The sequence below is a fragment of the Oncorhynchus masou genome, chromosome 30 (assembly GCF_036934945.1).
Source record: "Oncorhynchus masou masou isolate Uvic2021 chromosome 30, UVic_Omas_1.1, whole genome shotgun sequence".
NCBI lineage: Eukaryota > Metazoa > Chordata > Actinopteri > Salmoniformes > Salmonidae > Oncorhynchus > Oncorhynchus masou.
The window spans coordinates 53923536-53994747 of NC_088241.1; the positions used below are offsets into that span (position 1 = coordinate 53923536).

A 71212-nucleotide genomic window follows, 5' to 3' on the forward strand; every position below is an offset into this window, starting at 1 on the left:
CTATATCCTACTGGACTGGGGCTCAATGAATAAGGATGTGTGTCATTGTCCAAGTCTGTGACATGGCAGCATACTCTATGGATCCAGCCTCCATCCTCCTAGAGCAAAAACAACGCTCTGTTTTCTCTCAAAGTGTGCTCACCTTGACTACAGGAAGCCATCAAGGCCAAACAGAGCTGTATCCTCTTTTTGAGTCCTGTTCGTGAGGAAAGTGAGAGCTGGCCAGTGGGTGGAAGGTGGTGCAGGTAGACGTTTCTCCTTCACCTAAAAAGGTTAGGGCTTAGTGAGCAGTTACGATGCAGTGACGTTTACATTAGATGGTGGACAGGGGGGAGCGACTCCTAAGAGTGTAGTTTGCATCTGAAATAGCACCCGATTCCCTAAATAGTGCACTACTTATGACCAGAACCCATCTAACTATAATCCTTAGCCCTAAGTGGGCTCTTGTCAAAATAATTGCACTGTTATGGGGAATATGGTGCCATGTCAGACACACTCAAACTTGAGGAAGTGGTCAGAGGACAAGCCTGACAAACACCATCACGACAGTCACAGACACACACCACAGCCACGACACAAACAAAAAAGGTCTTTACTGAGACAGAAGCAGCGAGGAACGAAGGGTTAACATCAGCATAGATGCCATCTCCACACCAGGGAAGAGGTAGACATTGTCCCTAGACACTGATCTATGTTCAGATTTGCAGTTTCCCCCCAAATGGCAAGGTTAGGATTTGGGGAAGGTACACTGGATCAGTGCCTAATGACAATATTCTACCCATAAAATTACCACAGAGACTGAGTTTTCAAACAAAACTAAAATGTCAAAGTCAATAAAATTGTCAATTTGACTCCATAACAATAATAGATTGAAAACACCTACTACACAGGGAAGGAGAAAAGATGGAAAATAAAACTGAGGATACATCTCAAAGTAACCACCCTATTATTAAAATAAACTTTATAAACAAAAAGTTTTTAAAAAAAAGGTAAAAATGTAAATAATTTGGAGTATAAAGGCACACCTCTTACACAGTGTATATGATACAAATACAGTTTAAAGCATGGTAAGGAGAGACTCAGATGGGGTTAAGTCTAGGAGAGCTACAATGGATCTAAACAGCCAAGACATAGGAGGAAGAAAGCATATTCCTGCAACATGCATTTGTTTTGTTTTTACAGTACGTACAAGCATTGTACAAATTCAAGCAGTATCATTCTTCATATAACCCAACACTGTCATTCACTCAAAGGGTGGTGCTTTAAAATACAATTATATTTAATGACTTAAATGCAATGAATGTAAAAATATATGTGAATATAATCTATGCATCTAAAACAATATGGAAGCTTTTTGCTTGTGATAGAATAGTAGAGGACAATGTTACTGGTTTTAGTTGGTTACCAATCACAGATAAAACACCACAGACTCTTCTCACTTGGTACAAGTCAGAGCCATATATATATATAGAGAGAGTCAAACAGTATACACTGTGTACAAAACATTAGGAACACCTGCTCTTTCCATAACATACTGACCAGGTGAACACTATGATCCCTTATTGATGTCACCTGTTAAATCCACTTCAAATCAGGGTGGATGAAAGGGAGGAGACAGGTTAATGAAGGATCTTTAAGCCTTGATACATGGATTGTGCATGTGTGCCATTCAGAGGGTGAATGGGCAAGACAAAAGATTTAAGTGCCTTTTGAACGGGGTATGGTAGTAAGTGCCAGGCGCACCAGTTTGTGTCAATAACTGCAATGCTGCTAGGTTTTAAATGCTCAACAGTTTCCTGTGTGTATCAAGAATGGTCCCCCACTAAAAGGACTTCCGGCCAACTTGATAACTGTGGGAAGTCTGAGTCAACATGGGCCAACATCCCTGTAGAACGCTTTCGACACCTTGTCAAGTCCATGCCCTGATGGAAAAGGGGGTGAAACACAATATTAGGTAGGAGTTCCTAATGTTTTGTACACTCAGTGTGTATATGGTTCTGGTACAGGTATAATGATATTGTGTTTCCCTTGTTAAGACCACAGCAACCAGTCAGGATCGGATGCATAACATTTGGTTCCTTTTTGTGCAAAATATACAAATTTACCAAGTAAATTCAAACCTGCCAAATTCAGAGATAAACAACCTTTCAAAAACACCAACAAGTCTGAATAACAGACAAATGTTAAAAGGAGAGGCTGACAGGTTGGCATGACGTCACCACTTAAACAAAAGCATATTTTTCTACAACCCAGCACCTCTTCCCCACCCTCCCCTTCTCCCTCTTTCACGAAAACCTGAAACATGTCCGATTCAGGCCTGAACCATATGTAGAGATCTTTGTATGTCTCAGGGTTTTCCAACTCCGGTACCTGGAGAGCTACTGGGTGTGCAGGCTTTTGTTCCAGCCCAGCTTTAAAATGCCTGAAGCAACACAAACATAAGCGCAGACATATTCATACGCATTACACATAATTGTACACATGGATTTTGTTTGGTAGATATGTGGTAGTGGAGTAGGGGCCTGAGGGCACACAGTGTGTTGTAAATCTCTTATGAATGTATTGTAATGTTTTTAAAATTGTATAACTGCCTTAATTTTGACAGACCCCAGGAAGATTAGCTGGTGCCTTGGCAGCAGCTAATGGGGATCCATAACTACACGTACAGATTCAAATAACCAACTAATCAAGGTCTTCAGTCTGGACCAAAATTAGCTGAATCAGGTGTGCTAGTGCTGGGCTGGAGTAAAAGCCTGCATACCCAGGACCTCTTCAGGGCCGGGGTTGGAGACCTGAGACAGACAGATGTGGCTAAGACTCTGGTTCAGGCAGGTATGATGCCAGAGGTAAACACTGGGCTGTCTGTCCTGAACACACCCCTCTCTCTCTGCTGCTCACTACATTTAGACCCTGTGCCAAACCCACCTGTAGTCCCTCCTACTCCCTAGTGCCTTACAGCCAAGACACTTTCCCTCATCCCTACTACACCCCATCAAAAATCTTGGGGCACAGTTCGATAGCTTCAAACAGTGCTTTTGTTGCAGCACATGTAACAGAACAAAAAAATCCTATGTTTAACAACATAAAAGTGCAATGATTTGTTTAAGGTGCTGATGGCAATGCGGGATCAAAAGGTCCATGAAGGATCACACCGCCGCCCTGCCCTTTCCCACAGGAAGTCACACACCAACTTCCTGGTAACTATCCAGAATGAGACAAACCAGATCAGTCAGTGATGTCATAAATCACACACAGCTCTACTGACTAGCTCCCTGTCTTATTAAACACAGCCCTACTGACCAGCTCCCAGTCTTACTAAACACAGCCCTACTGACCAGCTCCCCGTCTTACTAAACACAGCCCTACTGACCAGCTCCCCGTCTTACTAAACACAGCTCTACTGACCAGCTCCCCGTCTTACTAAACACAGCCCTACTGACCAGCTCCCAGTCTTATTAAACACAGCCCTACTGACCAGCTCCCAGTCTTATTAAACACAGCCCTACTGACCAGCTCCCCGTCTTACTAAACACAGCCCTACTGACCAGCTCCCCGTCTTACTAAACACAGCCCTACTGACCAGCTCCCCGTCTTACTAAACACAGCTCTACTGACCAGCTCCCCGTCTTACTAAACACAGCCCTACTGACCAGCTCCCCGTCTTACTAAACACAGCTCTACTGACCAGCTCCCCGTCTTATTAAACACAGCCCTACTGACCAGCTCCCCGTCTTACTAAACACAGCCCTACTGACCAGCTCCCCGTCTTACTAAACACAGCCCTACTGACCAGCTCCCCGTCTTACTAAACACAGCCCTACTGACCAGCTCCCCGTCTTACTAAACACAGCTCTACTGACCAGCTCCCCGTCTTATTAAACACAGCCCTACTGACCAGCTCCCCGTCTTATTAAACACAGCCCTACTGACCAGCTCCCCGTCTTATTAAACACAGCCCTACTGACCAGCTCCCTGTCTTATTAAACACAGCCCTACTGACCAGCTCCCCGTCTTATTAAACACAGCTCTACTGACCAGCTCTCCGTCTTATTAAACACAGCCCTACTGACCAGCTCCCCATCTTATTAAACACAGCCCTACTGACCAGCTCCCGGTCTTATTAAACACAGCCCTACTGACCAGCTCCCTGTCTTACTAAACACAACTCATCTTAACTTATCTTGTATATGGAGGGAGGGGTAGAGGAGAGCAGTGTGTGTGACAGGAGGATAGCAGTGTAAGGTGAAAATGGAGGAGTAACATCCACTGCCAGGAGGAGGGTTTAACGGGAAAGTGATGGATGATGGGACAAATAGGAAAGTAGCTTTGGCTGGGGCAGGGCTGTACTAAATGGCGATTGGATGGTCTGGCTGAAGGCCTACTGGAAGACTGCTTCATACTTCCTGAAGACGAGCACTTCATCCTATACTATTTACTCCGAGTGACCGCACTATTGCTTTCCAATCACAGCCCTGTTCATCCTCATTTTAACCCCCCCCAAACAGGAATGCAGAACAAACAAACAAAAACAATGCAGGTTGAGGACGTGGTGTTAAGAGGCAGTAAAAAAAACAAATAAACATTCCCAAAGTAAACAAAACAAACTAATAAAAAAGTACGGACTAGAACCTAGAATAGCAGTTCTCCTGTTCAATGTAACAGCGGAGAATATGAATGTAAACGAATGATGGTATTAGCTGCTGAGAGGGACACCCTTGTTGGCGGAGAGATGGAGCGCAATACCCCACCCTCACCATTTGCTTTCCTCCATCCCTCCTCTCCCTAAGTGCCCCCTCCCCTTCCCCTGGGGGCTATGAGAGAATGGTGGTGATGAAGTCGTAGAACCTCTTGGAGTACTGCTCTGGGTTTACCGTGGAGATTTCAGCTCCCGCCTGCAGGGGGAGACACACGGTGGACGACAGTCAGTCAAGGGAAGAAACCCAAACACACAACATTTACACCAACAGAGAAGTAGGCATGTGACCTCACACACACACCCCATGTTTGACGGTCTTAGCAGCATGAGCAGCCTTCTTCTTGGCATCGTAATGCTGCAGAATGTCAATGACCGCCATGAAGTACACCTCCTTCCTAGGAGCACCTGGACACAGGCACACAGGATTATCCCTATATTATGAACTGGATGGTTCAATCCCTGAATGCTGATTGGCTGACATGTTGGTAACCAGTTTATAATAGCAATAAAGCACCTCGGGTGTTTGTGGTATATGGCCAATATACCACGGGTCAGGGCTGTATCCAGGCACACCGTGCTGCGTCATGCCTAAGAACAGCCCTTAGCCGTGGTATATTGCTTAATTATATAACATGAAGCCACGAGAGGGCTACAACCATACAGCTCATCTATTTGGTATTTCTGACCCACTGTTTTGAAGGGAACCGTTTGCTTTTTAGTCTTCTGTACCCCTCCTCTATCCCTTTCCTTCTCCTCCCTCATTGCCCCTCTCCACTCACTGTCGTTGCTCTTGATGGCATAGACGTCTATGGTGGGGTCAAACTCCCCCGGGGACAGGGGCTTGGTGCTGTCCAGGGTGTTACTGGGGGAGTCCGGGGGCGTGCCAATCCCTCCGTCACTCTCCCCCTCATCATCCCCCTCGTTATCCTCACTCTCCACTTCCTCCTGCTCAGCCCGCTCCACGTCATGGATCCCTACCAGCAGACTGTAGTCCATCAGCTTCAACTGGGCCAGGAACTGGAGGGAGGGAGAAAGGAGACATAGAATAAAGTAATGGAGAGTAAAAGGGGAGAATTAAACTTTTGGTAAGAGTGAGACCAGGATTAATCCAACCCAAGTATTTATTCACTCACACCAGAAGAAATAACAGAACCACACACATACCTCCACGTCTTTACGTAGTTTCTCCAGGAACATCTTCTTGTTGTCATCGTCAATGTAGATCTTCTGTCCATCGTTGATGAAGTCGTTGTCCTTGTAGGTGGGCAGCTCCTTGGCCTGACGCCCCACACAGACAAACAGTCAGGACAGCAGAGGACACACCTGGACTCTATAACTAATTACATTATTAGAAAGGAGTCCAAATGTACAATCTATAAAATGATCCAACTAACTGACTCATTGAATTAAGTGATCTGTGACACATATAACAACAGTTAAAGACAGTGGGAGTTCTATGGAGGCTTGTGAGTTTCCATTGAGCCATCTGGCTACAGCACCATGTGTGGCCTGTGGTCTGCAGGGGGGGGGGGGCTGGTGTCAGGGGGGGGCTGGTGTCAGGAGGGGGTGTTATTCTGTGGCACAAAGGAAGGAGTGAGCAGGAAATGAGGTCACAGCAGCAGCACTGCTCAGAGAGCTGACAGAAGCAGTTCTACGGCAGCAAGGGAAAAGCGGCCACACAAACTCACACACATATAGCAACAAAGACCACAAAAAATGCTGCAATGGCCGAGGCTCTTTTGCACACTCAGATAGGTGAACTTATAATAATGTGGCGAGTCAACCAGCAGGTAGAGGCACACTAGTACCAGCTACAGACATCATCCTGAAAATAATATACATTGCAAATATCCATCCACCCATTCTATGCATCCTCAATCTCTTCCCAAACACTCATCTTCCTGATCAACCACTAAATCTCTCAATGATCAGTTCAGATATCAGAGAAAGTATAGAACAGCTCATACAAGCAGTAGATCAGGTGCTGTACGTAATGATTGTGGTTCAGAGGTAGACTGGGCTGCCATGGTAGAGTAGCAGTAATAGACAGAATAGATGAAGTGAGATAAACAACCGAGAGAGAGAATGTGAGAGAAAGAGGAAGAAAATGAGAGAAAAACAATGAGAGCAGGGTAGAGAAAAGATCGATCAGAGGGCCATTGCACAAGGCCTTCAATCAGGTGACCGAAGGCAGTTTTTTTGAACGGCATCATCATAGAATGACATGAAGGATCTCTTTGAGCTCTATCATCATTACCAGTGTGCTACAGGAAGTTTGTGGCACATCGGATGTGAGTGAGGTCGCTCGATAGTGCATTTGTCTCAACTTGGCGAGAATTGTAACAGATCACCAACTGAAGTATCAACAAATATACAGTGAAACCTCCAGGTAAATAAAAGGTCAATAAAACCAAAAGCGGTCAGTGAAACAGCTTGGTGTGATGATAGTACTGCAGGATTGTGATTATTGATCAGGAAGGACAGGAGAGGAATGGAGAGGCCAGGCCTGGTGGTGAGCAGCTGCAGCCCAGTGGTGCTGTGCTCTGGGCATGCTCAGACAACAGCTGTTCTAACCAGTCACGTGTCTCTCTCTGCTTACCTGTCAACACCGAATGGGAATATGTCAGCTACACACAGGTTGTGTCTGAAATAGCACCCGTTTTTCCTATATAGCGCACACTTTTAGCCAGGGGGACTGATGGGCCCTGGTCAAAAGCAGTGCACTATATAGGGAATAGGGTGCCATTTCAGACGCTGACACACACTCCGAGGTACAGCATCATTATACTGTGTGTGTGTATTTCTGATTGACAGGAAGTGAAAGTGATTGGTTGAGAGTCAATAGCCATAGAGGAAAGGGGGAAAAAACAGCAGTGTGAAAAACTGTTCTAGAATAAGCCAGTTCCATCTGCCTGTTTCATACATGTCAGTTCATTGCAGGTGTCCTGTATCCGTCATTACATGAATCTGAAAAAGCTATGAAAATAAAATGATACGATTGATCTGATAAATTGAGCATGCCTGGACTTGGTTCTATAATATGATTTGATAGGTAGATAGATTGAGCATGCCTGGCCTTGTTCCTTACGTCTCTTACGTGTTTCATGGCGCAGTAAAAGCGCGTGGCGATCCGCAGCGTTTGCAGCCTTTGCTGAACGTTAGATTTGGGCCGCGGTGGCGCATCCTCAGGAGGGCGTGGCTGCTAGAAGAGGGGAGCGAGGGAGGGATGGAGGTAGGAGGATGAGAGGAGAGAGCCGGGGACAGGAAGGAAGGAAGTTTTAAGGAAAGGCAAGTGTTTAAGAAATATACAAACTGTATTAGTTTAAAGCGCGGCAAGGAAAGAGAGCTTCTGAAAGAGTGTACAGCCTGGCAAGTGCTGCTAGAAAAGCCAAGGTTACAGGTTCAATTCCCGCAGGGATCACATACACATACTAAATTGTATGCTTTCACTGTACTGCAAATCTCTTTGGATAAAGCATCTGCTAAGTGTAAACAGAATCTGCATATCCTCCGGTTTTGTGCGCATAAGAAAGCGCTGTAACAGCTAGGGTGGCATTTCAGGTGTTCTTTTAGACTGCTGCTAAGACAGACTGTGTCAGGTAAAAGCCATGTCGCCTGTAGGGAGGGCCAGCCAGTAGCTAACAGTGTTAATAACACCACTACCAGCTGGCAGGAGGAACCCAGGGAGAGGAAACAATAACGTTAGATAGCAGAGATCTATAGTGGTAAACAGGTACCATGACAAATCTCTGGACCCAGGGGGAAGCTGGGAGTGCAGGATTTTGTTCCAGCCCAGCACTAACACAACTGATTCCTAATCACATCACTATTCATGGTCTAAACATTGACTGTGACGAGATCACTTGAATTAGGTGTGTTAAGAGCTGGGCAGGAACAATATGAATATGTTGATGTGAAATAAAAGTCCAGGTTCCATGTGAGGACAGTAGGACAAGTGAGTCTACAGCATGCAGAACAGAGTGGTTGGTGGAGGTGTTGGAGACGAACCTAGAGATGTAGGACCATGCAGAGAACGTGCATGGGTGGTGGGGGGCATGCAATCAGTCAAGAGTGCTTGTTGTTTGTGTGTGAAACACTACACACCATACGGCTGTTACACACATTACACCACCTAACACATACTAACTACCATGTACCTTAACACACACCAAATACCTTGTACCTCCATTCACCCCTCCTGTATTCATGAATACACAGCAGTGCCTATGGATACCACTCAGTCACAACTTTTTACCAACTAACCAATGAATCAACCTAACCTGAAAATGTAGAACATTTGTATTTAAAGCCAGTTTGCCATTAGAGATGAAACATGATAGTGCAAGTAGTCATGCCTGACACACACACACACACACACACACACAATGTGAGAAGGCCTTTAATTCATTCACAAGTCATGTATTGAACAGTGATGGTGGGTGGTCATGGCATGCCTGTTCACGGATTTATGTGAGCATATAATGTGTGTGTGTGTGTGATGTCAAACTTTTAGGAATAAACAGTGAACAACTGAATGCTGGGACTGTGGTAAAAGCAGCAGCAGTGAGTACTTGTCGTAGTACTGCAGCCGTTGTGGTTGTAAATTGAACAATTCAAGTCGTTCCACATCTTGGCTAGTCCGTTATCGCTGATCTGTCAGAAATAACTATTGGCATTCTGTAATAGTGACACATTAAGCTGAGAGAAGAGAGCTTACTGTGTAGTACAGTGTGTGATCAACAGCTTCTGTACTTCCATTTAAGTCCCTATTCTCTTCCTCAGAGGGCTATATTTAGACTGAGGGGTTCCCCGAAGTTACAACGCCCCGCTGGTTTCGGTGTTCCACCCGTCCGAGCTTCTACTGTTTTAGGAGGAAAGAGCCGGCCTGTCGGGTTCAAATGATGATCTAGCTACTCAGACATGCACACAAACTCGTGTGCACACACACACACACAAACTCGTGCACACACACACAAACACTCGTGCACACACACACTCGTGCACACACACACACAAACTCGTGCACACACACACACAAACTCGTGCACACACACACAAACTCGTGCACACACACACAAACTCGTGCACACACACACAAACTCGTGCACACACAGTCTAAATATCCCAAAAAGTTCAGTCTCACACGCCAGTTCACACCACATCGCACTTTCCCACACTGCAGGGAAGATTCTTGCCAACAGGGAAGGTTGCAGAATCACAAAGCCTGTGTTCTGTTTGTACAACTGCCATTGGCTGAATCAGAGCGATATATTTAGATCACAAGGCTCTGGGCTGATTCACTCATTCACTCTCAAAGAAAGTCTGCTCTCATTACCAGAAAACTGAAGCATACAACAAACAGCATCTGATCAAATATTCCAGGAATGTAAACGCACACACAAAAAACATTCACTCTCTAGAAGACAAACAAAGCATTTGGCACACACATCTCTGTCTCTCACACACAGACAGCAAGCAGGGGAAGCAATGGGACGGACTGCTGTAGCAGCAGCAAACTGAAGACACACGGAGCGTGCAAGAGTATGGTGAGTATAATGGGCAGGAGTCTTAACAGAAGAAGATGAACAGTTTGAACTACCCCCACCCCAAAAACCAAAGCAAACCAGCTCAGTAGAAGTGGAGCCATGTAGTTGATGACATAAGGAAGGGCCGGTAGGTAATGGACAGAAGCTGTTGGTTTAATGGACCAGGTGTTAACACACAGCTCTCTCCCTCCCTCGGTCCCGTCCCCTCCCCTCGGTCCCGTCCCCTCCCCTCGGTCCCGGTCCCCTCCCCTCCCCTCGGTCCCGGTCCCCTCCCCCCGTCCGGTCCCCTCCCCTCGGTCCGTCCGCTCCCCTCCCCTCCCCCCGTCCGCTCCGCTCCCCTCCCCCCGTCCGCTCCCCTCACCTCGGTCCGTCCGCTCCCCTCACCTCGGTCCGTCCGCTCCCCTCACCTCGGTCCGTCCGCTCCCCTCACCTCGGTCCGTCCGCTCCCCTCACCTCCCCTCCCTCCCGTCCCCTCCCCTCGGTCCGTCCGGTCCCCTCCCCTCCCTCCCTCCCTCCCTCCCGTCCCCTCCCTCCCCCCCGTCCCCTCCCGTCCCGTCCCCTCCCGTCCCCTCCCCTCCCTCGGTCCGGTCCCCTCCGTCGGTCACCCCCTCCCTCGGTTCCCCCCTCCTCATGGCTTTTTTAGGACAGGGAATGGCCAGGAATCAGAATCAAACTCCGTAATTAGTGTCTATATCAATACACTAAAACACACCATGTATGTCTGGTTGATTTGTGTGTGTGTAAATTACTGTACCTTCTCCTTGTCGCTGGCCTCCCTGGCCACAGTGGAGCCCTGATTGACAGAAAGATGTCAGACATTCCTTTTTCCTTATGAAAGTCTCCAATTATCCCCTCCCACCCCTACCTACCTACCTACCTACCTTGAGGTCATATTTTTTGTAGACAGAGAGGCGGTGGGAGAAGACATTCCTGGTGACGATCATGTAGGTCTCGTCTCCGTCCACTGTGAGGCGGTACATCCCCAGGAACTGAGGCAGCAGCGTGTTGCCATGACACTCCACTATGAACTAGAGAAATAGAAGCATTGGAGGAGAGTTGGATTGTACTTTGGTACTTCTTGAGGTGTGTGTGTGTGTGTACCTGGTGGTACTTCTTGAGGATGTTGTGCATCTCAGCCACATCCTCACTGGTGATTGTTTTGATGACATAGCGTTTGTCGTAGGAGGTGTGGAAGCGAGCCCCACTCCGACCCTGGGAATCACTGTTTAACGGAGCTGCACGGGTTAGGGAGTTCTACAAACAGAGAGAAAACAGTGAATCACACATTTCTGTAAAAATATGAAACTGTTTTTGAATCTATAGAGAGAATGTGTGGGAGAGAGAGAGAGACAGTGTGTGATTGTCAGAGACAGCTGAAGTCAGGCAGGCCTCTAAGGCCCTTCTATCCATCGCTCACACCCTGCACCAGCCCAGCCACTGTGTGTGCGCTCGAGTGTGTGTGTGGACAGACACCCCTCCTTCCCCTGGGTGTGTGCCACCCTCCTGCCCCCAGCACACAGCTGATGCCCTCCAGAGCAACCCCAGAGACACAGCACTTCCCTACCCCACTCCTCTCTGTAACCCCTTCCCCCCTCCATGTGTGGTTCTTCCTACCCTCACCCACTCTTTCTCTCTCCACCGTGATATAAACATGACTAAAAGACAGCTTCAGAGGACCAGAAGACAGACTTCCCTAATGCCAACACATAGCACACACTGTGTGTAAAACTGTATTCCGAGGGTACTGACAAAGAGGGAAACTTGGCAATAAACATGAAAGAAATATAGCAAGATTCAGAAGACAGAGAGAGGAGTTCAGTCTGCTTCTGCGTATGTGTACCTGGAAATCCTGGTCGTCGATGCCAAAACGTTCTCTAAGGTTGCGGAACACCAGAGGACAGTACTCCTTAAACTTGAAATGGCTCGGCATGTTTTCCCTACACACACACACAGTACAAGCTGTTATTGAGATAGACATTTAACATCAGAGCATTTTGATTAGTGTGTGTTGTGTGCGTCTGTAAACTTACTTGTTGAAGAGGTGATTGTCCACCTTGATCTTAGAGTAGGCCTTGAAGTCATCAGGCATCAGCATGATAGGGATCTGAACATGGCTCAACTCATTGATCTGAGAGCGAGAGAAAGCATAGTGTTATTGTAGAGTAATGACTAAACATAAACATCCGATCAGATTGAACTAATGTTAGTCAAATCCAGAAGCTTGTCCTTATATTCAAGATGTGCTGTATGCTCCTCTGACCTCCATACTCCGCACACCCCCTTCATCTGTCTTTAGCTCAGTGACCATCATTCCTGGTTGTGCAGGCTTTTGTGTCAGCACAGTACTAAAACACCAAAACAACAACGTTGACTAGACATTCTGTATTTCCTCTACTGCAAGAAATGTGAAACAAGGTTTTTGAATCCAACACGAGACAGTGTGTCGGGAGGCGGCGGCGGGCAGGGACAGGGTTGTAGTCAAGCTAGCCTCAAGACAGCAGGGATCTTTAGAACTGCCTGCAGGCATCAGTGCCTGTGACTCACACAGATTGAGGGATGGGGCTGGAGACAGATTGTCATAATCAGTTTCCAGCTCTGTGTGTCACTATGTGCGTGTGTCATGCTGAGAGGCTGTTCAGGTCCACACAGTCTATGGTTTTATTAACTACTTCATGAACTACTTACTATAGCAGCCACTCTAGTCTTATAGGTCTGTTACAAACATAATGAGGCCAGGGCCAATGAGACAATGGTTTTACAATTACCCAATGAGAGTCATTTCCATGTGAAAGGACCCATGAGCACAAACAAGTGAAGGTCAAAGGATGATGTCAAATTGGGTGTCAAATGAAAGCTAAGAGTCTATATTTGAGACAAGGCATTATACATATTTCCACCCAAAACATTTGATTTCTGGTCGAACAGATGGAAAAGTGGTCTTAGAAAAAACATCTAGCAGAAAAAGTCAGAGAAACTCTCAACCCCAATCTCAGCCTTTGACCAACCCCTTAAAATGCAAAAACAAAAATGCATTCAGGTGAGAAGTTGGGGATCAGGGAACTGCTCATAAATATACATTTTGGGGGAAGGTAAATGTAGTTCAAATCAAATTTTAATTGTCACATACACATGGTTAGAAGATGTTTAATGCGAGTGTAGCGAAATGCTTGTGCTTCCAGATCCGACAATGCAGTAATAACCAACGCGTAATCGAACCTAACAATTCCAAAACTACTACCTTATACACACAAGTGTAAAGGGATAAAGAATATGTACATAAAGATATATGAATGAGTGATGGTACAGAACGGCAATAGGCAAGATGCAGTAGATGGTATCAAGTATATACATATGAGATGAGTAATGTAGGGTATGTAAAAAGTGGCATAGTTTAAAGTGGCTAGTGTTACATTTATTACATAAAGATCCAGTAGATGATATAGAGCACAGTATATACATATACATATGAGATAAGTAATGTAGGGTATGTAAACATTATATTAAGTAGCATTGTTTAAAGTGGTTAGTGATATATTTTTACATCAATTTCCATTATTAAAGTGGCTGGAGTTGAGTCAGTGTGTTGGCAGCAGCCACTCAATTTTAGTGGTGACTGTTTAACAGTCTGATGACCTTGAGATAGAAGCTTCTTTAAGTCTCTCGGTTCCTGCTTTGATGCACCTGTACTGACCTTGCCTTCTGGATGATAGCGGGGTGAACAGGCAGTGGCTCGGGTGGTTGTTGTCCTTGATGATCTTTATGGCCTTCCTGTGACATCGGATGGTGTAGGTGTCCTGGAGGGCAGGTAGTTTGCCCCCGGTGATGCGTTGTGCAGACCTCACTACCCTCTGGAGAGCCTTACGGTTGTGGGCGGAGCAGTTGCCGTACCAGGCGGTGATACAGCCCGACAGGATGCTCTCGATTGTGCATCTGTAGAAGTTTGTGAGTGCTTTTGGTGACAAGCCAAATATCTTCAGCCTCCTGAGGTTGAAGAGGCGCCGCTGCACCTTCTTCACGACGCTGTATGTGTTGGGTGGACCAATTCAGTTTGTCTGTGATGTGTACGCAGAGGAACTTAAAACTTACTACCCTCTCCACTACTGTCCCGTCGATGTGGATAGGGGGGTGCTCCCTCTGCTGTTTCCTGAAGTCCACAATCATCTCCTTAGTTTTGTTGACGTTGAGTGTGAGGTTATTTTCCTGACACCACACCACCTCCTCCCTGTAGGCAGTCTCGTCGTTGCTGGTAATCAAGCCTACCACTGTCGTCTGCAAACTTGATGATTGAGTTGGAGGCGTGCATGGCCACGCAGTCGTGGATGAACAGGGAGTACAGGAGAGGGCTCAGAACACACCCTTGATTGTCCTCAAAGCGGGCAAAAAAGTAATTTAGTCTGTCTGGGAGCAAGACATCCTGGTCCGCGACAGGGCTGGTTTTCTTTTTGTAATCCGCGATTGACTGTAGACCCTGCCACATACCTCGTGTCTGAGCCGTTGAATTGTGACTCTACTTTGTCTCTATACTGACGCTTAGCTTGTTTGATTGACTTGCGGAGGGAATAGCTACACTGTTTGTATTCGGTCATGTTTCTGGTCACCTTGCCCTGGTTAAAAGCAGTGGTTCGCGCTTTCAGTTTCACGCGAATGCTGCCATCAATCCACTGTTTCTGGTTTGGGAATGTTTTAATCGTTGCTATGGGTACGACATCGTCAATGCACTTTCTAATGAACTCGCTCACCGAATCAGCGTATTCGTCAATGTTGTTGCTGGACGCAATGCGGAACATATCCCAATCCACGTGATTGAAGCAGTCTTGAAGCGTGGAATCAGATTGGTCGGACCAGCGTTGAACAGACCTGAGCGCGGGAGCTTCTTGTTTTAGTTTCTGTCTGTAGGCTGGGAGCAACAAAATGGAGTCATGGTCAGCTTTTCCGAAAGGATGGCGGGGGAGGGCCTTATATGCGTCGCGGAAGTTAGAATAACAATGATCCAGGGTTTTACTAGCCCTGGTTGCGCAATCGATATGCTGATACAATTTAGGGAGTCTTGGTTTCAGATTAGCCTTGTTAAAATCCCAGCTACAATGAATGCAGCCTCAGGATATGTGGTTTCCAGTTTGCATAGAGTCAAATAAAGTTTGTTCAGGGCCATCGATGCGTCTGCTTGGGGGGGAATATATACGGCTGTGATCGAGGAGAATTCCCTTGGTAGATAATGCGGTCGACCTTTGATTATGAGGAATTCTAAGTCAGGTGAACAGAAGGACTTGAGTTCCTGTATGTTGTTCTGATCACACCACGTCTCGTTAATCATAAGGCATACCGCCCCCCCCACGCCCCTCTTACCAGATAGATGGTTGTTTCTGGCGGCGCGATGCGTGAAGAAACCAGCTGGCTGCACAGACTCCGATAGTCTCTCTCGAGTGAGCCATGTTTCCGTGAAGCAAAGAACGTTACAGTCTCTGATGTCTCTCTGGAATGCTACCCTTGCTCGGATTTCATCAACCTTGTTGTCAAGAGACTGGACATTGGCGGGTAGTATGCTCGGGAGTGGTGCGTGATGTGCCCGTCTCCGGAGGCTGACCAGAAGACCGCTTCGTTTGCCTCTTTTACGTCGTTGTTTTGGGTCGCCGGGTGGGATCCGATCCATTGTCCTGGGTGGAAGGCAGAACACAGGATCCGCTTCGGGAAAGTCATACTCCTGGTCGTAATGATGGCGAGTTGACGTTGGTCTTATATTTCAGTAGTTCCTCTCGACTGTATGTAATGAAACCTAAGATTACCTGGGGTACCAATGTAAGAAATAACACGTAAAAAAAATAATTACTGCATAGTTTCCTAGGAACGCGAAGCGAGGCGGCCATCTCTGATAATATAATTGTGCATTGCAAGCGTCGACGGCTCTGGACGGTTAGATCACAGCGGTATGGGGCCAAGCTCCTGACATCTATTGCCACTTGCGGTGCAAGTTCGAATCCTCCATGGGGCGCACACCTTTCCATCGAATTTGCGCTTAGTCGAACTATTGTTTTTTTAACAGGACAATGACCCAAAACACCAACCTCGAGGCTGCGTAAAGGCTAATTGACCAAGAAGGAGAGTGATGAGTGCTGCGTCAGATGACCTGGCCTCCACAATCACCCGAAAACCCAATTGACATGGTTTGGGATGAGTTGGACCGCAGAGAAGGAAAAGCAGTCAAAAACTGCTCGGCATATGTGGGAACTCCTTCAAGACTGTTGGAAAAGCATTCCAGGTGACTACCTCATGAAGCTCGTTGAGAGAATGCCTTGAGTGTGCAAAGCTGTCAAAGGCAAATGGTGGTTACATTGAAGAATACAATTTGTATCTGTTAAATTAACACTTTTTTGGTTACTACATGATTCCATGTGTTATTTTATAGTTTTGATGTCTTCACTATTATTCTACAATTTAGAAAATAGCAACAAAAAAAATAAAACCCTCAAATGAGTAGGTGTCCAAACTTTTGACTGGTACAGCATGCATGCATACATACATATATACAATGAGGGAAAAAAGTATTTGATCCCCTGCTGATTTTGTACATTTGCCCACTGACAAAGAAGTGATCAGTCTATAATTTTAATGGTAGGTTTATTTGAACAGTGAGAGACAGAATAACAACAACAACAAAAAAATCAAAAAATTTCTAAATTGATTTGCATTTTAATGAGGGAAATAAGTATTTGACCCCTCTGCAAAACATGACTTCGTACTTGGTGTCAAAACTCTTGTTGGCAATCACAGAGGTCAGAGGTTTCTTGCAGTTGGCCACCAGGTTTGCACACATCTCAGGAGGGATTTTGTCCCACTCCTCTTTGCAGATCTTCTCCAAGTCATTAAGGTTTCGAGGCTGACATTTGGCAACTCAAACCTTCAGCTCCCTCCACATATTTTCTATGGGATTAAGGTCTGGAGACTGGCTAGGCCACTCAAGGACCTTAATGTGCTTCTTCTTCAGCCACTTCTTTGTCGCCTTGGCCGTGTGTTTTGGGTCAATGTCATGCTGGAATACCCATCCACGACCCATTTTCAATGCCCTGGCTGAGGGAAGGAGGTTCTCACCCAAGATTTGATGGTACATGGCCCCGTCCATCATCCCTTTGATGCGGTGAAGTTGTCTTGTCCCCTTAGCAGAAAAACACCCCCAAAGCATAACGTTTCCACCTCCATGTTTGACGGTAGGGATGGTGTTCTTGGGGTCATAGGCAGCACTCCTCCTCCTCCAAACACAGTGAGTTGAGTTGATGCCAAAGAGCTCCATTTGTCTCATCTGACCACAACACTTTCACCCAGTTGTCCTCTGACTCAATCAGATGTTCATTGGCAAACTTCAGACGGGCATGTATATATGCTTTCTTGAGCAGGGGGACCTTGCGGGCGCTGCAGGATTTCAGACCTTCACAGCGTAGTGTTACCCATTATTTTCTTGGTGATTTTGGTCCCGGCTGCCTTGAGATCATTGACAAGATCCTCCCATGTAGTTCTGGGCTGATTCCTCACCGTTCTCATTATCATTGCAACTCCACGAGGTGAGATCTTGCATGGAGCCCCAGGCCGAGGGAGATTGACAGTTATTTTGTGATTCTTCCATTTGCGAATATTCGCACCAACTGTTGTCACCTTCTCACCAAGTTGCTTGGCGATGGTCTTGTAGCCCATTCCAGCCTCGTGTAGGTATACAATCTTGTCCCTGACATCCTTGGAGAGCTCTTTGGTCTTGGCCATGGTGGAGAGTTTGGAATCTGATTGATTGCTTCTGTGGACAGGTGACTTTTATACAGGTAACAAACTGAGATTAGGAGCACTCCCTTTAAGAGTGTGCTCCTAATCTCAGTTTGTTACCTGTATAAAAAGACACCTGGGAGCCAGAAATAGTTCTGATTGAGAGGGGGTCAAATACTTATTTCCCTCATTAAAAATGCAAATAAATTAACATTTTGACGTGCGTTTTCTGGACTTTTTTGTTGTCTCTCACAGTTCAAATAAATCTACCATTAAAATTATAGACTGATCATTTCTTTGTCAGTGGGCAAATGTACAAAATCAGCAGGGGATCAAATACTTTTTCCCCCTCACTGTACGCATGCACACATGCATACATACCAGTTGAAGTCAGACATTTACATAAACTAGTTTTAATGACTCCAACCTAAGTGTTTCAACCACTCCACAAATTTCTGGTTAACAAACTATAGTTTTGTCAAGTAGGTTAGGACATCTACTTTGATAATGACACAAATAATTTTTCCAACAATATTAATATTGCAGAAAGATTGTAGCTTCCATCAATGTAATTGTCTGCATCATTTCCAATCCCCCATATATTTTTGGGGGTAAATATGTATCCATATATACATACTTTTTTAAAGAATATACCTTTATTATTCCCCGCAAACCCTACCACCCTTCCCCCAATTGGAGTAAACTAATAAACTATAACACTTAGGCTTCTACCTTCAGTTTCTACATATTACACATATTTTATAATCTATTTTACAATAGTTATATTTTGTTTGTTTTTAGTCCTTCCTCTATTTCTGATGTCCATCCAGTTTGATTTCTATTTGTAACTGTGCCATTTCAACATTTCTGAACCTATATACATTTGACAGACCCCGTATGTTTTACATTAGTTATCTTATTAGTCCCACCCTTCAGCTCCATTCAACCCCTCCCATCTATCGCTCAACACCATCCATTTTGGATTTCTATTTGCCATATATTTTTAAACTGTGCTGTGATGCTTCACAAAATTACTGAACCTTTCTATTCTCATAGCTTCTACAGAGTGTAAATTAAAAATAAACGTTTTTGCTAAAATAATTATTCTATTATTGATTGATTGACTATGGCTTTTTAAAAAACAACCAGTATTGCTATCTGCAGCGTTAGTTCTAGACAAATGTTGCAATACTTCAGCCATTCCTGGACCTGTGACCAAAAACGAGCTACATATGGACAATACAAAAATAAATTATCTAATGACTCTGCCTCCTCACAGCAAAATCTGCAGAGCTGGGAAGATTGTATCCACCCCCATATACAGTGGGGCAAAAAAGTATTTAATCAGCCACCAATTGTGCAAGATCTCCCACTTAAAAAGATGAGGCCTGTAATTTTCATCATAGGTACACTTCAACTATGACAGACAAAATGAGAAGGAAAAAAATCCAGAAAATCACATTGTAGGATTTTTAATGAATTTATTTGCAAATTATGGTGGGAAATAAGTATTTGGTCAATAACAAAAGTTTCTCAATACTTTGTTATATACCCTTTGTTGGCAATGACAGAGGTCAAACGTTTTCTATAAGTCTTCACAAGGTTTTCACACACTGTTGCTGGTATTTTGGCCCATTCCTCCATGCAGATCTCCTCTAGAGCAGTGATGTTTTGGGGCTGTTGCTGAGCAATACGGACTTTCAACTCCCTTGAAAGATTTTCTATGGGGTTGAGATCTGGAGACTGGCTAGGCCACTCCAGGACCTTAATGCTTCTTACGAAGCCCCTCCTTCATTGCCCGGGCGTTGTGTTTGGGATCATTGTCATGCTGAAAGACCCAGCCACGTTTCATCTTCAATGCCCTTGCTGATGGAAGGAGGTTTTCACTCAAAATCTCACGTTACACGGCCCCATTCATTCTTTCCTTTACACGGATCAGTCGTCCTGGTGCCTTTGCAGAAAAACAGCCCCAAAGCATGATGTTTCCACCCCCATGCTTCACAGTAGGTATGGTGTTCTTTGGATGCAACTCTGCATTCTTTGTCCTCCAAACACAACAAGTTGAGTTTTTACCAAAAAGTTTTATTTTGGTTTGATCTGACCATATGACATTCAAAAACTGAAATAATTCAAGGGAGCCGAATACTTTCGCAAGGCACTGTAAATAAATAGACCCTTTTAATTTTGTCTGGCTTGCCATTCCAAATAAAATGGAATATTTTTGATCATATAATTTAAAAAGCAGGTCACTAGGTGTAGGCAAAACCATAAGCAAATAGGTGAACAGAGATATTACTAAAGAGGGTGATTTTTCCACAAATAGACAGGTATTTTCCTTTCCATGGTAGCAAGATCTTATATATTTTTGCTAACTTTCTATAAACATTTTTTGGAGTAAGAATTTTTCTTTTGGGATTTGTATACCGAGTATGTCCACATCTCCATCAGACCGTTTAATTGGTAAACTACACGGTAATATAAAATTTGCATTTTTTTGTGATCCAATACATAATATAGTAGACTTAACATAATTTGGTTTTAATCGTTAGAGGATAGCAAAAGTATCTAGATCCTCTATGAGGCTGTGGAGAGATTCTAAATTGTGGTTTTAAATGAAAACATGAATCATCAGCGTACAATGACACTTTCGTTTTTAAGCCACGGATTTCTAATGCTTTAAGATTGTTTGATCTAATTTTAACAGCTTACACTTCGATGGCAATAATACATTGATATGCTGATAGTGGACAACCTTGTTTTACTCCTCTAGATAGTTTCAAACTTTCTGAGATGTAGCAGTTATTTACTATTCTACACCTAGGGTTACTATACATAACTTTAACCTATTTTATAAGACGTTCCCCAAAATCAAAATATTCTAGGCATTTATATATAAACTCCAGTCGTACTTTATCAAAAGCCTTTTCAAAATCAGTTATGAAAACAAGGCCTGGTGTCCCCGATTTTTCATAGTATTCTATTGTTTCCAGTACTTGTCTTATATTATCTCCAATGTATCGTCCATGTAAAAAACCTGTCTGATTAGGATGAATAATATCTGACAATACTTTCATTCTATGTGCCAAGCTTTTGATAGGATTTTTTGCATCACAACACTGAATGGACTGGACCTTTATATATACACCACTTGGGTCCTGTTTCAGTAATAATGATACCAGATCTTCTTGTTGCGTGTCTGATAACCACTCCTATGTAAATGGTAGATTAAAAACATGCTAATAATGGTATGCCATCCAGCCCTGGAGTTTTCCCCCCGCCTTAAAGGCTTTAATTGCACCAAGAAGTTCCTCCTCTGTAATTTGGCCTTCACGAGTCTTTCTGTACAGATGTTCTTTTTACATTATTATTAGGAAAAATATCCATACAATTAGTTCCAGTTAGTAGAGATGGAGGAGACTGAAATGAAAACATATTCTTAAAGTACTTTACTTCCTCTCAAAATATCATTCAGTGAATCATGCGTGACTCCATTTGTAACAAGTTTCAATACATTTTTTGGTAGCATTTCTATATTGAAGATTGCACCAATATCCTAGCTCACGTGGAAATTCTGTAAGAGTAATATATATGCCAATTATGTGATGATCTGACCACATTCTGTCCCCTATCAACACTTTTTAAACTTTTGGTGCCAGAGAGAATGGCACAAGAAAGTAGTCAAGACGACGAGCTTGATTAAGCCTCCGTCATGTAGATCTCACTAGGTCAGGGTATTTAAGTCTCCATATATCCACTAATTCCAATATATCCATGACATTCATGATTTCCTTAAGTGCCGGAGGGTGATAGTTTGTAGTGTGATTTCCTTTGCAGTCCATAGAGGTATTTAAGACCGTATTAAAATCTCCCACCTAATAATAATAATAATAATAGTCTAGTGTTGCCTGTAGAGTTGAGAAATTATTATATATATTATTTGGACTGTATAGGTTAATAAGCCATATCTGTTTATTGTCCAATAACATATTTAAAATAATATATCTACCTTGATGATCTGTCTGGACAATTTGCACATTTGGATCAAAATTACTGTTAATTTAAACCATCACCCTTTTTGAATTTCTTTGCCCATGGGAGAAATATATTTCCGCCCGTAGTCCTTTTTCCACAAAATTTGAAACTAAAACGGTTGAATGAATTTCCTGTAAACAATAGATATTATGTTCCTTCTTTTAGCCAGGTAAATACTGATCGTCTTTTCTTATTATCGGCTAAGCCATTATAGTTGTGTTACTTTTTAATAATACTTATTTCACCACTTACCATAATGAGACAACTTTCAATTCTATTTATCAAAATATATGTTTATAAACATACCATTAAAAAGTAACATGATGATTGAGTGTCTATATAGCTGTACCATGATATTTGCATTGCTACTAAGTAAACCTCCAATTGGTCCCCAATATTCCACCCGCTAAAAGCCCTCCTCATCCCGAGTTGGGTTGTCATCCCAATGCCCGGCAGGCCACCCCTGACCCCCCGTATCCCATTGCCCTGAAAAGACTGGAATCCATCCTTCGAAAAGAGCACAGTGTCTTTTACAGATCAGAAGTAGATCAACCACCAAATGCATTTCCATCACCCTCAACTCGATTTGTATTATCTATAGCAATAAAAAATAAATTTCAAAAAATAATAATATATACACACAAATCCTGTTTCTTAATTGCCATAATTAGCTATTAATATTTGTAGTAATGTAGGCAATTTATGCAAAGGATTTTACCTCTCACCAGTCTCACCATTACCAAAATTACATTTTTGCAAGTAATTATTATATTAGCAAACAATTGTGAATCATCCTATTTTGTCCCTAACATCTTTTACTCCTTCACAACAGTTGTGGGATACGCACATACACCCCCACAATCATACACACTAAACCCTTTCCCCCCCACACAACCATAGGCTCACATGCTCAACAGTTGCACCATCCCAGAGCCCAACTCAGCCAGCAGCTCTTCGTTGTGCGTCAAGCATTGTGCTGTTTATGACTTCAAGCCTATCAACTCCAGAGATTAGGCTGGCAATACTATAGTACGTGGTGTGTTGGTGTAACCAATGTGAAATGGCTAGCTCGTTGGCGGGGTGCGTGCTAATAGCGTTTCAAACGTCACTCACCGAGACTTGGAGTGGTTGTTCCCCTTGCTCTGCATGGGTAACGCTATTTTGAGGGTGGCTGTTGTCGATGTGTTCCTGGTTCGAGCGAGGAGAGGGACGGAAGCTATACTGTTACACTGGCAATACTAAAGTGCCTATAAGAACATCCAATAGTCAAAGGTTCATGAAACACAAATGGTAGAGAGAGAAATAGTCCTATAATTCCTATAATAACTACAACCTAAAACTTCTTACCTGGGAATATTGAAGACTCATGTTAAAAGGAACCACCAGCTTTCATATGTTCTCATGTTCTGAGCAAGGAACTTAAATGTTAGCTTACATGGCACATATTGCACTTTTACTTTCTTCTCCAACACGTTGTTTTTGCATTATTTAAACCAAATTGAACATGTTTCATTATTTATTTGAGGCTAAATTGATTTTATTGATGTATTATATTAAGTTAAAATAAGTGTTCATTCAGTATTGTTGTAATTGTCATTATTACAAATAAATACATATATATTCTTTTTAAATCAACCGATTAATCGGTATCGGCTTTTTTTGGTCCTCCAAGAATCGGTATCGGCATTGAAAAATCATAAAATCGGTCTACCTCCAGACTACAGTATGCAACTACACATGGGACAAAGATCACACTTTTTGGAGAAATGTCCTCTGGTCTGATGAAACAAAAATAGAACTGTTTGGCCATAATAGCCATCTTTATGTTTGGAGTAAAAGGGGGAGGCTTGCAAGCCAAAGAACACCATCCCAACCGTGAAGAACGTGGTTGGCAGCATCATGTTGTGGAGTGCTTTGCTGCAGGAGGGACTGGTGCACTTCACAAAATGGCATCACGAGAAGGAAAATTACGTGGATATATTGAAGAAACATCTCAAGACATCCGTCAGGAAGTTAAAGCTTGGTCGCAAATGGGTCTTCCAAATGGACAATGACCACAAGTATACTTCCAAAGTTGTGGCAAAATGGCTTAAGGACAACAAAGTCAAGGTATTGGAGTGGCCATCACAAAGCCATGACCTCAATCCCATGGAAAATTTGTGGGCATTACTGAAAAAGCGTGTGTGAGCAAAGAGGCCTACAAACCTGACTCAGTTACACCAGCTCTGTCAGGAGGAATGGGCCAAAATATACCCAACTTATTGTGGGAAGCTTGTGGAAGGCTACCCGAAACATTTGATCCAAGTTAAACCATTTAAAGGCAATGCTACCAAACACTAATTGAATGAATGTAAACTTCTGACCCACTGGGAATGTGAATAAATAAATAAAAGCTGAAATAAATAATTATCTGTATGTGTATCTCTCTCATGCACATACACACACAGAAATTTCATTGATTTTAAAAGAAAAGCACATTTTTTGTCCACTAAAATGACATATTGATTAGAAATACAGTGTAGACATTGTTAATGTTGTAAATGACTACTATAGCTAGAATAGCTGATTTTTTATGGAATATCTACATAGACGTCCCGAGGCCCATTATCAGCCACCATCACTCCTGTGTTCCAATGGCATGTTGTGTTAGATAATCCAAGTTTATCATTTTAAATGGCTAATTGATCATTAGAAAACCCTTTATCAACTATGTTTGCACAGCTGAAAACTGTTGTTCTGACTAAAGAAGCAAAAAAACTGGCCTTCTTTAGACTAGTTGAGTATCTGGAGCAATGGAGTGAAGAGGCGACTCCAGGATGCTGGCCTTCGAGGCAGAGTAGCAAAGAAAAAGCCCTCTCTCAGGCTGGCAAATAAAAATAAATGATTAAGATGGGCAAAAGAACAGACACTGGACATTATCCTGGAGTCGCCTCCTCACTGTTGACGTTGAGACTGGTGTTTTGCGGGTACTATAAAAGGAAGCTGCCAGTTGAGGACTTGTGAGGCGTCTGTTTTTCAAACTAGACATTAATGTACTTGTCCTCTTGCTCAGTTGTGCACTGGGGCCTCCCACTCCTCTTTCTATTCTGGTTAGAGCTCGTTTGCGCTGTTCTGTGAAGGGAGTAGTACACAGCGCAATTCTGTTGCCGTGGAATTGCCCAGAGTCGATATTATAGTCTGCCATTTCTGTGAGGGCTTGATTTAAAAAAAAAAGTGCAATAGCTAAGTGTTTATGTTGTAATCCAATATAGACAAAAAGTATCGGTATCATCTTATCATATCATCCTGTTTTAATAGGTGGCGGGCCAATATGCCCCTGTCATGTGGGATTGATGCCTGCATCTCTCGCCTAATGCTGAAGGATCCAAACAACAGATGGTGTAGAACATGGTCTCAGCAGGACTCTCCTCCACCTCTAGACCAAATGAGGTGTGATAACATCCGGGAAGAGAGCATGCAAGAGAGAGAGAGAGAGAGACTGCAGCTTGGCCCAGGAGGAAAGGAGACAAGGTAAGGAAGCTAGTGGACTTCAGGAGGGAGCAGGAACTTGATAGATGTTAAGGCGAGAGAGAGAGACTGTCAGTGATGTGGGGTGCCAGGTAACAACGTCACTCAGAGACTGTCAGCATCCTGTGTACATCAGAAGAAGACGTCCCCACAAAAAAAAACTATTTCACACACATTACAAAGGCAGGAAAGACGACAATGCCCCTACACACACACACCTACACTTCCATTCTCATTCCTGTAACTGATCAAATACACATGCAAAGCAGGTGATGCTCTCCCTTGTCATCAGAGGGGAGATGAGTCATGACCTCTGTGAAAGTAGTCAGTCAGTCAGTCCCCCCTCACACACACACACACACACACACACAGGGCCAACCTCCAGGAGGACAGCACAGAGGCAGGCAGCAGCAGCAATGTATTCTGGGGGTTGACGGTGACAGAATACAAACATCTCCCCTGAAGGAAGCAGGATTACTAGTCTCTCTGTCTAATTATATCATGGTGCATTCATATGTTCAGTCAGGCAGGCAGGATTTAACCCAGAATGAAGAAAACCACATAGAACAGCATTTCCTGGACCTCCAGGTTTTGAATATCCCAACAGGATGTGTTCCAAATGGCACCCTATTCCCTTTATAGTAAACTTTAAACCAGGGTCCAAGAGTAGTGCACTATAAAGCAAATAGGGTGCCATTTGGGATGCACACTATTATTCTAGTCACTGTGTTCCTTGGCCTGTTCTTATCACCTTGGAGTGAAGCTGAGTGGTGCAGAGTGGAGCTCTCATGTTTATGTTGTGTTTAATCTCCTTCTCCTTTGATGATGGCTCTTATCTCTCTGCAGCACGCTCTCTCTCACTCTCTCTATCTCAGCCTGGCCAACTTTCACAGTTCCACTTCCTGTTCTTTGTTGCCTTGGTGACGGAGTCTGGGGTTTCCGCCACGGAACAGAGTGAGCATGCTCCGTGGCCCCAGTGGACAGGAAGTGGGAGAGGAACTCAGCACAGGGAGCCTAATTTCTCATAACACCGTTCTCAGACAGACAGACACACCGTTCGTTCTCTGACAGACAGACACACCGTTCGTTCTCTGACAGACAGACACACCGCCCTGACTGACCGACAGCTGGCTGGTGTACCTGCTGACAGATCACTGGTACTTAAGTCAAGATAACATGTTGTTACATGCATGGTAGATTTAACAAGTACAACCAGTCTATACTCAGAGTTTGTAGGCTAGACATTTCTATGGTACAGCCATAGGCCTACAATAGCAGTTGGTGCTTACTGCTTAGTGACTGATTTGATGTTTGTTTGACTATAAGGGACAGATTTAGTAAGTGTACCTGGTATGTCATCTCTCCTAGTAGCAGTAACAGAGATATACTGCTCTAAACCTGGATGACACCAGTCAAGGCTAGTGGACATTAAGCACAGAGATCCAGCACATTTCACGGGTCAATTGTGTACAAATCAGGCACATGAAAAGATGCAGAATGCACAGTCAGGCTAGTTAGCAGTATTTCCACCACTGGGGTAAATCCAATAGGGTAAATCCTGTTCAATCGGTCTTCTGCACCCTCCAACCATAACATCTCAAAGACAGACAGACAACCCAGGCCTTGTGGTGGTTAACAATTCAGCCTGTTAGTCTCATTTCAGTCACCATCATGTGAAGAGAAACACGCATCACTGCGTTTAGTGTAGAATTCAATTATCGGTCTCCCTAAACCCCATAAGCCCACCTGCAGCCTCAAGTCAGGCACTGCTTCTCCACACCCCCTGAAACAAGCTGGGCTGCTTGGCAAAAATGTGCTTACAGCTTAAACCACCCCCAGCATCTAAAATGCCCTCCCGGACCACCTGAAGATAGGGATGGGCGATAGATCGAATTAATTCAAATGAATGCTTTTGCGCAATATGACCACACCTGTGACAGGAATACTTCTATTAGCTCCCAGAGAGTTAATGCCCTAGGCTTTAGCCCAGTGGGCTAATGTGGTCCACTTTAGTCACAGACAGTATGTGTTTGATTCTCGGCCAGTGTGGCGTAGCCTGCATGTTCAAACTTCTCAGGGTGACGGATAACTATGTTTTAACTCCTCATGGTCGCAATGACTTTCTCTTTCTTGCAGACTTGCAACAAGCTCTAAATTGGTCAGTTAGTGAGGGTGATATTTAGAAATAGAAAGCCTGCTGATTGTGTTTGAGCTGATGTCTATGCCCCAGGTTTGAATAGGGTTCAGATGTAATGTCTGCTAGCGACGGAACACTGGACTGGAATGGGGAGAGGCCTGACAATGTGGTCCACCAGTAGAACTGTGTGTGCATGCGTCTTGCCTCTGCACACACACACACACACACTAAGGCAGGCAACTAAACAGAACCCTTATCTCCTCAGGGACACATGAATCAAACCCATCCACTCACTAGCACTTCCTGGAAACTCACCAGCTCACTGCAGCTCTAGTATCATGGGAAACCAGTGACAGGACTAGACAACTCAACTGTTAGTCACTAGACGGCCATGGTAGAGAGGACGGAGAGAATTCGGTAGAGAATTTTTCTTGATTTGCGGCAGCACCTCTACTGTAGTTGTTTGAGCACACATTTAATTTGTGATTTTTAAAGCGCTAGCCTCCGCTGTGCCTCGGTCCTTCCAGCTGTGTGATTGGTGGTAGTGCATGAGTGAGAGCAGCTCGACATCTCTGTCTATAATCCTTAATCTCCTCGTGTGGCAAGATAACTAACTCAGTCTGACAGCCAAAGCCTCACAGACATCCCTACTGTCTTAAGGCCTTGAGGATATAGGACTTAGCTTAGAGAGAGACACTGACTGTTGACACGTAGCTCAGCCGTACAACAGGGACCTGTAGTGCTCCATCCAGGGACAGAAGCACTCTAGAATGTCTGTACAAATCTCTGGCGAATCATCATACATACAGAGGTTGGCTCGAATGGGCACATTGTAGACATGTACTATTTCAGTGATAATTTGACGTGTAGTAGCATTATACATTATAAATCAGTGAAAGACTAGAGGAATGTACAGTCACTCAGTAACCAAGCAGAAGTGAGAGAATGTATGTGGAGTGCTGTAACGCTTGGAACATTAAAAATCAAATCACATGCAATAACATCTGCTAAATATGTGTGTGAGTAGCGAAACATGATCAAAGTATTCCCGCTTTCTCTGAGCCAGTGACTGTCTGGGTCTGTGTGTTGCGTAAGAGACTGTTTCTATTAATAGCCACAGGAGTGACCTGCAACTAATATGTGGTGAATATGGGTGAAGAATAGATGGGATCTCAAAGTACCTGGAGTCCCTGGGGACCAGACAAGCACATGCACTGTGTGTGTGCATGTGGTCTCTCAGACACGCTTCCGCAGCATATGACTGTAGCTTGCCATACAACAGAAGTAAATATAATGCGTCATGTCTGAGGAGACAATGACATTACATGACATTGATGTAAACTGAATATAGCTTAAACTGTGGATCAGCAGTTGTAACAATAACAATGCTTCTCCCATGTTTTGGTAAGAAGCTGAGGGAAGGGGCTGGAGAAATGTAACCTTTTGAACTAAGCTCATGAGGCATTTATAAGTCTTCATACATATAATTCATTTAAGTCTAAAAATGGACGTAGCAACTGCTGATTGCCACATTAAGCCACCGACAGTAGATATTAAAACTGCAGCACACGTGTGCCCTCGTTGCCCTGCATGGCTATCAATGTGTGTACAGTAGGCCCCATGAGAAGAGAAGCGAATAGAGTGCATGTGTACGTTCCCTATCATAGCTCGGCCCTAGTGGTGTGTGCTCATTAACACTCTGCTGTGAAGTGGAAACGAGGGAGTAATGAGAGAGATGGAGAGAATGTGGTGAGAGGAGCCTGCTAAATTAGCAATGTTTTAATAAGAACAGCTACTGTAGGGCTTCTGACCCTGAAACAGAAAGGGTTCCTTCCTTATAGCCTCACGGGATTAGCCTAGTTAGCTTAGTTTAGCTGCCAGGACCCTCATACTCCCCTAGCCAATACAGACCTTTCTCCTCACTCACATCATATCAGCCAGGAACTAATAAAACAGATATACTCTATTGCTAATATGATTTATACCTCTACTGAGTAATCTAGTTAATCATGGAGTGATAAGAGCAGGGCAGGTTCCTTGTATTCAAGTTATTAACATTGTGATGGGGCTCCCGAGTGGCACAGCAGTCTAAGGCACTGCAGTGCTAGAGTGCTAGAGGCATCACTACAGAGCCTGGTTTGAATCCAGGCTGTATCACAGCCGGCCGTGATTGGGATTCCCATAGGGCGGTGCACCTCCGGGTTAGGGTTTGGCCGGAGTAGGGCGTCATTGTAAATAAGAATTTGTTCAACTTGCCTAGTTAAATAAAGGTAATCAAAATAATAAACAGGTCATGTTGACTGGTGATTGTCTATATAGAGCCTATGCTGTCTACAGCCTGTGATGATGAATAGGCTAATGTACAGTAGAGGCTGATGAGGTAGTGGTCCCATTGTTCAAAGGCCAACCAGGTCCCCTGGTTTCTATACAGTTGTAATCCGCGACCTTTATAGCCTCATTATCTTGGCTACTCCCTAAACATGTCTGGTGAATTGACCATTCAAGTTTCTCTGCATGTGACATTTTAGCCACGTGTTTTTTTCCCCCACACACTCAAATCATACCACCAACAAAGCTTTAAAGTTAGACTCAGCCATATGACATCATCATAGACTGTGAGGTCCGGATTTTATTTAGGTGGTGGGCGTGGCAGGGAGAGTGGTTGGCACGGCTGAATTTTAGAGGCCCCCCATCTTGGCGGTGTAGACATGTTTGCATTTCAAACACTTAGGCGACTCGCCCAAGACTTTTATATGCAGGAAAAAAGAAAAAGAATATCTAATCATTGGTGCATACCTGAACCATGACAGTAGTGTCACAAAGGGCTCTGATTTCCTTTAAAATTACAGTAGGCATGGATATATGAATAGGGAACAGACCGTGAAATGGTGTTAGTGGGGTGTGTATATCTTATGTAACTGAGGGTGTAATTAGTATGATAGTGTGAAATTGGTCCTGATTTGATTTATTGCAGGCAGCCAGTCAGAGAGAATTAGGCTACACCCCCATGAAAGGCTCCTACTAATACAGTACAACCACACACAGGGTTCATAATTTCATATATTACATTTGTAAAGTGCTTTTCATTATACAGAATAATCTCAAAGTGCATATAAAAAATAAAAAACTATACACGGAAACTGACATAAAGAACACAACTGACGCTACAAGAGACGAGGACACCAAGGAGCACAGCAATCAATTGAAAGCCTTCCTAAAGAACAAGTTCTTCAGGCCCTTTTTTAAGGAGCCCCGAGTCTGTGGTGCCTTCAGGTAGGGCTAGGCGATATGGCCTAAAAACATTATTTTTTTCAGATTTATGGGGTGATTCGAGATCTCGATTTTCAAACAGTCAGCAATAATCCTAATAAGTTCAGGGCTTGTGAAGTTGTACCTAAGTTAAACGTAAGCCTTCCACAACCATAAGACCCAGAGGGGTTGGGTTCAAATGCGGAAGACGAGGTATCCCCCTTTCCTTTCCCTGTTCACTAGATAATTATTTAATCAAAATAGTTTAACCTGCTTTTTTGCAATCACTAATCTGGGTTTCAAGTGTATTCATGAAAATGCCCTTTTTTGTTACAAATGTAACCATTTAGTGGTTAAGAGCGTTGGTTCAATAAACAAAATTGCTGGTTCGAATCCCTGAGCCAACTCGGCAAAAAAAAGCTGTTGATGTGCCTTGAGCAAGGCACTTAACCCTAATTGCTCCTGTAAGTCGCTCTGGATATGAGCATCTGCTAAATAACAAATACAAAATAAAAACATTATGCACATTCAGTAATAATGACTAATTTCTTGTGACAGGCATTTGGCTATAGAAAAATGAACACCGGTCTAATATAAATATTCTCTCAAGTATAAGCCCACATGCTAGTGAGTAGCCTGCTAATCTGTATATGTCAAGTTTAGCCAACTTGGATCTTTTTGTTACTAGCTAACAAGGCAGAACAGTTGAATTGTTAAGAACACACCATGCTGTCTGTCTCCAACTGTTTGAACAGCATGTTAGCCTGTCCACTTTGTTCAGATGTTGGAATAAAGTGTCCTTCCTTATTTATCAGAATGAGAACGAGTTGCCAATTCCTTATTTTGTGTTTTTATGCTTATTGCGCGTTTATAAAACAGACAAGACAGCTAGTATAACAGTCTTTGGCTAAAATGCTGCTAGCGGTACTTGGTACCGCAATGCCGTGCACAACAAACTGAGCTTTCATTTTCCAGACTCAGTGTTCATTGATACTTTCATTTTAGTAGTGTCAGTAGAAAGTTCAACTTCTCCTCTATTACAGTAAAATAATGTCTCCATGTGTTTGTGTCCATATGACCCATTCTGTTGGACCAAACCTCAAATGCAAATAGTGAGTTGAAACCGCATGTCAGAGAGGAAGACATGATCTCTCATCTTTGTTGTTGTCAGTGGCATGTGTAAACCAGAGAAAGAGGCGACACGTGAGGTTTCACTCTGGCAAATAAGCCCAATGGGTTTATTTTGGACCTAAGCTTGTCTCCTGACTTCCTGCTTTTGGGAGAAAGACTCCCATTGTTCAGGCGGAGACATGTGCATCTCGTCATTATATACAGATCTCTGGTGTAAATAGGAAGGTGCACAGACGGAGCGAAGGAGACAAGACCAAAAAAGAAGACAAGTGAACATAAAACGCTTTAAAAAAAAACAACTTAATTGTTCAGAGAGAGCGAGAGCAAGAGCAAGAGAGAGTCCCCTCTTCTCATTCACATTAGTAACCCTGCACCAAAAGAGACTGTTTTATTATAAAAGTTTGAGCTGGGCTGACCAGCCTTTGATGCATCGTGAATGAGGGAAAACAACTGAGGGGGGTGAGGGGGCTCAACATCTGTCTGGAACAGTATAGGACCACCACATGGACCACTAGAAAGATAGCGAGACCACCACTGTGTCTGGCCAACACTTCACTGTTAAGGCGTCAGCATGCTTCCGTTTGGCTGGCACCTAGCCGAACTCAGCTATCTGAACTGAAAAAAGGCCTTCCGAATGGCGCAGCAGTGTTAGGCACTGCATCGTAGTGCTAGAGTCTTCACTACAGATCCAGGTTAGATCCCGGGCTGTGTCGCAGCTGGGATGTCCTTATCCCATCGCGCTCTAGCGATTCCTTGTGGCGTCCGGGCACATGCACGCTAACGTCGGTCGTCAGCATTTCCTCTGACACATTGGTGCACCTGGCTTCCGGGTTAAGTTAGCAGTGTGTCAAGAAGCAGAGCTGCTTGGTAGGGTCGTGTTTTGGAGGACGAATGGCTCTCGACTTCGGCTCTCCCAAGTCCGTATGGGAGTTGCAGCGATGGGACAAGACTAACTACCCTCACAAAATTGGGGTGGAATCGAGGTGAAACATTTTTGGAAATAACCCAAATTTTTTGGGAAAAATGACAAAAAAGTGGCAATAGTACCGTTTGTCCATTTTGGGACACTGTAGCCAGTATAAACTTCCTCAAAATAGTCCGAATTAATTTTAGATAACTTAATAAATCGGTCATTCATTTTGACATTTTTTTCTGAAGAGATCTTAGTTGTGCAATTTTACATCTAGCTAAGATGTTTGGTGCAGTATCTTTCAATTAAAAAGCGTGCATGAGGATGAATCATCTCTCGTTGAATGGCAACAAAGACATTATTGAAGAATCGCTACTGTTGACCAATCACCGACGAAGGGGCGTAGACTTCGGCGCCAAACTTCGGCTTGCATCCTGAACAATTTGAGTCTGAACAGTCGGGAAGAAAAATCACTGAAGTCCAAAACAAACAAAAATGTCACAAAATGTCATAATATATGCACAAACTCTACCAAACTGCTCCGGCTGAGAAGCATGCGGACGCCTTTACAGTAACACAGCCAAGGTTTATTCTTGGGCTTCTTTTCTGTTTAATGTAATCTCTGGTTTACTATTTTGGCTAGGCTGCAGTAATCATTTCATGTCCATCTACTAAATAACCTCTACTCACTATTTAAAACTCCTTAGTATATTTTTTTTACATGGCATACAGTGAGTAAAAATGTCAATTATTTTAAACTGCCAGTGTTGCATTGCAGAGAGAATCTACTGTAATGCTGACATACCCAGAATATGGTGATCATTCACTCTCTGCATAGCCACTCTTCCACAGACGTATGCTAAAGAATTCAGCAAACTCCATTTGAGGTTTAGAACTTCAATGTTGTTTCCAAAACAATAACAACATTCTAGTAAAAATGCTAATTAGTATTTTATGTAACATGGGGACAGTGACCCAATGTTAAACTACATGGCTCTGACTGCTACTTCCTTCTGTGTACAGTGAATGACAGAGGAAGGGACAGAGAGTGATGATAAGCTCTCTGACATGGAAATATCTGCTCTCTCATGACACTGGACCCTGGGAGCTCGGAGAGCTTATCCTACACACACACACACACACACACACACACACACACACACACACACACACAGTAAAAGCACATTAAAACACAGAGGGTAAGCTACTTAGTGTCACATTGAGAATACAAACAGTAATCATAATATTAGTCTATCAGCAATTCACATTTACCCCAGGCAGTGTGGTATGTCTTAATACGTGGAGTTGGAGAAATTACACATATGGCTAACAATCTAGCCCAACAACATGAGAATGCCCACTTAGCTACCTAGTTAGTATTGCAATTCTGCCAAAGCTCTATTGAAAGCCAACAAACGTTAAACTTCAATTCAAAATCAAGCCTAATGTGACCAGATGCTGATTTGCATTAACAGGACAATAACCACTGCGAGCAGTCAACCTTGATTTGCGCCTGCCAGTCTCTAGTATGCCAAGTCAACCACATTCTGACACATAGATGACACTATTGTTAGCTAGCTGAGCTTTAGGTTTAACTTATTAGTAGCGTTACAGGACCATGAAACATCGATTTGCCCACCACCAACGAACCGACTTACCGAATGGTTGACTCCCCACATAAGGACGCTGAGCAGAGGGTCACTGGCTCGGAAAAGCTTCACTTTCTGAGCCACGAAGTGTTTCTTCTTCGTCTTCGTCTTGCTCGCAATAGATGCGGCAATGCTGCTCGCTGTAGCCATCTTTAGTTATGTGAAATAGGCTGGATATCACTGTCAGTGACAGTTATTAATGGAGCTGAGAGAGTAGCCACTCAATGATCACCCTCCCTCTGCATTTAGCTTGCGAGCAAGCCGAAAACAACAGTATTTTCTGTATTACCTAGCCTCTCTAATTTGCATTAGCTTTTAGTTAGCTGTTAACGAAATGACGGTCGTTGATAATGTATTGTAAAATATTAACGTTATTTCCTTCACTGTCAGCTAACGCACCACTAGCTCATTAACCCAACACTTCCCCCCAACATTGTAAGTCACCTCTTCCTTCCTCAAACTCCTCACCCCCGACACTACAGCCTCACTGAGTCGACGTCGTCACTTAGCATTGCTCTCTGGCTAACCAAGCTACTGACTGGACGCATCCAGGCAAAACATTTAGAAAGCTAATACCGCAATGGTGAAATAAAAGAAAAATGTTAATGCAACCGTAGCAATCATTTTTCCAACCAACTACACTAAAATGCCAACGCAGCTCGCCTGCCTACTGGTTCTGCACACTCCTACCGAACGCTTTAGCAGAGCAGTGGCAGCACTGGCCAAAGCTAACGGTCGTTAGCTTGCTAACTAGCAACTAGCTAGCTATTCAGTCCTTTTGGTTTTTCTCCCTCCTACGCGTTTGTTGGTCAGCCTCGAAATATGACAGTGGCCCAACCGTTCCAGTGCCAAAGATAAGAAATCTAAAACCTACGTTTTATCAAAACTGTGTTCTTTTCTACGATGCTTTCGGCTCGGTGTTGTACTGTCAACTGACAGCTCCAGGGAAGGATGACAGCCAGAGCGACATTCCCTCGTGCAGACAGATTGGACAATAGTAGCGTTCCAGGTAGCCTAAATTGTATTACGCCTTGCGCAATTGACCACATTGTTGAATCCAGTTATGTAGATCTTAGAGATTTCAGATCTGTATCAGATATCTCAAAATACGGAAGTAATGTTTATCATTGCAAGAACCCCAGCCATATGACAACGATATGATAATATGCGTCATGTAGACGGCCTGGAACGTTCCCATTCTATTCGGTCTTTCCCTCTTGCTAATGTTGCGTTCAAGACAACTCAGAACACGGAATCCTAGGACTGCTCCGACTTCAGAAAAACTGGCATCTTTCTACAGCTCCAACATTCTGACCTGAATTTCACTGACGTCCTCTTTTTTTCCAGGTTCCCAGTTGTCTTGAAAGCACAATGATACCCGGGTTTCCCACTTGGGATGTATCAGAATCAACCAACAGAAAGCTCCACGCAAATAACTTACATGACGTGAACGCGGCATGAGCCCTTTTTTTCTCCATAGTTCCCAGTGTTCGTGAACGCACCAACACACTGCAGTCCAACCTCCCCAAGTATGGTCTCTCTCTCTCGCCCTCTATGATTCCCTTCTCTCAAATAAAATATTGTATTCATACAAAATGTGACTCATTTTAGAAAAATGACATTGATAAATGCTGGTCCTTTTTATTTTAAAGTAATATTATCAACCGTGTGCATGTGTGTGTGTCTATGTAGGCTACTGTATGCATGTCCCTTTGCAAACCTTAATAATACATTAGTGAAAAGCTATAAAATATCTGCACACCCCCATCCCCTAATCTTGAACCTTTATTTGAGATGAATCTGTATCACTCAGGGCAGGCAGGCCGCTGACAATGTAGTGACAGTGTCCCGCAGGGCCAGAGGTGCTATAATGCTTTTAGAGGTCGTTTGGGTGTTTTGGTGCAGAGCAGTGCAGAGTGTGCTGTTTCGAGCCGCTGTGCTGTGTCAGGGCGTCGTTGTGGTGGAGGAAGCCCCGCTCTGTCTGCTGGTGATGATGTGGAGCTCATTTGGTTTATGACTCACCCTCCCCATGCCAGGAGCCTCTTGTGCTGCTGTGGGAGACAGGCAGGCCAACTCTTAAAGGCACAGCCACACCATTACTACGGAATAGAATAGAATAGTGGGTGTGGGTGACACTCAGACAGGCAGACAGTAAAATAAATACACAGCAGCACAATGACACACATGTATATTGCCCTATATAAAGGTAAACCAATAATCTCCAAGACACTAAAAATGCCAGTAAGCTTTGCAAATTGTTATTTTGTGTTGCAGTGTTAACTGTACAAGCAGTGCATGCAAAATAAGCCTACAGGGCAAATATTATCATCTGCTGTGTGAAATGTAAATTGTTCTTTGTGTTGCCAAGGCATGCAAAGCTAACATCTTGCTGAGGATGTTGGCAAATGACCAGAACAACCAGTTGATAAAAAGCCACAGTATGTGATTTGCAGTAATTAACTGATGAAATATAGTCTCTTGATTTTGTATGACGGTCATCATCAACCAAATAAAGGACCTACCTACTCTATCGTTTTTGTTGCATGAGGCAGTCATTCCCACCACTTCAAGTGCAACTTGCATGTAAAACATGTCATGGGATGCATTTTATTGTTTGTTTTGGCTAGTGGTCCAATCCATATAATTAGGAATTAAAATACAAATCCTTATTATTCACATAAAAGAGTGTGGCACATTCTAAACCAAAGGGTTTCCTTCATTTCATGAAAATCTTCCAACTTCTAGCTTCCAGTTTGTTCCATACACAAAAAAAACAACATAGAATTAAGAATTAGATAGGATCTCTGACTAAAATTGTGGCATTCGTCGCCTTGTAACGAAATGTCAAACTTGCTTTCCAAAACATTATTTGCTAGCAAACAGACTAGCTTAAAACCTGTATGCAAGATAGCTAGGTACTGATCGTCCGCGGAAATGAAAGACCGCGGAATTGAACAACATTTAAGAAACAGTTCATTATTCAAATGGTAATCAGGAAGGTAATCATACATTTTCTAAAAGCAACCTCATTTGGACGTCCAGGGTATTTGTGTTAGCAAGCTCTCTTACAACCTTAGCTAGCTAGTTAACGCGTTTGTCGTATGGAATGGACCAAGGTGCAACGTGGTGAGCGTACATTTTTCTTTATTTGCAAATGTCGCCGCCAACAACAACAACAACAACAACAACAACAACCGTGAAGCTCCGTAAGGCTATACATGCACAAACAAAGACAAATCCCCACAACTCCCAAAAGGAAAAAAAGGCTGCCTAAGTATGATTCCCAATCAGAGACAATGATAGACAACGATCCCTCATTGAGAACCATACCCGCCAAAACCTAGAAACAAACCACATAGAATGCCCACCCCAAACCAAATAGAGAAATAAAACAGCTCTCTAAGGTCAGGGCGTGACAGCGTTAGTTAACAAGCTAAGTTCAGCCAGTGCATGCCAAAGTTGACACCCATGTAAACATTGACAGCATGTTATAAATGGGTAAATAGGTTTTTTGAAAAATATGTTGTTTGTAGTTTCAGGATGGGGAAGAAAATGTAGAAAGAGAGTGAGCCCTAAGGATCTGGTAAGAAGATTAAGATATGTGGTGGTGGGGGTCAATTTAATGAGAAGTCAAACAACCTAATCTCTCCCTCTATCAATTAAATTCAAAGGGCTTTATTGGCATGGGAAACAGATGTTCACATTGCCAAAGCAAATGGAATAGTCTCTCTCTTCTTCCCCTCTCTCTAGTTTGACACTCTGCTGATCAAGAGTAAGAAGGCAGCCCCTGTGGTCCTCATGCTCAATTCCCCTGAAGAGGTTTTGGCTAAAGCTTGCTAAGCCATCCACAAATTTGCAGGGAAAGGTGTTTTTACCCTTGATGTTGCTGAGAGAACTAGCGTCATAGCAATATGGTATCCTTTCTTCATTGAAATAATCACATTATCTGAAAAAACTGGACTGTGGAAAGCTGCTTACCTATTGAGCATAAAGCTCTATCTATCTATCTATCTATCTATCTATCTATCTATCTATCTATCTATCTATCTATCTATCTATCTATCTATCTATCTATCTATCTATCTATCTATCTATCTATCTCTCTCTCTCGCTCTTTCTCAATCCCCTCTCTCCACCATCTATCTCCCTGTCTCCACATGGTGGTAGGTGATGAAAACAGGAGCTCTCTGCTGGGGCTGGGGACAGTGGAGCCTCTGTCTCACCTCATATCCCACGAAGACAAGCTGGTCCACCGCAACGCCTTCATGGCCCTGGGGGTCATGGCTGCCAACAGTAAGGAACCCTTCTCTAGTTACTGATGTAGGATAGTAACAACTGCTGATATAGGATTAGTAACACAAAGCAGTAACAAAATCAGTTATTTAGGGTCGGTCGCACTGTAAACAGTGGTGAATTGTGGTTGAAGAAAAGATTGTTGCCAGAAACATTAGGTCATTTCGGATTCTGCTCTGTTTGAAATGTGATGTAAAACAAATTCTGAAGGAACTGGATGTCAATGCTTCTGTAATCGGGAAAGCTGTCACAAGAAAGTATGCTCTGGCTGAGCGTTTGGTGGCGGTGTGGCTCTCATCTTCTTGAGTATCAATCATATGTTTCCACCAGTCATTAAATCATTGTAACATTTCATTGTATCTGTATGTATCTTTCTCTGTGTGTGTTTATATGTGTGTGTTCCTGTGCCAGAGCATGTGGTGGTCCATGAGTTGTGCCTGGCCTCCCTGTTGGTGGCTTCAACTGTAAGGTCCAGATCTCGAACCAGGAAGGACTAGAGCCGCTCATACAGCTGCTATCAAGCCCTGACCCTGAAGTCAAGAAGAACTCTGAGGAGTCTATCTACAACCTGGTGCAGGTGTGTGTTTTGTGTGTGTGACCGATGGGGCTTGAACTCAAGTCTTCTGCTCACCACGAGACTATATTAGCCTGCTGAGCCTAAGCCCCATTTTACATGTGTGTAGGACCTCCCCAGCCGCGTGTCTATGCATGAGATAAATGGCGTTCTCCTCTTCTTTAGCTGTTGAGATCTGATTTCCCGGTCATTCAGCAGCTTGCCTGAGGACCCCGGCAAGCGTAACCATGGATAACAACACACAGGTCACCTTCAGGGAGAAGCAGGGCTTTGACAGGCTGCTGGAGTTCCTCTGCAACAAGGTCTGTGTGGGTAATATTTATATTTATCACATACTTGAAAGTACTGTACTTGTGTGTAACGATGGTCGTTTGGAGAAGGAGAAGAGGACCAAAGTGCAGCGTGGTACGTATCCATAATAATTTTAATAAAGATGATGAATACACCAACAAAATGATAAACGAACAGTTCTGACAGGTGCAACAAACACTAACCAGAAAATAACTACCCACAAATCATAGTGGGAAAACCGGCTACCTAAGTATGGTTCTCAATCAGAGACAACGATCGACAGCTGCCTCTGATTTGGAACCATACCAGGCCAAACACAGAAATACAAAACCTAGAACAAAAACATAGAATGCCCACCCCAACTCATGCCCTGACCAAACTAAAACAGAAACATAAAAAAGGAACTAAGGTCAGGGCGTGACATTGTGAAGTACTTAAGGTGCTCTTGATCGAACTTGTAGTTTGATCTTTCTATTGAATTCATTCTACCAGGTAAACAAAATCAAGCAATGCTCAAGTATTTTAAAGAATTTGACTCATTTCTTGTGTTTGTGTCTTGTAGTCGTTCAGTGATCTGCATGTAGCAGCTCTCCAGGTGGTCTCTATCTGGTTGGAGGACAGAGACCGTCTCCAACTGATCCATGAGACTGGAGGTCTCCAGAGGTTACTGCAGTTCATCACCACTCCCAACCTGCTGGACATTCAGACACACGTTGTCAAGGCCATCTCCAGGGTGGCTCAGAGCTGCAAGGGCTAAGTGTGTGTGTGTGTGTGTGTGTGTGTGTGTGTGTGTCCACCCCCGTTATCTCTTCATTTTATTTCAATAAATGAGTGTCATTGGCTTAGTTCAGCAGCTCCATCACATAATTCCCGGTGCGGTGGCTCACGCTACGGTCATTGTCACCATCATGGCCTGAACGGGAATTCCTGCGTGGCAGCATCATGTCCCACGGGGTCATGGCCGCCCTCCTGGAGCCACTGCAGTCTGTGGACACACACACCCTTGTCAGAGCCATGCAGGCCCTCGCCGCTTGCCTGCGATACTGTGTTTGTCCGTAGTGTGGGTTTCAAATCTGGGTCAAATAACTCAAGAATTTGATGTTTCCCGGTATGATGGAACCAATAAATATTCCCAAAAGTACAAACTCCCTCCTCTCATTCCATCTCTTCCTGATTTGCTGAGAAATGCGGAAGGCCTTGTCCCATTGGTCAAACTGCTTCGGTCCAATCACAGGAGATACGCCGCAATGCATGCTGGGCTATCAGCGTGTGCACCAACAATACCGTGGAAATGTGCAAGCTGGGGTGAGTGTGGACGGGTTTAACTATACATGTGGGGACCAGGAGTACCCACAAGAATAGTAAACTAACACAAATTGAACCAACTGGGGGCATTTTGTTAGTCCCCACAAGATCAAATGCTTTTTCTAGGGGGTTAAGGTTAGGGTTAGAATTAGGGTTAGGATCTAGGGTTGGTTTTAGCATTAGGTTTAAGGTTAGGTTTTGGGGTTAGGGTCAGGGTAAAGTTTAGGGGTTAGGGAAAATAGGATTTTGAATAGGACTGAATTGTGTGTCCCCACAAGGTAAGTTATACAAGAGAGTGTGTGTCTGTGTGTGTGTGGGTTAAGTGTTTTCCATTGTTAAATGAATTTGGCTTCCATACAATACCACAGATGGATACCTAGTCAGTTGTACAACGGAATGATTACAACGGAAATGTGTCTTCTGCATGTAACCCAACCCTTCTGACATTTCAAGACAGATTGCATAATGAAATGCTTTTGTTTTGAGAGATTTACTAAGGGACCAGCAGATGGCAGTATAGCTCTGCAATTTATTTTTTTTAGCTCTGTAGTGGTTGCATTTCGTGTCTGCCCTGAAGTTGTGAGTTTATCTGTGTGTACTGTGTTGTGTAGGACACAAATGTTTATTTTGTTTGTGTGTGTTCTGTATGTTTGGTGTGTGTGTGTGTGTGTGCGTGCACGTGTGCGTGGATTCCAACCTGTCTCTTGAATACAGCCTGACCAACACACTGGCCTCCAAGGACATCCCTATGGACAGCTTCTACGACCCCGGACAGTAAAGGAGGACTGTGTGTGTATGTAACATCTCAGCACTACCTCCTCCATTCTCTCGCTCTCTCTGACTCTCTGTCGCTCTATATCTCTCTCGCTCTCTCTGACTCTCTCTGTCGCTCTATATCTCTCTCGCTCTGTCTGACTCTCTCTGTCGCTCTATATCTCTCTCGCTCTGTCTGACTCTCTCTGTCGCTCTATATCTCTCTCGCTCTCTCTGACTCTCTCTGTCGCTCTATATCTCTCTCGCTCTCTCTGACTCTCTCTGTCGCTCTATATCTCTCTCGCTCTCTCTGACTCTCTCTGTTGCTCTATATCTCTCTCGCTCTCTCTGACTCTCTTTGTCGCTCTATATCTCTCTCGCTCTGTCTGTCTGTGCGTGTCTGTCTGTCTGTCAAGCTCGTTCTGGCCAGAGGATATTTACTCTAGAGGATCTGTCGAAACAGCCAGTCAACCAGCGATGGCCTGTCATTGCTATTAACCCCAAATCCTCCGATGTGTGAGTATATCATCGCTCACACCAACCCAATGACATGTACAATATTTGACTTAACCGGGTGTTTGAATCCTTAGTTTAGGGCTGATATATCTGCGTAGCTTGTAGAGTACCTCTATTTGTTCTGGACCCCTCACTGCCCAGGGCTGTGTTCCAAAACTCTTCAAACTCTGGACCTCCTCTCATTTGCCTTAGGATTGTTTGCACTCCCCTCAGTGTGTCTGGTCTATGAGCCCTGACTCTGAAAGCCATCTGATCTTTCTTCCACTGTGCCCTTCTCCTCTCCTGTCGCTCTCCTGTAAAGATAATACTTTTTTAAATTGCAGCTGCCGAGTTTTAAAACAACCTATCACTCGAATATAATTTCTTTAAATCAGTGCACATGCGAGCCCCCTTGCAGTCTTTCTCTCTTTCTCCATCAACTCCTTTCAAATTGCATCCAAAATATTTCATCCTGTTCAGTGGTGATTTTAGCATGTAAATCTTGGTCGGGCAAAACAAAAACAAAAAAGTGGAATGCATGCCAGCAAAGCCACTACACCACACTAAATACTACATTAATTGCAGTATAACCTTGACAAACGGTGCCCACAAACAGTTAGGGCCTACATAAAGCTGTCCCAACATCTTACCACTGCTACACCTGGCTATCAGTGGAGCCTTGTCTGGCAGCAAAACAGTTCATTCTGCCTCATTTACTGCCTTTAAAAAAAACCATATCTGATATGGCTGACTTGCTTAAACAAATGTTTAAGCAAGTCAGTCATATCAGTATATGCAGTATATGCTAAATAAATCTAGCATATACTGTATGCAGACAATGAAAGCTCTTACAATATTCAATGACTACATTTCTCTAAATCCGGTTATAGGCTACATGTGCACCACCAAGTCAGAACAGTAGGCGAAATTAAGATGGGTAAATAGACCAAATTATTAGGGTGAGGCAAATGGGCTACTAACAGCTTACTACACAACATACACTTAGTATTACTTTCTTAGCTACAGTATACATAACTCCCTGGCATATTACATCATTTATGTAGCAGCATACACTACATTTTTGGACTCACTTTGTTGTGCTGTGCTCACTTGAACAGGAAGGTGCCGCGGTGGACCTTCGTGGGCAAATTTTGTCATCAAAGTGGCATTCTCTGGATTTATGGTGCTTTCAAAACAACTGGGAAAAAACAAGGTTGAATCATGATGACGTCATTGATCTTCAGGTTGTAGCTCTAGAAAGAGGTCGGATTTACAATTCCGAGTTGGATGACCGTTCAAAAGGTATTTTCCCAGTCGGAGCTCGTTAATTGCCGACATCCCAGTTGTCTTGAACTACTGAAGTCAAGTTTTCGCAGTTCCGAATTTTGTTTGCGGCACAAATCATGCTTCATTGACAGCATGGCCAATGTTGAATGTTTATAATTTTAAACTTGGAAAAGAGCCCCTTAATCCCAGATTCGGGACCACACAGCCACTCCACTGAATAGCAAGCTCGTGATTGCTTTGCAATGCTTGCAGTTAGCCACTGTCAATGATTCCTTCCATTGTTGAATTTGCAATTTCCAACCGATACGTTTTATTTAGAATTTCTCTTAATTATTTCTCTTCATATGCCAAGGATTAAAAGGATTTGCCAGTAGATTGTCGACTTGCTTCATGATGATGACTGCTAGCTAAGATTTTGAAAGTATGATGTTGACATGATCAGGCCAATCAAAGCTACTCTACATACAGTATAACGTGATTTGATGTCATTTTATCTGTGGCCAATGACCTTGAGCCTTCTTGGATGGGCACTTCTAATGTAACTATGGCAGCACCCAACGGGCTAGAATTTTCTAGCTCTACCCTTATACTTGGAGGTGACGTAGTGTCCCCATGAGTGGTAGAATACTGAGCCAATCACAGCGCAACGCTCCGTATTGTCACGACTTCCACTGTAGGTAGCTCCTCTCTCTGTTCGGGCAGCGCTCGGCATGTCTTGGTTTTGTCTTGATTGTTTTCACCTGTATCTTGTTTGTTGTTAATTAGGGGCTATTTAAACTCCCAGGTCTCGCCTGCTTTTGTGCGGGTTTATCCTTTATGTCAGTGGTGTATTATTGTTTGCTCTTACGTGTTTGTTGTCTGTTATTTTCCCTGGTTGGGGGACTTATCGGTTTATTGGTAATTTTTGCCTGGTTATTGGCTGGACCCAGCTGAATAAAACGTATTCATTGGAAGCACTGCTCTCTGCGCCTGACTCCATACCCACCACTCCTAGCGATCCGTGACAGGTATTATCTGCTGGCTGGCCCACCACCACAGAAAGCACTGAGCTAGGCTGAAACACTTGCATTTTGGAGCTGCCTTACTCAAGAAAATAAAAAAGAGACCATGTTTGTATGCGGCTTTATTAACTCAATGATATACAGTTTATATATATACAGTGGGGCAAAAAAGTATTTAGTCAGCCACCAATTGTGCAAGTCCTCCCACTTAAAGATGAGAGAGGCCTATAATTTACATCATAGGTACACTTCAACTATGACAGACAAAATGAGGAAAAAAAATCCAGACAATCTATCAATTTATTTGCAAATGATGGTGGAAAATAAGAATTTGGTCAATAACAAAAGTTTATCTCAATACTTTGTTATATACCCTTTGTTGGCAATGACAGAGGTCAAATGTTTTCTGTAAGTCTTCACAAGGTTTTCACACACTGTTGCTGGTATTTTGGCCCATTCCTCCGTGCAGATCTCCTCTAGAGCAGTAATGTTTTGGGGCTGTTGCTGGGCAACACAGACTTTCAACTCCCTCCAAAGATTTTCTATGGGGTTGAGATCTGGAGACTGGCTAGGCCACTCCAGGACCTTGAAATGCTTCTTACAAAGCCACTCCTTCGTTGCCCGGGCGGTGTGTTTGGGATCATTGTCATGCTGAAAGACCCAGCCACGTTTCATCTTCAATGCCCTTGCTGATGGAAGGAGGTTTTCACTCAAAATCTCACGATACATGACCCCATTCATTCTTTCCTTTACACGGATCAGTTGTCCTGGTCCCTTTGCAGAAAAACAGCCCCAAAGTATGATGTTTCCACCCCCATGCTTCACAGTAGGTATGGTGTTCTTTGGATGCAACTCAGCATTCTTTGTCCTCCAAACACGACGAGTTGAGTTTTTACCAAAAAGTTCTACTTTGGGAGAATGTCATATGGTCAGATGAAACCAATCTTCTTCTGGATCATCCAAATGCTCTCTAGCAAACTTCAGACGGGCCTGAACATGTACTGGCTTAAGCAGGGGGACACGTCTGGCACTGCAGGATTTGAGTCCCTGGCGGCGTAGTGTGTTACTGAGGGTAGGCTTTGTTACTTTGGTCCCAGCTGTCTGCAGGTCATTCACTAGGTCCCCCCGTGTGGTTCTGGGATTTTTGCTCACTGTTCTTGTGATCCTTTTGACCCCACGGGGTGAGATCTTGCGTGGAGCCCCAGATCGAGGGAGATTATCAGTAGTCTTGTATGTCTTCCATTTCCTAATAATTGCTCCCACAGTTGATTTCTTCAAACCAAGCTGCTTACCTATTTCAGATTCAGTCTTCCCAGCCTGGTGCAGGTCTATAATTTTGTTTCTGGTGTCCTTTGACAGCTCTTTGGTCCTGGCCATGTGGAGTTTGGAGTGTGACTGAGGTTGTGGACAGGTGTCTTTGATACTGATAACAAGTTCAAACAGGTGCCATTAATACAGGTAATGAGTGGAGGACAGAGGAGCCTCTTAAAGAAGAAGTTACAGGTCTGTGAGAGCCAGAAATCTTGCTTGTTTGTAGGTGACCAAATACTTATTTTCCACCATCATTTGCAAATAAATTCATAAATAATCCTAGTTGAAGTGTACCTATGATGAAAATTACAGGCCTCTCATCTTTTTAAGTGGGAAAACTTGCACAATTGGTGGTTGACTAAATATTTTTTTGCCCCACTATATATATATATATATATATATATATATATATATATATATATATATATATATATATATTTTTTTTTTTTTTTTCTCCATTGTTTATAAACTGATATGTAACATATTCATTCCAAAATAACATGCAAAACAGGCAAGCTCCACCAAAAGTTTGGGGTCACAAGTCCTAAACTGGCAGCTTCATTAAATAGTACCTGCAAAACACCAGTCTCAACGTCAACAGTGAAGAGGCGACTCCGGGATGCTGGTCTTCTAGCTGCTAGTTGAGGACTTGTGAGGCGTCTGTTTTTCAAACTAGACACTCTAATATACTTTTCCTCTTGCTCAGTTGTGCACCGGGGCCTCCCATTTCTCTTTCTATTCTGGTTAGAGACAGTTTGCGCTGTTCTGTGAAGGGAGTAGTACACAGCGTAGTACGAGATCTTCAGTGTCTTGGCAATTTCTCGCATGGAATCGGCTTCATTTCTCATAACAAGAATAGACTGTCGAGTTTCGGAAGAATGTTCTTTGTTTCTGACCATTTTGTGCCTGTAATCGAACCCACAAATGCTGATGCTCCAGATACTCAACTAGTCTAAAGAAGGCCAGTTTTATTGCATCTTTAATCAGGACAACAGTTTTCAGCTGTGTTAACATACTTGCAAAAGTGTTTTTCGAATGATCAATTAGCCTTTTCAAATGATAAGCTTGGATTAGCTAACACAATGTGCCATTGGAACACAGGAGTGATGTTTGCTGATATTGAGCCTCTGTGCACCTATGTAGATATTCCATAAAAAAATCTGCCTGTTTCCAGCTACAATAGTAATTTACAACATTAACAATGTCTACACTCTATTTCTGATCAATTTGATGTTATTTTAATGGACCAAAAATGTGCTTTTCTTTCAAAAACAAGGACATTTCTCAGTGACCCCAAACTTTGAACAGTAGTGTATATTTATTTAAATACATTTTTTTGCAGAAAATGTGGGTCTGAAAACATGTGGGGCTCTGACCGTTCGCCACTGATCCTGTTATGATTGATATATAGCCCTATATGTAGATGTACCAGGTAATACATTCAATGCAGTATTAGCCTTATTTAACTAATTAATGATAATTGTATGCATAATAAGCTTCTAACGTATAGCCTCTGTCTGTTGCACCTTGGCCTCTCCTTAAAAAACGCTCCCATGCTTGGAGTCCCATGCAGGAAAAATTAGACTAGAATAGCTTGTTGGACATCCTATTTTTAGAGTTTTATATACCAATAGACTATTTGAAGAGGGATGCAAGCTCTTTTTTGCTGAACGTTAAATACAGAAGCCAAAAGAACTCACGGGTAGTTTGAAAGATGAGTGAACACATGATGGTAGGCTATAGTAGTTTTTTATTCAGACCCATAACCATTCAATCTTCGTGAAGAGATGTGAAAGCCTTCTGCATCTAATTCCAGTCCTATATTTTTCAAGGATGTCCTTAGAACAAAATGTATTTAATTGAACTGTTGAAAGCAAGGAAAAAATGACGCAACAATCGAGAAAAAGGAGGTAGGCTAATAACATTAGGGGAAATACTATGAAAGATATATTATACCCTACTAATTACACAAATAGGCCCTATTATATTTCAAAATGTAAAACCAATTCGCTAGTCTATACTTGTAACTTTGTAGGCAGCATGTGGTGCACCAGAATCGCATGTTCTCTTCTGCTTTATCATGGTTTGAACAATGTTTTTAATTCCGGTCCATATAATACAGTATAATACAGTAATACACTTCGCACTCATAACGATTAGCCTTATTTATTTACCCAAGAGAGTGTATAGCTAGCTACATCTATGGCCTTTTATATTTTTCAGTAGCCCGTATCATATTCACTAAATGGACAAAAGTATGTGGACACACCTTCAAATGAGGGATTTTGGCCTTTTCAGCCTCACCAGTTACTGACCGGAGTATAAAATTGAGCACACAGCCATGCAATATCCATAGACATAAATTGGTAGTAGAATGGCCTTACTGAAGAGCTTAGTGACTTTCAACGTGGCATCTTCATAGGATGCCACCACTCCAACAAGTCAGTTCCTCAAATTTTTGCCCTTCTAGAGCTGCCCCGGTCAACTGTAAGTGCTGTTATTGTGAAGTGAAAACATCTAGGAACAACAATGGCTCAGCCACGAAGTGGTAGGCCACATAAGCTCACAAAAGTGCTGAAGCGTGTAGCGTGTAAATATCGTCTGTCCTCGGTTGCAGCACTCAAGATCTAAACAGCCTCTGGAAGCAACTTCAGCACAAGAACTGTTCGTCAGGAGCTTCATGAAATGGGTTTCCATAGTCGAGCAGCCGCACACAAGTCTAAGGCTGACAAGTGCAATGCCAAGTGTCGGCTGGAGTGGCGTAAAGCTCGCCGCCATTGGACAATGGAGCACTGGAAATGCATTCTCTGGAGTGATGAATCACGCTTCACCATCTGGCAGTCCGATTAGACCCGTTAGTACCAGTGAAGCGAGGTCCATACAGAAATGGTTTGTCGAGATTGGTATGGAAGAACTTGACTGGCCTATACAAAGCACTGACCTCCACCCCTTTGAACACCTCTGGGGTGAATTGGAACGCCGACTGCAAGCCAGGACTAATCTCCCAACATAAGTGCCCGACTTCACTTATGCTCTTGCGGCCGAATGGAAGCAAGTCCCCTTAGCAATGTTCCAACATCTAGTGGAAGATTTGGGGCTGTTATAGCAGCAAAGGGGGCACCAACTCCATATTAATGCCCATTATTTTGAAATGAGATAATTGACGAGCAGGTGTCCACATATTTTTGGGCTCATTAAATTTATTTAATATATGGCTCATCATGCTTGTAACGGTTTTCTTCTGGGGAAAGAGAGGCAGACCAAAACGTAGCGTGGTTACTTGTAAACATCTTTAATAAAGATGAACAATGGACAATCTACAAAACAAGAAATGTGAAGAAAACGAAACAGCCCTATCTGGTGCAACAAACACAGAGACAGGAACAATCACCCACAAAACCCAACACAAAACAGGCTACCTAAATATGGTTCCCAATCAGAGACAATGACTAACACCTGCCTCTGCTTGAGAACCATATCAGGCCAAACATAGAAATAGACAAACCAGACACACAACAGAATGCCCACCCAGCTCACGTCCTGACCAACACTAAAACAAGGAAAACACACGAATGATGGTCAGAACGTGACAGTACCCCCCCCCCCCAAGGTGCGCACTCCAAACGGACAACCTAAACCTATAGGGGAGGGTCTGGGTGGGCATCTGTCCGCGGTGGCGGCTCTGGTGCTGGACCCCACTCCATAATTGTCTTAGTCCCCCTCCTTAGCGTCCCTTGAGTGGCGACCCTCGCCACTAACCTTGGCCTAGGAACCCTACAACGGGCCCCACTGGACTGAGGGGTAGCTCCGGACTGAGGTAGCTCAGGACTGAGAGGAAGCTCAGGCAGGTTGATGAATCTAGCAGATCCTGGCTGGCTGGTGGTTCTGGCAGATCCTGGCTGACTGGCGGATCCTGGCAGACTGGCAGTTCTGGCCGATCCTGGCTGACTGGCCGTTCTGGCAGATCCTGGCTGACTGGCGGATCTTGGCTGACTGGCGGATCCTGGCTGACTGACGGCTCTGGCAGATCCTGGCGGATCCTGGCTGACTGGCGGATCCTGGCAGACGGGCGGATCCTGGCAGACGGGCGGATCCTGGCAGACGGGCGGCTCAGGGCAGACAGGCGGCTCTGGCGCCTCTGGACTGAGGGGCTCTGGCGCCTCTGGACTGAGTTGCGGAAACTCTGGTAGCGCCGGACAGGAGGGAACACCTGTGTTGATGGGACGGAGAGACAGCCTGGTGTGGGGTGCCGGCACTGGTGGTACCGGGCTGGGGACACACACCTCAGGGCGAATGCCTTGCATACTACGCCAAATCAACTGCCCTCTCTCTTCACACTCCTCCAATTCTATTAACACCTCCTCGAGTGTCTCGTCATCTCCCATCCGTTCACTCTCCTCCAATTTGTCCAATAACGCCTCGACCCTCTCAGACTCAGCCCTCAGCTCGCCGATAGCTCTGATAACATCCATGGCTACTTACGGTAAACAGGGGGAGTTGGCTCAGGTCTGGAACCTGACTCTGCCACACTCTCCTTGTGCCCCCTCCAAGAAATTTTTGGGGGTGCCTCTCGGGCTTCCAGCCGCTCTGCCGTGCTAGCTCCTCATAATGCCGCCTCTCTGCTTTCGCTGCCTCCAGCTTGACTTTGGGGCGGCAATATTCCCCTGGCTCTGCCCAGGGTCCTTTCCCGTCAAGGATCTCCTCCCAAGTCCATTCTTCCAAATAATGCAGCCTCTCCCACTGCTGTTGCTGCTGCTTCTCCTGCTGCTGCTTTTGCTGCTGCTGCTGTTGCTCCTGCTGCACCTGTCGCTTCTCCTGCTGCTGCTGTTGCCTCTGTTTACCACGCCGCTTGGTCCTTGGTTGGTGGGTGATTCTGTAACGGTTTTCTTCTGGTGAAAGAGAGGCGGACCAAAACGCAGCGTGATTACTTGTAAACATCTTTAATAAAGATGAACAATGGACTATCTACAAAACAAGAAATGTGAAAAAACCGAAACAGCCCTGTCTGGTGCAACAAACACAGACAGGAACAATCATCCACAAAACCCAACACAAAACAGGCTACCTAAATATGGTTCCCAATCAGAGACAATGACTAACACCTGCCTCTGATTGAGAACCATATCAGGCCAAGCATAGAAATAGACAAACCAGACACACAACATAGAATGCCCACCCAGCTCACGTCCTGACCAACACTAAAACAAGGAAAACACACACGAATGATGGTCAGAACGTGACAATGCTGATCAAAGCTTTAATCAAAAAATGCTAATGCTTTTGAATGACACTTCCTGTTTTGGCAGGAAATACCGGGTTACCCGGGACAAAAATGATTTATTCTCTGGATGGAACATTTGTAAAATACTGGGAAAATATTGAACCCTAATCAGTACCCTCTCACCCAAAGATTGTGTGTCTCCATACTAATTTGTCTCATATTTAATATTCAAATATCTCTAGTTTTACTGTAATCTAGACCTTGTTGTTTTCATGTGGTGTGTGTAGAGTTCTGGTAGTCTGTAGTGAGAGAGTGGTCAGTAGGCGCTGTGCTTCTGTTATTTGTTAGAGTATTGGGGGAGAGGGGAGAGGGGAGTGGATGTAGGACTGATGCTGCTGCATGTTAAACAGGCCTGCTCTGGCTGAGAGAGAGGCCCAGTCAGGGACAGGAGCTATGGAGCCTCAGAAAGACACAACAAAATCAAATTGTATTTGTCACATGTGCCGAATACATCATGTTGTGGAATGATTGTTTAGAGTGTAAAAAGTAATCTATATTAAAAATAGTAACACAGTGAATAAAATACACAAGAATGACACTATATCGAAACAAAACCCAAACAAGCTGTACTGCTTCTTGACACAATGCCCACTTAACCCTTTAGCCAGCTGCACCAATGTATCGGAGGAAACACCATACACTGTGTCAGTGTGCACTGTGCCCGGCCTGCCACAGGAGTCGCTAGTGCGCGATTGGACAAGGACATCCCTGCCGGCCAAGCCCTCCCCTAACCTGGACGATGCTGGGCCAATTGTGCACTGTCCCATGGGTCTCCTGGTCACGGCCAGCTGCAACAGAGCCTGGACTCAAACCCAGAATCTCTAGTGGCACAGCTAGCACTGCCGTGCCTTAGACCACTGCGCCACTCGTGAGGCCCCTCGATGTGTTGGTATGCGTGTGTGTGTTGTGAGTGAGCGTGTGTTATATACTGTATAGTCTTGTGAGTTTTCATAGGGTCAGTGCAGATGGACAGGGTAGCCATTTAATTAGCTATTTAGCAGTTTTATTGCTATTTAGCTTCTACCCCCAAGCCATAAGACTGCTATCTCAGCGGTGTGTATGGATGTGGGTACGCAGACCCACGAGCCACTACGGCCCCTCATGCTGAGTTCTGTTTTTTTGTCCCCCCCACCCCCATCAAAGTTGCCCGTCCTTGTTATAGACCATAGACCTCATACACTACCATGGGTGGCTGCTCAGGACCAACGCACCACACGACCCCAGGTTATACAATACCAGACTATACCTTACCAGTCTGAACTAAGCTTTTATCAACTGTCTAAACTAGACTGTGCAGCTATCCCATTCTATCTTTGTGCTAAGTTGTTTTACCCAGAAGACACTGTTGTCATTAAAGTATTATTCAACATCACATGACTCGATTGATTTATAATTCTCAGCGTCTGACCTTAGTAAAGTTGGGTAATGTCTTGTCAACAAACCACAGACGATGTTGAAATATCTGTTACCAAGACAGACACTGTGATTGTGTATGTTGTGTATTCACCTTTGGCATGGTTCCATGGTGTAAGGTTGGGCCTGCGACTGTTCCAGATCAACCAGTCCTTCTATGTGGGCTGGGGCTGTCTGCTTATCTGTTATTTCAACTCCAACTGAGTTCAAAAGGGTTTAAAAAATATTAATTCGCTTCTAACGTCATGTAGTCTTAAGGGTCAAATGTGAATTACTCTTTTGAAATGCTTCTCCCCCACCTCGAAGTAAAGTCTCTGGTATTACTCTCTGGTGTGTGTGTGTGTGTGTGTGTGTGTGTGTGCAGTTTACAATTGGCTCATTCATCCCCCTCCTATCCCCTGTAACTGTAACTATTCCCCAGGTCGTTGCTGCAAATGAGAACGTGTTCTCACTTACCTGGTAAAATAACTGATAAAATAAAAAATAAAAAACTACCTGTCAAATGTTTGGACACACCTACTCATTCAAGGGTTTTTATTTTTATTATTTTCTACATTGTAAAATAATAGTGAAGACATCAAAACTATGAAATAACACACATGGAATCATGTAGTAAGCCAAAAATATTGAAATAAATCAAAATATGTTTTACATTTGAGATTCTTCAAATTTAACCATCCAGACCAACATCAAAAGAAGGAATTGTCCTCTGTCACTGTTATCTTCCTTATCAACTCTGACCTATATAATATATCTAGTTTGTGACCGGGTCTTCCCAGAAGCCTACCGAATACTGGACAGCAGCGCAGGCCAGGGAAGGAAACCGGCAGGCAGGGACCGGCAGGAACTCGCTGGAGCGTTGAAAGTCCTCGATCAACGCAGATTAGGTCAGAGCAGCGCAAACGCAAACGGCTGCACTTGACTTCGATACAGACCACTTTCTGCACGGAGGACTGTAGCGCACAGCCAAATTCTGCAGGAGAAAACATGTCTCGTTCTATCGTCCGACTTTCGCTCATCATCTCTCAGAGAGGAGCTGCCAAGTCCGCCTTATTGCCCAAGACCAGGGTTCCTGCTTCCATCCGTCCTGTCTCCACTAGTTCAGGTTTGAACTATTCTGTTAGAATCGAATAAGGCTTTATAGAATGTAATTACATAGCTTGCATCTGCATAGGATACTTTATTGTCTATCAGTTAAAATTAAGTTTATTCAAATGAAATTGAATTTCAACACAAGTTTATTAGACACTATGACCTAGTTTTATTAAAATGGTATATCTATAATTTGAAAGAAATGAACAAGTATTTTTGTCATGTTATGTAATAGGATGATGCAGAAAAGACCAGTGGAAGTTGCCAGACAGCCATCTGTCACATGCTCACTGACACATTTTTCCTGGGGGTCACATTTGCTCCAAAGAGCAGAAATCCATTGTGCTCAAATCTAATTAGGCAGAAGTGGCGAGATGAAAAGCACAAAGCAATGGATATTTTATTTCAATGACAACTAAAGAAAATGCAACAAAACATTCAACACATTTTGCTTATCAGTATGTGTGTTACAGGCTCAGGATCTCTGACTCGTTATGATGAGACCACAGACTGGCAGAAAAAACTTACCCCTGAACAGTATGTGGTCACGAGGGAGAAGGGGACAGAGATGGTGAGTCACACACAGCACACACACTTTGCCTGTCCTCAGCCTCAGTGGCCATTGACTGACATTCCTTTGTAAATGTCAGTGGGTTCAGTGTGTCGTTTTGAATGGACTTTGTTCTTTGTTTATAATCTTCCTCAGAGTGAAAGATAAGAGCAGTTGGTTAAAGAATGACATATGGGCTGAATCCTTCATTTGCACTGATCTGAAAGCTTCAATAATGACAAGAAACACAACATATAGTGTGTTTACTGTGTGTGAGCCGGGTGTGTGTATTTGTGTCCTCAGCCCTTCAGCGGTCTCTATCTGAACCATAGTGAGGTGGGGATGTACCACTGTGTGTGAGCCGGGTGTGTGTATTTGTGTCCTCAGCCCTTCAGCGGTCTCTATCTGAACCATAGTGAGGTGGGGATGTACCACTGTGTGTGCTGCGATACTCCCCTCTTCAGGTAACTATCTAACCTCCCTAACACCTGACTCATGTAACCATCTAACCCCCTTATACCTCCCTAACACCTGACTCATGTAACCATCTAACGCCCTTATACCTCCCTAACACCTGACTCATGTAACCATCTAACCCCCTTATACCTCCCTAACACCTGACTCATGTAACCATCTAACCCCCTATATACCTCCCTAACACCTGACTCATGTAACCATCTAACCCCCTTATACCTCCCTAACACCTGACTCATGTAACCATCTAACCCCCTTATACCTCCCTAACACCTGACTCATGTAACCATCTAACCCCCTTATACCTCCCTAACACCTGACTCATGTAACCATCTAACCCCCTTATACCTCCCTAACACCTGACTCATGTAACCATCTAACCCCCTTATACCTCCCTAACACCTGACTCATGTAACCATCTAACCCCCTTATACCTCCCTAACATCTGACTCATGTAACCATCTAACCCCCTTATACCTCCCTAACACCTGACTCATGTAACCATCTAACCCCCTTATACCTCCCTAACACCTGACTCATGTAACCATCTAACCCCCTTATACCTCCCTAACACCTGACTCATGTAACCATCTAACCCCTTATACCTCCCTAACACCTGACTCATGTAACCATCCCTTATACCTCCCTAACACCTGACTCATGTAACCATCCTTATACCTCCCTAACACCTGACTCATGTAACCATCTAACCCCCTTATACCTCCCTAACACCTGACTCATGTAACCATCTAACCCCCTTATACCTCCCTAACACCTGACTCATGTAACCATCTAACCCCCTTATACCTCCCTAACACCTGACTCATGTAACCATCTAACCCCCTTATACCTCCCTAACACCTGACTCATGTAACCATCTAACCCCCTTATACCTCCCTAACACCTGACTCATGTAACCATCTAACCCCCTTATACCTCCCTAACACCTGACTCATGTAACCATCTAACCCCCTTATACCTCCCTAACACCTGACTCATGTAACCATCTAACCCCCTTATACCTCCCTAACACCTGACTCATGTAACCATCTAACCCCTTATACCTCCCTAACACCTGACTCATGTAACCATCTAACCCCCTTATACCTCCCTAACACCTGACTCATGTAACCATCTAACCCCCTTATACCTCCCTAACACCTGACTCATGTAACCATCTAACCCCCTTATACCTCCCTAACACCTGACTCATGTAACAACCATGTAACCATCTAACCCCCTTATACCTCCCTAACACCTGACTCATGTAACCATCTAACCCCCTTATACCTCCCTAACACCTGACTCATGTAACCATCTAACCCCCTTATACCTCCCTAACACCTGACTCATGTAACCATCTAACCCCCTTATACCTCCCTAACACCTGACTCATGTTACCATCTAACCCCCTCTACACCTCCCTAATACCTCACCTGACTTCACTCTAACCCGAATTCACTCTAACCCCTTACATCTTAATTTAACCCGAATATGAGCGTTTAGACTAAACCTCTTACTAGACCTCTCTCTCTGTGTCTCTGTCTCTCTCTCTGTGTCTCTGTCTCTCTCTCTCTGTGTCTGTCTCTCTCTCTCTGTGTTTCTGTTTCTTTCTCTGTCTCCGTCTCTCTCTTTCTCTCTGTAGTTCAGAGGCAAAATATGACTCTGGGACAGGCTGGCCAGCATTCAAAGAGGCTCATGGGACGTGGGAGTGCGACGAGAGCCATGCATCCATCATCCGTCGCCCTGACAACACCATGGGTAGTGCCGAGACAGAGGTCCTCTGTAAACATGTGAGTTGCATTCTGGGTAATAATGCAGAGAGATGTGTTGGTGTGGGGTGTGTTCTGTCTCCTCTACTGTATTATTTTTACCCTAGTGTGTGTGTGTGTGTGTGTGTGTGTGTGTGTGTGTGTGTGTGTGTGTGTGTGTGTGTGCTACAGTGTGATGCCCATCTGGGTCATGTGTTTGAAGATGGACCAGACCCCACAGGACAGAGGTTCTGCATCAACAGCCAGTCTCTTAACTTCAGACCGAGAGATATCACACCCGAAGACTAGTGGAGCGCCTAGGACCGCTTAGAACCGTCTAAAACCACCTAGGCCTGACCAGAGCAAACCTTCAAACCCAGAGAACACAAACCCAAGGCCCAGTAAAACACAACAGAACTGACACCTGGATCCCTAACACTGACCATAGATGGAATTTTCCTGATTTCCTGACCTCGGCATCAGGAATACTGTTTTCTATGTCTGTATCTTTCTGTAACTGATCAGAGATGAACCTGTAATATTTACATATGTTCCCAGCCTAACCCTAGCCCCAACTACGACACAGTATGTTATAGGGGTAAGGGGGTAAAGGGGGATCATGTGTTTCATATGGTCACATTTTTATGTCTGTCCATTATATTAAAGGGTCTTCAATCATAGTCACTGGGTCGCTCTGAGAGTTAAAGGCCTAATGCAGTGTTTTTTAAAATCTCAATATCAAATCTTTTCTGGGTAAAAATGAAGTACCTTACTGTAATAGTTTTCCGTTAAAATGGTCAAAAAGAAACAAAAATAGCTTTTTAGCAAAAAACTATTTCTCTAGCAACAATTTTTACAGTGTTAGTTTCATCCGCTGTTGTACAATATGATAGAAAACACAGGAAAACTGATAGGTAAGGAGTATTTTTGACCGCTCATTGAATCGAGCCATTAGTGTCTGCTGTTGTGTACAGTTAGTCTGTGTCTGCGGGAGAACCTACTGCCATATGAACCCTTCAAACTGGAGCATATTCTGTCAATAAAATTTGTATTTTTTCTTGTGTGCTTGGAAAGTGTTATATTGTGTTCAGTTGACAAAATAGTCTAGTGTGCTTTTGTGTTTGTTTAAAAAGAGAAATCAGTTGTCAAATACAGTATAAAGTGCATTCGGAAAGTATTCAGACCCCTTCCCTGTTTCCACATTTTGTTATGTTACAACCTTATTCTAAAATTTAAATAAATTAAATTGATTGGACAGGATTTGGAAAGGCACAAACCTGTCTATATAAGATCCCAAAGTTGACAGTGCCTGTCAGAGCAAAAACCAAACGATGAGTTTGAAGGAATTGTCTGCAGAGCTCCGATACAGGATTGTATCAAGGCACAGATCTGGGGAAGGGTACCAAAACACTTCTGCAGCATTGAAGGTCCCTAAGAACACAGTGACCTCCATCATTCTTAAATGGAAAGCGTTTTAACCACCAAGACTCTTCCAAGAGCTGGACGCATGGCCAAACTGAGCAATCAGGGAGAAGGCCTTAGTCAGAGAGGTGACCAAGAACCCGATTGTCACTCAGACAGAGCTCCAGAGTTCCTCTGTGGAGATGGGAGAAACTTCCAGAAGGACAACCATCTCTGCAGCACTCCACCAATCAGGACTTTATGGTAGACTGGCCAGACGGAAGCTACTCCTCAGTAAAAGGCACATGACAGCCCGCTTGGCGTTTGCCAAAATACACCTAAAGGACTCAGACCATGGTCTGATGAAACCATAATTGAACTCTTTGGCCTGAATGCCAAATGTCACATCTGGAGGAAACCTGGCACCATCCCTATGGTGAAGCATGGTGGTGGCAGCATCATGCTGTGGGGATGTTTTCAGTGGCAGGGTGGCTGGGAGACTAGTCAGGATCGAGGCAAAGCTGAACGGAGCAAAGTTCAGAGCGGTCCTTGATGAAAACTTGCTCCAGAGTGCTCAGGACCTCAGACGAGGGCAAAGGTTGTCAGGGGACAATTACATATTTACCTGATGTGTTTGATATTAATAGTAAACAATTATATATTTAACTAAGAGTAAGACTGGCCTGCTAATGCTGAGTATTTATGGTGTCCACTCTAGCTTCATGGTTAGGGAAGCTCTCAGCTTCACAACTTAGAGTTTGCGGTCGACAGTTTCATTATTGCAATAATTAAATGATGATTGTTTGAATAATTGTCCAAGTCTCTCTCAGTAATGAAATTATCCCTAGATGGTTCACCTTCCAACAGGACAAAGGCCCTAAGCACACCGCCAAGACAATGCAGGAGTGGCTTCGGGACAAGTCTCTGAATGTCCTTGAGTGACCCAGCTGGAACCTGGACTTGAACCCGATCAAACCCGGTCTGAATACTTATGTAAATGTGACATATCAGTTTTTTATTTTTATATATTTGCAATATTTTTCTCCAAACGTGTTTTTGCTTCGTCATTATGGGTTATTGTGTGTAGATTGATGAGGACATTTTTTTGTCATCCATTTTATAATAAGTCGAGGGGTCTAAATACCTGAATGCAATGCAGTTACAACAATGAGATCAACATCGCCCCCTCTCTGTCAGAAGCACACACTGCACTGACTGGTATGTCCAGCCCACTGCCAGTAAAGGGCTGTTAATGATAAACACAGCAAGAGGTCATCACCCCCTCTGTGTGTGTGCGTGTGTGTGTCAACATTTGTCCAGAAAGAGGCAGCACAGAGAAAGTGAAGGTCGGACACAAGACAGAGGGAAAGATAAATCGAGGGAGAAGTGGGTCATTTTTTTCCTTGTCGATGGACATCAGTTCTGGTATTACACTAGACATAATCATTTAGCAGGGATCCAGGCAAAATCAATCAGATTACACTAGCATTGTGATAACAATCTTGTGGGACAGACACAGCAGAAGGAAGAAGCAGAGAGCGGTGTTGGGAGTGTTTTGGGGACAGTGCTAGAATGACTGGGGTGTGGCAGTGTGTTACCATGCTAATGGTGGTGTGTGTGTGTCTATGGGGGTCGGCGGAGGCGATTGGGGGAGCAAAGAGCCGACCACGACCCCAGAGGAGACCTCCCAAGAAGCCCAAGGTGAACCCCATTGACGACACCCCCCCAGCTCAGAACATTGACATACAACAGGTAGGTACAGGAGTGTGTTTGTGTGTGAGTGTGTTTGTGTGTGTGTGTATGTGTGTGCAAACATGATCTCACAAATACAGCACAAACACAGCCAGTGGCGGACATGCCTTGACGTTGTCAATGTTGAAACCCTGCTGTATCGTGTGTGTGTTGTAGATGGGAGGGCCGTGGTACCTGGTCAACGCAGCGTCTAAGTGTAACTTCCTGATAAAGAACGGTCTGAAGGTGGAGGCTACTGTGATGACCCTGACGCCCCCATCCTCCCAAGACACCACTCTCTCTGTTAGCACTACCACACGCCTGTGAGTTACACTCCTCTCTCTCTGTTAGCACTACCACACGCCTGTGAGTTACACTCCTCTCTCTCTGTTAGCACTACCACACGCCTGTGAGTTACACTCCTCTCTCTCTGTTAGCACTACCACGCGTCTGTGAGTTACACTCCTCTCTCTCTGTTAGCACTACCACGCGTCTGTGAGTTACACTCCTCTCTCTGTATTAGCACAACCACACACCTGTGAGTTACACTCCTCTCTCTGTTAGCACAACCACACGTCTGTGAGTTACACTCCTCTCTCTCTGTTAGCACTACCACACGTCTGTGAGTTACACTCCTCTTCTCTGTTAGCACAACCACACGTCTGTGAGTTACACTCCTCTCTCTCTCTGTTAGCACTACCACACGTCTGTGAGTTACACTCCTCTCTCTCTCTGTTAGCACTACCACATGTCTGTGAGTTACACTCCTCTTTCTCTGTTAGCACTACCACACGTCTGTGACTTACACTCCTATCTGTGTTAGCACTACCACACGTCTGTGAGTTACACTCCTCTCTCTCTGTTAGCACTACCACGCGTCTGTGAGTTACACTCCTCTCTCTGTGTTAGCACTACCACACACCTGTGAGTTACACTCCTTTGTCTGTTAGCACAACCACACGTCTGTGAGTTACACTCCTCTTCTCTGTTAGCACAACCACACGTCTGTGAGTTACACTCTGCTTTCTCTGTTAGCACTACCACACACCTGTGAGTTACACTCCTTTGTCTGTTAGCATAACCACACGTCTGTGAGTTACACTCCTCTTCTCTGTTAGCACAACCACACGTCTGTGAGTTACACTCTGCTTTCTCTGTTATCACTACCACACGTCTGTGAGTTACACTCCTATCTGTGTTAGCACTACCACACGTCTGTGAGTTACACTCCTCTCTCTCTGTAAGCACTACCACACGTCTGTGAGTTACACTTCTCTCTCTGTTAGCACTACCACACGTCTGTGAGTTACACTCCTCTCTCTCTGTTAGCACAACCACACATCTGTGAGTTACACTCCTTTCTCTCTGTTAGCACTACCACACGTCTGTGAGTTACACTCCTTTCTCTGTTAGCACTACCACACGTATGTGAGTTATACTCCTTTGTCTGTTCGCACTACCACACGCCTGTGAGTTACACTCCTCTCTCTCTGTTAGCACTACCACACATCTGTGAGTTACACTCCTCTCTCTCTGTTAGCACTACCACACATCTGTGAGTTACACTCCTTTCTTTCTGTTAGCACTACCACACGTCTGTGAGTTACACTCCTTTCTCTGTTAGCACTACCACACGCCTGTGAGTTACACTCCTCTCTCTCTGTTAGCACTACCACACATCTGTGAGTTACACTCCTTTCTCTCTGTTAGCACTCCCACACGTCTGTGAGTTACACTCTTCTCTCTCTGTTAGCACTACCACATGTCTGTGAGTTACACTCCTCTCTCTCTGTTAGCACTACCACACGTCTGTGAGTTACACTCTTCTCTCTCTGTTTGCACTACCACACATCTGTGAGTTACACTCCTTTCTCTGTTAGCACTACCACACGTATGTGAGTTATACTCCTTTGTCTGTTCGCACTACCACACGCCTGTGAGTTACACTCCTCTCTCTCTGTTAGCACTACCACACATCTGTGAGTTACACTCCTCTCTCTCTGTTAGCACTACCACACATCTGGGAGTTACACTCCTTTCTCTTTGTTAGCACTCCCACACGTCTGTGAGTTACACTCTTCTCTCTCTGTTTGCGCTACCACACATCTGTGAGTTACACTCCTTTCTCTCTGTTAGCACTATCACACGCCTGTGAGTTACACTCCTCCCTCTCTGTTAGCACTACCACATGCCTGTGAGTTACACTCCTTTGTCTGTTAGCACTACCACACGCCTGTGAGTTACACTCCTCTCTCTCTGTTAGCACTATCACACGTCTGTGAGTTACACTCCTTTCTCTCTGTTACCACTACCACACGTCTGTGAGTAACACTCCTTTCTCTGTTAGCACTACCACACGTCTGTGAGTTACACTCCTCTCTCTCTGTTAGCACTACCACACCTCTGTGAGTTACACTCCTCTCTCTGTTAGCACTCCCACACCTCTGTGAGTTACACTCTTCTTCTCTCTGTTAGCACTACCACACGTCTGTGAGTTACACTCCTATCTGTGTTAGCACTACCACACGTCTGTGAGTTACACTCCTCTCTCTCTGTTAGCACTACCACGCGTCTGTGAGTTACACTCCTCTTCTCTGTTAGCACTACCACACGTCTGTGAGTTACACGCTTCCTTTTAGGTGGTTGTAGAATTTAACAACTATTTTCTGGATTTGGATAACTAGCGGTTATAGTCCTAATTCTGCTCTGCTTGTACACAAAGTATATTTTTGCAGAATTCCGCTTCTGTTGCTCGCTCTCTCACTCTCTTTCCATTTCTCTCTTTTTCCATATCTCTTTCTTTGTTTCTCTCTCGCTCTCTCTCTCTTTGCACCCTCTTTCACGCTCTTCCTTCCTTTTGCTCTTCAAGTCCTTTCTTTCGGAGAGTACCCAAGTCTACCACCAGAGAGCACTCTCTCTCGCTATCTCCCTCTTGTCTCTTCACATTCTCTCTCAGCTCTCTCTCTCCTTTTCTGTCTGTCTCTTATGTCAAGTCAAACTTACTCAAAGTGTCAGTAAACACAGTAAACTACACCATTCCACAACACTTTTTACCTGAAAAAGACAGTCTTGGCTCTATCGACATTGTTCCTATACTGGGGAACTGAACATGTTATGCCTGTTTTGACTTGTTATATAATTAATCTGGCTGAACCAGAGGAAATAGTTGGTTGTGCAAGTTGCCCCCCCCCCCCCCCACATACACACACAAACAGTCTTATGCAATGTTAAATCTACCTGAGTAGATAACTCCGCTGATCTGTCTAACTTTTAATTTTTTTGTCCTCTCCCCCCTCCCCCCAGTAACCACCAGTGTTGGGAGATCCTGCAGGCGTACACCATCACCCCCACCCCAGGACGCCTTGTACTCAATGGTAAGAGTCCTGTCACATACAGAGACATGCCTTACAGCCCTGTTAACTGCTATAGACACCCTTCTTCACTCTGCCTTCGCCTCCTCCACCCGGCAGTCTCCTCCAACAAATCTCTGAGAGCACTGCTTTGTCTCTTTAAAATTGCAGCTGGAACCCCGTGTCCCTAACATTCCACTGCTCTAAACTGATTGGCTTTTCATTCAGAGTATGCAAATCTGATAGGTGAGAATTGTCTTCTAATTGAATGATTAGAATATTCCGCCCTGAAACATATAATTGTATGGAATTGATTAGAATGTATAAAATCATAATCAATAAATGTGTGGTCCTAGTTCAGAATTAGGGTAGAACAATATGTCTTTATGGTATTTTAAACACAGACTGTCTGAGCTTGGGAGAGAACAGGGAGTACGTGTCAAGAACAAGGACACAAAGCTCTGACAGCTGGGTAGCAGGACATGTGTGTGTGTGTGTGTGTGTGTGTGTGTGTGTGTGTGTGTGTGTGTGTGTGTGTGTGTGTGTGTGTGTGTGTGTGTGTGTGTGTGTGTGTGTGTGTGTGTGTGTGTGTGTGTGTGTGTGTGTGTGTGTGTGTATGGCTGTGTGAATGTGTGGGCGTGAGAAGTCAGTATAAAATGAATTGTTTTGTGTTCTTGACTTTGGAACGTTCTCTGAATAAACTATACTAACCTTTTGCATAAGCTGAGTCTTTGACTAATTATTATTATACCCATGGTCTTACAAACCTCAGGAATTGGTCAGAGCTATTGATTAATTGTTATTATCATTGGGATTGGAAATTCTCTTATCAAAATCACACGTTATAGTCTGGGAATAATCACTGTGATATATTTACTATGTGTGTTTCAAAGGAACACCAGAGGAGAATTCATGTTCATATTCAAATGACATTAGTTGAGAATGAGGTGCAAATTTGATCTTGTGTCAAAGTTCTTACTGTGTTATTATTGTTAACTATTATTGTTTTCCATGTAGGTAGTAGACCGTTGCTGAACACTGATATAGTGATTGGAGAGTCAGACTATAGCTCCTACGCTGTGTTTTACTACCAGAAACAGGGACAGCTCACCATGAAGCTCTACGGTCAGTCTGCGGCCTGCATGCTGCCCACCTGATTGATACCCTGTACTAACAACATGCAAGCCAATTACTATGGGACAATATATCGGTTTGAAGCCAGGTCTTCTGAGCATGACAAGACTCTGTTAGCCAGCAGAGCTAAAGCCTAGGCATTACTTCTGGGAGATATGGTTCACCAAACCACATTCAGTAAACCATTACAGAAACATTTATGTTGAAGTCACTGAGAATGTTTCAAGAAGGCTGTTGTGTTTTCTCTACAGGCAGATCCAAGGATACCCTTTCAGAAGCCATCTTGGATAAGTTTGAGGACCTGGCTGAGAAAAGGGGCCTGGGATTGGCCTATGTGTTTGCCTTCCCCAACTACAGTAGGAACTTCTCTATCATAACTCACACACACAGCCTGCCATAACTACATCTCTACCACAGCCTGCATACATACTTAAAATAAAATTGTTTCCAATCTGTACAGGTCACTGCGAGTCTGTGGACAAGGACCATGTGATCAGTGAGTATACCATTTCAAACATTTGTTAAACCATTTATGTGGGGCATCGTGGACCTACAATGGCAAAATAAAGCAATTGTCCAAATATAGACTACATCAATATAAATGTAGACGCTTCAGAATCAACTGTTGTAGAAGGACAAGAACCAGCTGGCTGAGGTTACTCATTTTTCTTTTGGGCTCCCGAGGGGCGCAGCAGTCTAAGGCACTCCATCTCAGTGCTACAAACCCTGATTCGATTCCAGGCTGGATCACAACCGGCCGTGATTGGGACTCCCATAGGGCTGCGCACAATTGCCCCAGTGTCGTCGGGTTAGGGTTTGGCCGGGGTAGGCCGTCATTGTAAATAATAATTGATTCTTAACTGACTTGCCTAGTTAAATCAAAAATGTAAATAAAGCAAGAATCCTAAACCACCCCTTCAGGCTCACCAATAAGCTCGGGCCTTCGGTTGGCATGTATTGGTGATAAAACTCAGAGGATGACATCCAGAGAGTGGCAAAGTAATCAATAAACTAATCAACTTCGGAACATACTTGTGACTTGAATAATGTAATGATGTTTAAATAATAAAACAAGCATGAAATTAAATGAACAAATTCCCCCCAGTCGTTTTACAAGATATAAACGCCAGTAAAGTAAAATATTTTATTTAGGAATTATTGCACGTTACTACATGCGTCAAGTCATGAAATCAGACATAAACAAATACACGTGGCATATAATTAGGCATGAAGCGCCATTATTTTGTATTAAAGGTCCGATACAGACGTTTTTATCTCAATATCAAATTATTTACTGGTAAAAATTAAGTACCTTACTGTGATTGTTTTCAATTAAAATGGTACAAAAATAAACAAAAATATATTCTTAGCTAAGTGCAATTTCTCAAGCAAGACTTTTGCTAGGACTGTCTGGGAGTGGTCTGAGTGGGCAGGGGAGAACTGAACATGACCTGTTATTGGCAGAGAGGTTCGGAACTTTCTTTCTTGGTCTATTAAATAATGGTGATGTCACCATGCAGGCCAAAACTCTATTCCACCAAAACTGGCTGAAATTTCAGACTTTTCAAACTGCTCTTGTACAAAAAGGGCATTATCACAATTTCACAGTATTATTACAACAGTGTGGAAATATAGAGTACCAGTCAAAAGTTTGGACACACCTACCCATTCAAGGGTTTGTCTTTATTATTGCTATTTTCTACATTGTATAATAATAGTGAAGACATCAAAACTATGGAATCATGTAGTAACCAAAAACTTGGTAAACAAATTAAAATATATTTTATATGTAACACTTGTTTTCTTACTACATGATTCCACATGTGTTATTTCATAGTTTTGATGTCTTCACTATTATTCTACAATGTAGAAAATAGCAATAATAAAGAAAAAAACCCTCGAATGAGTAGGTGTGTCCAAAAATTTGACTGGTACTGTATATATAAATCACAGGAAATCACGTTTTTTGACTGCACTGGGCCTTTAAATTGGCAAACTCCAAACAGGCTATCACAGTGCATGTCGGGACAGCACTTTGCTCTGAAGGCTGCAGCCAAATGAGCCCATACACCCTTTATGATTTCCACTCCCTCATCTTTGGTAGACTCGGAGCAAATGGAGAGAGGCAAAGGGAAGGGGGTGATTTGGGATTCGGACAGATGCAGATTGGTGGAATGGCATCCAACCCCCTTTAACTTTGAAAAAAACATCACGTTTACTCCTTTGCAGGGCATGTGGAAATGTACTTGCACAACGGTCAGTTAGATAAATTGCGTTAACAAGTTTACCTAACTGTTTTGAAAACGCGACTGCAAATCTATAGTATAGAAACATATTTGCATAAATAAATGGGCATGTTTATTTTTCTCTAACTTAATTCACTTCGTATAGTTTGCGTTTATTTCTGAGCTTGTTTCATCTCTCCTTCCCAGACTGCGTGCCAATATGTTGAGGAAGATTCCAAGACCTCTGACTGCTCAGCAATACATGGCATATTAAAATGATTAAATTGCTTATGTGTGCGTGTTTTTTGTACTCACTACTGAATCTCCTCTCTAGATAGGCCTACTTAGGGGGTTCTCTCGCATGCTAATGAGTCCCAGATGTAGCCTGGAGGGCCAGGGGGTTTAGTTACAAAACAGGGGTCTGCAAATCCCTAGCCCCCATCCTAAACATCCCAGAGAGAGGCTGTGTACACGTGTGTATTATGTAACCAACTCCCTGCCTACAAGACTCTGCCTGCCTCCTTCAGAACAAAGAGAGTTCAGGGCCATTATGTATCCCTCAAAGTTATGTATCTTTCAGACCTCAACTGTATGTATACTTTAGGAGGAATTCAGCCCAAACCCCAACATGACTTTAGACCTCTGTGAACCCATGTTCTGTCCTGCAAACTGTTACATTTACTTACTAGTTTTACAACTCACATCTTGCAAGCATGCAGCCCTCGGTGGTAACTGTTTTACCGGCTCACTCTGAGGACACTGTGTGTATGTGTCAGTGCATGCATATTTGTGCATGTGTGTACATACACATGTGTCTTCATACTTAAATACGCATTTCATGGTGGAGGTGGTAGTGATCAGGAATAAGAGTTGTCTGAATAAATAGTCCTATCATTGTGGGGGGAGGAGAGGGATAAATCATTCTGCTTACAGAGTAGACCCCCCCTCCATGTGCAGTTGTGTAAGAGTGACATTTACATATCTTTGTGGGATGGAGAGGGGTGGGACTAACTACTGGAGCCAAGGGGTTAGGAAAGGGGAGGAGTAGAGGAGGGGTGGGGTGGTATAAGCTGGAGGATATAAGGACATTCGCTCTCTCCTCACACACACCCTGGAGAGTTGAGCAGTTGCACACACCGATCTGCAACCATGATGCTGAGGATGATGGGAGTTCTGCTGTGCGCTGCGCTGGTCGCCTGCATCGACGTCGTGCCCCAGAAAGACTTCAACCTGGAGAAGGTAAGAGAGAGAAAGAGGGCAACAGAAAGAAACATACTGAGAGAACAAATGAGATTGAGAAAGTGCAGCTGAGAGAAAAGGTGTACAAGAGATTCTGAGGTTTAATGGGGTCAGAGAAGAGCATAGTACACAGTGTAATCTGCAATGACTATGGAATCAATTTGAATTGTGAGAATGAATGATATGTCGTTCTTATTCTGTTTCTAACTATATCGTTCTCACGCTCCCCAGATGGCTGGTAGGTGGTGGATTGTGGGCTTTGCCACCAACGCCCATTGGTTTGTGAGCCATAAGGCTGACATGAAGATGGGCACTTCCGTGATGCTGCCCACCGCCGGAGGAGACCTAGACCTCACCTACTCCAACCTGAAGTCAGTGTGTGTGAGAGCACATTTTGTGTGTGTGTGTGTGTGTGTGTGTGTGTGTGTGTGTGTGTGTGTGTGTGTGTGTGTGTGTGTGTGTGTGTGTGTGTGTGTGTGTGTGTGTGTGTGCGTGGGCGTGTGTTTATCTATAGAACTCACACTGACTCTGCTCTTCTCTCTCAGCGCTGATGGTACTTGCTGGAGGATGACACATCTAGCCAAGAAGACTGACATCCCAGGCCGCTTCACCTTCACCAGCCAGCGTGAGTATGTGCACGCACGCACACAGTTGACATAAGTCCCCCTCCCTAACTTCTCTCCCCTTCTCCCTCAGGTTGGAACAATGAAAATGACATGCGTGTGGTGGCTGTCCAGTATGATGACTTTGCTCTGATCCACACCATCAAGACCAAAGACGGAGTACCTGAGGTGCTCAATAAGCTCTACAGTAAGTCTGTCTGTCTGCATTTCTGAAATGAATTGATGCTTTTAAAGATGTGTGTGTGTTGTGTGTGTGTGTGTGTGTGTGTGTGTGTGTGTGTGTGTGTGTGTGTGTGTGTGTGTGTGTGTGTGTGTGTGTGTGTAATTTATCAGTTCTTTGGTCTGCGTTTTTAGACTGGTCGTGTTAACTTGGTGGTGTTGTGCTTCTACAGCTGCATTGCTTGCTGTTTGGGGTTTTATGCTAGGTTTCTGTATAGCACTTTGTGACATTGGCACATGTAAAAAGGGCTTTATAAATATGATTGATTGATGGTGTTAACCTGGTGGTGTTGTATTAGCCTGGTAGTGTTGTCTTAAGCTGGTGGTGTTGTGTTAACCTGGTTGTGTTAAATTTGTGGTGTTGTCTTAACCTGGTTGTGTTAACTTGGTGTTGTGGTTGCAGGTCGCACTCCAGAGGTGAGCACAGCACTGCAGCAGAAGTTCATGCAGTTCTCTCTGGATACAGGAATCATCTCCGACAACATCGCTATCCTGCCCAAGAATGGTGTGACATTACACAGCATACATGCAAGATCACACACATATACTTACTGTGTGTACAATATTACGACAATCGCGTGTGCTTCAGTAGAAATAATCTCCTCACTCTTTTCTCCCTCTGTATTGAAGGTGAATGTACCGAGGCATAACGTGTTTCTTCACTGATCCCCTCCTCCTTCATCCCTCGCCGAATCCTCCTCCACGGTTCCACCTCTCCTTTGTCTCTCCATTTCGCATCCAAACTCTTCTCCTGGGAGAAGACTGAAACAAGACACCCCCCCCCTCGATGCAATGCACCACTCTTCATCCATTTTCTACATGTTTTTTTACTGCTGATATCTGTTGTTTTGATTTTCTTGTGCTGAAATAAAGAATGTGTAACAACTCAAGTCTAAACGTTAATGTAAACAGTACGTAGGTTACAATTACATAAACCTACCTACACTACATTAATGTGAAAGGACATTTTAGAAGCCATTCCAGAGGAGAGTCCCAGGTTTTTAATCACAAATGGGACTTCATAAATATACAAGGTTAGAATGATGAGGATAAAGAAAATGTATTTTAAAAGTTAAACAATAGCTGTTCTGTAGCCATTCAGGATATCAGAATAACAGCTAGAACTAAAAGTTGATTGCATGGTTGAGCTTTCTGTTGTACTCTTCAATTTTGTAATTCAAACTAATAATAATAAGGGATCAGACACACCAAGGATACTGACTGGTGAAAGGTACGTAGCACCTCTTCCCAGTGTTGGCAATTAACTTTGTTGTTCACATAGCAAATATCCACCACCGATCCAATAGTCAAAATATTTGTCAGACCATAAGGTGGTAGTAGCTTGTTTGTCTTGTGCCTGCTGTAGATAGCTAGCAAGATGCACTAATGTTGTTGCTAGTGTTAGTTAACTAGCGAGCAACATGATAATTAAATAACACAATCGAGTAATTTGAGTAGTTATTGAGTAATTTGTCCTACTGGCAAATGGCGATGCTAACATTAAGTAGCAAGCGCACTGGCAGTATAGAATAATGGAGAGTGAATTAAATGGTCTTCATCTTTAGTGTTGTGCATTGTGTTGCATTTACCACCCCACTCGATTCATAAGTGTGTGTGGCGGCCTGGCTCAGTTAGCAAGCTAACGTCAGCTAGCTAACTAATGGGCTAGTGCACATTATCCAACCTATCTAAAAAATCCTTCTTCAAGCACAACACTTCTTAGCTGGATATAAAGACTTGCACTAGAAAAAATATTTATGATGCAGCTTTATTGTTTTAGTTGGAACATTTCTGATGAAAAGGGGATGGATTATAGCAGGTTTGTCAGTACCAGGTCTATACGCAGCATGTATGTATTTTGTTTCAGCAAGAGAAGGAACGGCCTCCTACTGTTCTTAAGTACCAATCAAATCACATTTTAGTTGTCACATGCGCAGAATACAACAGGTGTTTCACCTTACAGTGAAATGCTTTACTTACAAGCCCTTAACCAACAATGCTTTAAGAAGTTAAGAAAAATTGGCAGATTTCTCTGTTTCTGGCCTCTAAATAACACTACCACAGAGTAAAGAAAAATATGAAATAATGTATTTTTTATTGCAACAATAATACCAATATTACACATCAATACAGGGACATTCCTGTGTATACAATGAACAAATTAATGTACAAAATAGCAGGCGAACCCCTCCCGAACTCCCACCCTCAAAAAACTAATAAGAAAAATTCAGGACAAGGCAATGAGACATTAACAGACATTCAGACATGACTTCTAATAATTCCAACTTTTTAAGTTTCACAATTTTGAGGAATTTATAAAATTGTAACAGTTCAATGAAAAAAATAAACAAAATGAGGAATTTTCCCACCCATTTACATTTGTGGATATACTATTTGGAGAATAGTAATGTTAATAAATAGTTATGATCAGAATTACAAGGATAAGCATAATGCCATTTAACATCATCAAAGGTAAACATAGGTCATTTAGGAGATTTTATACACGACCAATACTGAATTTCAACCCATGGTTTACTAGAATGGCGACATTAAAAATAAATAAATGCTCTATAGATTCTGAATGAGCAAAAACACAAGGAGTTTTGTCAAAATTGAACCTTTTGTGCAAGAAATCATTAACAGGGTAGATGTGTCACGCCCTGGTCTTAGTATTTTGTGTTTTCTTTATCTATTTGGTCAGGCCAGGGTGTGACATGGGTTTTTATATGTGGTGTGTTTTGTCTTGTTTTTTTTCACAGGTATTGGGATTGTAGCTTAGTGGGGTTTTCTAGGTTAGTCTATGGCTGTCTGAAGTG

At 43.6% G+C, this 71212-nt stretch overlaps 5 protein-coding genes and 1 long non-coding RNA gene across 9 annotated transcripts; 4 read left to right on the forward strand and 2 right to left on the reverse strand.

The window, feature by feature from the left end:
• Positions 1-574: 574 nt before the first annotated feature.
• Positions 575-35676, reverse strand: pip4k2aa (phosphatidylinositol-5-phosphate 4-kinase, type II, alpha a). Of its 4 annotated transcripts, none has more exons than XM_064949332.1 (11): positions 35478-35676; positions 12273-12370; positions 12083-12179; positions 11344-11496; positions 11124-11270; positions 10997-11035; positions 7785-7898; positions 5861-5974; positions 5476-5713; positions 4998-5101; positions 575-4892 (listed from the first exon to the last, which is right to left on the reverse strand). In XM_064949332.1, the coding sequence occupies exons 2-11, from the start codon at positions 12335-12337 to the stop codon at positions 4812-4814; spliced, it is 1152 nt and encodes a 383-aa protein (XP_064805404.1). In that variant the 5' UTR covers positions 12338-12370; positions 35478-35676; the 3' UTR covers positions 575-4811. The 4 variants fall into 4 exon arrangements, with proteins under 4 accessions (XP_064805404.1, XP_064805402.1, XP_064805401.1 ...); XM_064949330.1 differs by having other exon boundaries at positions 7794-7898; positions 34613-35674; XM_064949329.1 differs by having other exon boundaries at positions 34613-35674.
• Positions 35677-36838: 1162 nt separating this feature from the next.
• armc3 (armadillo repeat containing 3) lies at positions 36839-40518 on the forward strand. The gene is given in 10 exon segments (XM_064947346.1): positions 36839-36844; positions 38354-38468; positions 38771-38896; positions 39084-39170; positions 39308-39349; positions 39352-39473; positions 39580-39619; positions 39622-39669; positions 39672-39772; positions 40324-40518. Coding segments are annotated over 10 exon segments (882 nt in total).
• A 9566-nt stretch (positions 40519-50084) lies between these two features.
• LOC135522766 (uncharacterized) lies at positions 50085-53479 on the reverse strand. The gene is made up of 3 exons (XR_010452723.1): positions 53395-53479; positions 52702-52807; positions 50085-50802 (listed from the first exon to the last, which is right to left on the reverse strand). It is a non-coding gene; the product is annotated as an uncharacterized LOC135522766 (long non-coding RNA).
• On the forward strand, positions 53409-57535 carry msrb2 (methionine sulfoxide reductase B2). The gene is made up of 5 exons (XM_064949333.1): positions 53409-53712; positions 54173-54270; positions 54637-54713; positions 56369-56516; positions 56667-57535. Exons 1-5 carry the CDS (start codon positions 53595-53597, stop codon positions 56781-56783), a joined length of 558 nt encoding a protein of 185 aa, XP_064805405.1. The 5' UTR covers positions 53409-53594; the 3' UTR covers positions 56784-57535.
• Positions 57536-59185: 1650 nt separating this feature from the next.
• c8g (complement component 8, gamma polypeptide) lies at positions 59186-66606 on the forward strand. Its single transcript, XM_064949335.1, has 7 exons — positions 59186-59627; positions 59784-59929; positions 62910-62980; positions 63974-64081; positions 64342-64446; positions 64551-64586; positions 66523-66606. Exons 1-7 carry the CDS (start codon positions 59448-59450, stop codon positions 66540-66542), a joined length of 666 nt encoding a protein of 221 aa, XP_064805407.1. The 5' UTR covers positions 59186-59447; the 3' UTR covers positions 66543-66606.
• Positions 66607-67405: 799 nt separating this feature from the next.
• On the forward strand, positions 67406-69281 carry LOC135522768 (lipocalin-like). The gene is made up of 6 exons (XM_064949336.1): positions 67406-67554; positions 67786-67925; positions 68100-68179; positions 68251-68364; positions 68800-68901; positions 69027-69281. The coding sequence occupies exons 1-6, from the start codon at positions 67465-67467 to the stop codon at positions 69044-69046; spliced, it is 546 nt and encodes a 181-aa protein (XP_064805408.1). The 5' UTR covers positions 67406-67464; the 3' UTR covers positions 69047-69281.
• Positions 69282-71212: the final 1931 nt, after the last annotated feature.

Coding starts and splice junctions, on each gene's coding strand:
- pip4k2aa (XM_064949329.1), bottom strand. CDS start 34,753: ATGGCTACAGCGAGCAGCATTGCCGCATCTATTGCGAGCAAGACGAAG. Junction 11,036..11,123: donor ACAAAAAATATGACCTCAAG/GTAGGTAGGTAG, acceptor TCTGTCAATCAG/GGCTCCACTGTGGCCAGGGA. Junction 5,102..5,475: donor TGCCATCAAGAGCAACGACA/GTGAGTGGAGAG, acceptor GCCTGTGTCCAG/GTGCTCCTAGGAAGGAGGTG.
- msrb2 (XM_064949333.1), top strand. CDS start 53,595: ATGTCTCGTTCTATCGTCCGACTTTCGCTCATCATCTCTCAGAGAGGA. Junction 53,713..54,172: donor TCCTGTCTCCACTAGTTCAG/GTTTGAACTATT, acceptor TGTGTGTTACAG/GCTCAGGATCTCTGACTCGT. Junction 54,714..56,368: donor TGCGATACTCCCCTCTTCAG/GTAACTATCTAA, acceptor TTCTCTCTGTAG/TTCAGAGGCAAAATATGACT.
- c8g (XM_064949335.1), top strand. CDS start 59,448: ATGACTGGGGTGTGGCAGTGTGTTACCATGCTAATGGTGGTGTGTGTG. Junction 59,930..62,909: donor GTTAGCACTACCACACGCCT/GTGAGTTACACT, acceptor CCCTCCCCCCAG/TAACCACCAGTGTTGGGAGA. Junction 64,587..66,522: donor GGACAAGGACCATGTGATCA/GTGAGTATACCA, acceptor TCTCCTTCCCAG/ACTGCGTGCCAATATGTTGA.
- LOC135522768 (XM_064949336.1), top strand. CDS start 67,465: ATGATGCTGAGGATGATGGGAGTTCTGCTGTGCGCTGCGCTGGTCGCC. Junction 67,926..68,099: donor CTCACCTACTCCAACCTGAA/GTCAGTGTGTGT, acceptor CTTCTCTCTCAG/CGCTGATGGTACTTGCTGGA. Junction 68,180..68,250: donor CTTCACCTTCACCAGCCAGC/GTGAGTATGTGC, acceptor CTTCTCCCTCAG/GTTGGAACAATGAAAATGAC.